This window comes from Tympanuchus pallidicinctus, unplaced genomic scaffold (genome assembly GCF_026119805.1).
Source record: "Tympanuchus pallidicinctus isolate F22 unplaced genomic scaffold, pur_lepc_1.0 scaffold22, whole genome shotgun sequence".
Taxonomy (NCBI): Eukaryota; Metazoa; Chordata; class Aves; order Galliformes; family Phasianidae; genus Tympanuchus; species Tympanuchus pallidicinctus.
Window position 1 is genome coordinate 20,413,904 of NW_026294739.1, and position 72,089 is coordinate 20,485,992.

At 37.9% G+C, this 72,089-nt stretch overlaps 1 protein-coding gene and 1 long non-coding RNA gene across 2 annotated transcripts in view; both read left to right on the forward strand.

Moving 5' to 3' along the window:
- The first annotated feature begins 11,084 nt into the window (after nt 1-11,084).
- SI (sucrase-isomaltase) lies at nt 11,085-56,295 on the forward strand. The gene is made up of 48 exons (XM_052685681.1): nt 11,085-11,211; nt 12,972-13,095; nt 14,107-14,180; nt 17,988-18,108; nt 18,198-18,307; nt 18,979-19,130; nt 21,116-21,287; nt 22,701-22,800; nt 23,473-23,585; nt 24,255-24,380; nt 25,127-25,258; nt 25,432-25,551; nt 26,168-26,281; nt 27,169-27,253; nt 28,379-28,496; nt 28,861-29,032; nt 29,729-29,845; nt 30,514-30,668; nt 31,242-31,326; nt 32,162-32,218; nt 32,826-32,950; nt 33,334-33,422; nt 36,028-36,077; nt 36,578-36,748; nt 37,101-37,250; nt 38,694-38,903; nt 39,794-39,948; nt 40,612-40,780; nt 41,577-41,673; nt 41,785-41,897; nt 41,980-42,105; nt 42,392-42,520; nt 42,633-42,740; nt 43,029-43,091; nt 43,337-43,471; nt 43,968-44,052; nt 44,993-45,131; nt 47,978-48,111; nt 48,565-48,599; nt 48,691-48,807; nt 50,166-50,314; nt 51,420-51,504; nt 51,607-51,663; nt 52,395-52,519; nt 52,779-52,867; nt 53,827-53,876; nt 55,494-55,664; nt 56,007-56,295. The coding sequence occupies exons 2-48, from the start codon at nt 12,972-12,974 to the stop codon at nt 56,067-56,069; spliced, it is 5,436 nt and encodes a 1,811-aa protein (XP_052541641.1). The 5' UTR covers nt 11,085-11,211; the 3' UTR covers nt 56,070-56,295.
- A 9,857-nt stretch (nt 56,296-66,152) lies between these two features.
- Nucleotides 66,153-72,089, forward strand: part of LOC128081936 (uncharacterized) — an 11,051-nt gene continuing 5,114 nt past the window's right edge. The window contains exon 1 of the long non-coding RNA XR_008207467.1: nt 66,153-66,778. This is a non-coding gene — a long non-coding RNA (uncharacterized LOC128081936). The remainder of the gene's footprint in view (nt 66,779-72,089) is intronic.

The window sequence follows — 72,089 nt, forward strand, 5'->3', positions numbered from 1 at the left end:
TTATCTGGAGTCTTCTCTGGGTGCAACTGAATGCATTTTACTCATGTTCAAGAAATCACTAAGAGAAAGGAACAAGGGTAAGCTGCAAACTTTTAATGGTTGTTAATGGCTGGGTGTTTGCAATGCAAATGTAGAGACCAGCCTGAACATTACACAGTCAAGTCGGCCTCAGAAGGTACATTCCATGTAGGTACATTCCAAGGTAGGAAATGAAAGGAACATGTTTGGCTTTTCATCAAATAAATAATAGTCATTTTTTCTACACTACTTCTGCTGCAAGCTTCCCCCTCTCACTTGAGAGGTTTTATTCCTATAAAGGTGTTGTTCTGGGATTTAGATCACTTGATGCAAACATATTCGAAGCCTGCTAAATGCTCTTAAAGGAGCTAAAATGATCTCGGTGTTTGAAGTCCTAATTTTCTGTAAATATACAACAAGTGAGAAACTGAAACAGTGTAACGTGACTCTGGAGTAGAAGTCAGAACTTAGATACTTTATGCATTTGCCACCCTCAGATACTGTATTTCTTTAAGAAACAAAGGAAAATAGTTGGCTAAATATAGGCCTGTGATGCCTAAGGACTGTATTGTAGAAAGCTGTAAAACTAGATAAGTGGGAAAATAAAAATTGAAACAGTACATAGATTCCAGTTCAAGCTTCAGGTCTAGCAGAGTGGAGCTATTTTTATGGCACGTGTCTAATGAATTAGAGTCTCCTTTTCAAGAACTGTGTTCTTTATCTCGCTGCAGCACACCTTTCGATTGGATTTTCAGGCCTTTAAAAATGCAGATTCAGGGTTATCGTGTTGCTTCCAGTCTTACCCAATTTGCCAGGGTATTGTTCAATACATTAAATAAAGATTGGAAGTGCTCGCTGACCTCAGTCTTTAGTGCCTGGCTCTCTTTTTGCAAGTTCCAAGTGCTGCCCTGCAGAAGGGAGGGATAATGAATTACTACACAGGATGCGTTGCACCTTCAGGACAACTTGCATGAAACATTTTCTCCAGTGCTCCCCATAGGTTTTTCTCATCCCCTCCCTTTCTAGTTTCCCTCTTTGGGATGACAGTCATTCCTACAGTTATTACTGTCTCATAGTCCTTAATGAAGAGCAAATAAATGGATGTGCTGTAGTGTCACTGAATCACAGTGTCCTAAGTTGGAAGGGACCAATGGAGTTTGCCAAGTGATCCCATCAATTAGTAAGACTTCCACCAGACATTTGAGGTCCCTGACACTGATGTTGCAAAATTAAACTTGAAGTTTCAGGGTTAACTAATAAATATTGGTCTTGAAGTTTTATTTCACTGAAGGAATTGTTGTGTGTTTACTGTAATGGTGATTCATGGTGATGGCTTTCTGTATCCCAAGAGAACAGCATACGATCTAAATAGATTGGTAAAGCATGTCTACAATTAAAGTTGATGGGAAAAAACTGCTGTCAGAGGGAGTAGTAATCTCTAGTGACTGTGCTTAAAAATCTTCTAAAAGCTGCTCTTTGCTTTCAAATTATGTAGTAAAACAGCCAAGTAGGCAACATCTCGTAGGAGGATCAGTGTACCTACAGGCCTGAATTTAATGCAATTTCCCTGTAAAGTAAGGAAATTGGAAATACAGGGTAAAAAAGACTGTGTAAGTCCAAATCAGTCACATATTAGTTTGACTCGCGCTAATGGCCCATTATGTTTCCTCAACGTACTGCCTGTAGTTCAGAAAGACAGGAAGTATTGAAATCTTTTGCTTCTGTACTTCGGTGAAATGCTTTCAAATTGAATTCTTTTTATTGCAATGGAATTGTTTCAGGAGCAATAAAGGCTAAAATAAAACTTCTTTACGATGAGGATGACATAGCACATAGCAGGATGCCCAGGGAGGTTGTGGAGCCTCCTTCTCTGGAGATGTTCAAGACCTGCCTGGATACCTGGATGCTTGTGTGACCTGGTGTAGGGAACCTGCTTTGGCAGGGGATTGGACTCAATGATCTCTGGAGGTCCTTTCCAACCCCTATGATTCTGCGATCTTGTGATTCTGTGAAGAAAAAAAAAACTCATATCAGATATTTTTCCTCCTGAAGCACTGCTCACAGGTGAGCATTAAATTATTATTATTTCGTCATGTTTCTAACGTGCACAGGCAGAAACAGTGGCTATTGCTGAATGTTTTACTATTGCTGAGTGTTTTACTTCTATTTTAGAAGATAATTCTGGATTTGGAATGTGTTTCTTAAATAAGCACAGCCATTTTGTCTATTTTTTGTGTGTCCCTAACTATGGAAGAGTCGTGTTGTGTGGTCAAATGTCCAAGGACAGTTTTCTCTTAAAAAGTGAATTAAAAGGAATGAATATTAGAGCAGAGTGTTTTGCTGAGCACTATTTTTGACAAAAAGTTCTGATAAATAGGCAAACTTATATAATGATTTACTCATGTTTAATTGTAGCTTTTTCTTTAATCATTATAGCTTTGAGGTCTGGCATGTTATTTTGGATGTTCTACTGGAAACATATGGTAGTCAAAAGAAAAAGTGAATAAACAGATGTTTTGTTTTGGTACTAGACCTCAGAGAACCTAGGCTGCATTCTAGGACTATTTTACATAAACATTTCTCTTCAGATATTACAATAAAAGTTAATGGGGTGGTATGATAACAAGCTTTGTGAGCAATACCTGAGACATTCTCCTGTGGATGAATAATAATTTTTCCTTTCTAGTGTCATACCAATTTTGGCATTTTACTCATTATTCTCCCATCGAGATTACTTTACATTCCTTTTGGATATGTAACACCACCTGCAACTTCTTCCACTACATCTTCTCACTTTATGAGGTTCTTGTCAAAGAATCTCCAAATTTCTGTCCTTACTTTTCCTTTTCACACTTCCAATGACACAGCACTATGGTGAAACTATTGGAAAGGACAAAATATAAACATGGTAACACTGGGAGGATCTACTCCCGCATCATTTTGGTGATGCTTTGGGGGATATAAATGTCATGTTATGTTCCTAATCTTGAAAAACTATCTAGCAAAATTGCCCCTTTACAGGTCCCTTCATTACAGAAAACGAGATTTCAATAATAGTTACAAAACAGCCTTCTTGGAATAAAATTAGGTAAAATTGCCCCTTTGTCACAAGATGTAATGTGCTGAATTCATTAGCTTTTGTATTTCCTTCATGACAAATTGGGAGTGCTATGCAAAGTTTTGTATTAACATAGTAACAACTTCTTTTGATTTAATATCAATATTTTTTTTTTAATGAGTTTGAGATAATTGTATCTGTGAACAAAAGTATCATTGAAAAGTATTTTTTTCAACTGTCATAAACTTTATGGACAGTACAAGGTTGCACTGGCAGTCAAGCGATTCGCTCACTTGAGCAAAGTTTGAATGCGTGAGATACGCTGTTAGATCTGTAGTTGGTAAACGACCAATTCTATATCAGTACTTCATTAACAACAAAGTTCAATATTAACTGTAAGATGAACTATTTGCCAAATCTTGGCAGAGGGCATGCTAATGTTTTGGGCTTTTTAGGTGTTTTCCTCAGGGTGGTAGTCGCTATGAAAGTATTTCCCAGCTTAACTTGGTCTGGCATAACCCTTAACCCTATTCATTCAAGGACAGAGGTAGAAAGAGTGAACAAAGTCAAATTAAATGCTGTGAAGCATTTGATGGGCTGCCTTTTCTCTTGGTGATGTTTGTTTCTCTGACATTGTGGGTGCAGCTAACAGCCCAAAAAGATGCTTAAGATGCTTACAACAGCTGGAAATTATTAGAAGTGGCTCCAAAACCTGGTACAGTTTTTACACATTCACCTAAAACACACACTTATGCCCTTTACACCTTGAGGTATTAGTGCTGTCATTCATTAACCAGGAGCCTCATGCATCTTGCAGCTCATCTGAGCTTCTTTAATATCATTGTCACCGCAAGGCTCAGTGCCATGATGTTTTGCATTGCTCTGCCCATTAATATAAGCTGTTTTTTGCCTTGTTCTTAAGATTTGTTTACCCTCTCCACATGACAAATCTCCCTTCACAAATATATCATCCCATGGCCACTTTATTTCCATTTTTTTTCGTTTATTTCCATAAGACACACTTTCCTTTAAACGTTCTTGCAAGCTACACTATTAGCGTATCAAATCTTTTTAACACTGAATTTCTTGGCACGGACTGTCATTAATATCAATCAACAGAGTGGAAAAATATGATAGTTACTCAGTATAGGATAGCCTACTGCAATAACCAGTGCTTTCCTCTTCAAAATAAGAGTTGAGCTCCCATCCTGCCTCCAGCTAAATGCTACTGGCCCTTAATTAACTCCATGCTGCACATGAAGGCCTGAACAGGGTCATGATCTGGGTGAACTATTCAACCATATATCCCATAAAATCAGCTGTAGACAATGCAATGCCTCCTATAAGAGAAAAGATAGGTAAGACACAGAGAGAGAATGGAAGGGCAGGAGCAGGAGAATCAGACAAGCCAAGGAAGAATCTGGTCCCATTATTTTCATTGTAGTATTGGCAGCCCCCAAAGCTTTGTTCCAAGTCTTGCAATATTTAATGTTTTCATTTAGACTCCCACACAAGATTACCAGTGGTTACAGGAATATAATGTTTTTGGCATTTCATTTTATTTTTCAATTTTTAAGCAAACTGTGGTGATTAGAGAGGAAACTGTAAGAATTATCTGAACAGAAACCTTAAGGGTTCGTAAGGATGGGAGCTGAGCACTTAATACTGTATCAAAATGGGAGCTGAAGAAATTGAGATTCTGAACTCATATTATGCATGTTTTTCAGTTTTTATTATTAACTCTTTGCCTTTTTAAGATAAAGATCCTAAGCCCTTAATAGTTTTGTTTTGTATTGTGGACGTCTGTAATTTTTACTGAAAAAATGAACAAACAAAACAAAAAGAAAAACCCAAAACGCCTGCAAAGAGTATAATGCATCTGAATTAGTAAGAAAGCTGGTTAGGAATCAGTACATGATATACAGTATTATAATACTTTATAATATAGGTGTATAAGTGTATATACTATAATACAGTATATAATCACGATGGCTTTGCTTTGTTTCCTACTCAGTAGCAGCAAGAAACACAGATGCTGGCTGGAGGATCAGCTGCAGGTAGGGCAAGGGAAGTCATAGAAACAGTGAGCAGATAAGTTTTGACTGAAAAACAAAAATACTCAGAGGGGCCGAAACAGTAATTTCATTCAGTAGTTGCTTTCAGAATTGTCTTTTCCTCACTCTAAAGGCATGGAGACTGCCAAGCTTCTACCTTTCAGTAATGCCTTCATTTAATGAGCAGACAGCATTTCTTGGAAAAGTATCTAATCTGTGTTAGGTTAGTTTTACTCTGTGCATTCAGATATTTGAGGAGAGGTGGAGGACCTGAAGAAGTTGGGGGGAATAATGGCATAGGGACAGCTATTGAGCCTTGGGTGCCCATGAAAGCTCTCAGTTATCCCCTTTGAAGCATCCCAGGGATAAAAGCAGAGCAGCTTGGATGTGTTTGAACTTCTGTGTGCCATCAGCATCTAGCAATTAGCTGGAAACATTGATTTTCCTTTTTCCATCTTCACTTATAGATGGCAAGGGATATCCTAAAATTCATATTCCAGCTGCAAATGACCAGTTCAAATAATTTGCCTGTAGGATGATTTGGATTTCTAAATATCACTAATGCAATCCCATGACTGTTAAAAGAATGAAGAAGACAACAGGTTTTGATCAAATAACTATGCAAAACTTATTTTGGTATTTCCATATTTCAAAGCATGAATAGCCAGAGAAAATATGGTTTCCTTCGGGCAAGGTTGAAATTCCTTTCTCAGCTGCAAAGACAGATAACGAACATCAACGATGTGTAAGATTTGGCTCTTCTAGGATGTACCAGTTACTAGTTTGAAGAATAGCAGTTACTAATTTACAGATATAACCAAGTGATTTATATTAGTGGTTATGGTTCAGACTATTGTGATGCTTGTTCAATTTACAGTGGGTGCTCTTTCTGTTTCTCCTTCCTATCTTCACTAACTGTGGACAAGCAAGAAGTATTATTAAAATATTTTGTAACTGATTTGAGGTCTTATCAGCTATCAGATCATCACAGGCACATGAGAAGCAAGTTCTGCTCTGACTACACTAAAATGCTCAGCAGTGATTGCTGTATTGCTGTAATTTAGAGATTCACAACAAGTTATTTGCTTGCTTACAATAAGAAATGCAGAATTTCTTCCTCTTTTTACAGTGTACGTTCAGCTGGAAGTGCTATTGTTGTAGTCACCATTTTGGCTTTTACTGGGCTGGAGCTTGAAATAACAACTCATAAATAACTCTTGGATTCAGCTTCAGGGTATGTTTATTGTCTTTGTCATAATTTGTTGGCTCAGAGGTGTTATTAGAACCAGGATTATGGCCCACAGTTTAGGCATGCAGAGACTTATTTAGCTATGAAAGGGCAGAGTTTATACAATGTCTAATTGCATTGATCTTAGAACTAGACATACTTTGAAAATGAACTTCAAGCATGTTCTGCTTCTTCATGACAGTGAAATTATTCTACTGAAGTTATTTCTCTGTCTGATTAATAAACAAAGTAAAAATCTTTTGGCTGCCAAATGCTATAAAATGAAAACTACTTCTATTTGAGACCAAGTTCTCACATGATGTTATCTCTAACTGTGATGCACTTCAGGAAAAGGAGACAACTCTGAAGGAATTCATATCTGTATTCTTCAAAGTTCACTGAGAAAATAAATGTTTGCAATGTATTTCCCAAGGCTTTCTCAATTCTTTCTCTTGACCATGTTTACATTAATCTCAGTTCAGTACATGAAGAACATTCCAGGGTAAGTATACTTTATTTTTTCTTTTTATTTTTTCTTACTCAGTTCATCTTTAAAATTGGCTACTTTTTAATTATTGTTATCATTATTTTCTTCTAGATATAGGAAGTTTTTTTTGTCCTTTTTGGAAACCTGTAACAAGTTGTACAACTTAACCGTGGCATGCCTTCATGCTCAGGTCTGCAGCTGCAATAACAATCTCCTAGGGAGCTCAGGTAAGACTTTTGCCTAGAAATTTCCATAAAAGAGCTGTCTCACACAGACTTTCAAAGTCTCTGCTGAATATTGTGTTCACTGAAGCTTTAAAGAGGAGAAAGATGATGCCTATGTTGTGATAAGCATTTGGTTTCTAATAGACATTAATGAACTTTCTGAAAGTATTTTCTCTGCCATCCCTTTCCTTACAGAACTTGGGGCTGCCAGTAGAGGACCAGAGGGTGGTGGTGCAGTAAGCAAACTGCACAGTGAACACATCAGTTGTTCCATGCCTTCACTGATGTCTTAGCAAAGTGCTGAGGAAGTGATTAAGATGTGCAGTGAACTTTTTCAGGTTGAATTCAAACTCATAATGCTTACTTTGTTTGGTAGTTTTGAGAGAAGATGAGAGGCCTTTATCCAGATTTCTATGTCCTCATCTGATAAAGACAATAAGGTACAATACATAAAAAATGAAGAATTATCAACCTAACTTTTCCTCTACTCATATTTAAACACTTCCCAGGTCATTTAATAATTTCATACCTATCAAGCCAGAGAGAGCATGCATTGATTTAGTCTCAGAGTATAAGATACTGTTGTCTAAACAGGGTGTGCTTGTCTCCAGCTTCTGCTTTAACACTGTGCATTTATTCACAGAGCCCCACATAACTCACAGAGCCCCCCATTTTCTCTACAATAGTTGGAAAAGTGTTGTAATATTTCACTTGGCACTTTTTGTGAGTTGGGCCTGTTATACTGGAGTTTCTAAAGTCTTAACTTTTTAAGTGTGAAGAGGACTTTATCTATCTATATTTCTATATAGACATTTTCATTTGAACACTGCAATAGGTCTGTTGTGATTTCAGTGCCAAATAAGATGATTGTGGAGGGCAGGAATATCATCCATGTGATCTGCTTGTTAATTGATGGATGGATTGTATGGTGGGTTCCCAAGAGTCCTCGAAGAGCTATGCTGAATTTGGATGGGTTTTCTGCTTGTGTGCATCTGCCTCATTAGTTTGCCAACGTATCCTGAAATTCTTGGGAGGAAAGTCATTACCAGTACAAGCTGACTTACTGCAGCAGAGTTACAGCAGGAACAGGTTGGGTCTCCTGCCAACAAACCTTGCAGTCGTGTCACACAGAATCTGAGACACCAAAATGTTGATTTGGCCAAATTATTTGACTTTTGCTCACTTAGGATATCTGTTTTTGTTCTTTTTCCTCAAGAAAAAAGTTAGCTAGTACCCTATGTGAGCAAGACCTGTAGTGTTCATATATAGATATATTTAGATAGAAACAATAGCATATCTGTGCCTTGCTGTTTGGAGATGCCCTGTACGTGATCCCTTTGTTGCTGTTCCTGAGAAAGAAGCTCAAGCATGGGAGCAGCTATGGGACACTTCAACCATAAGTCTCCATGGAATAGCAATACAGTGATTCTTTGGAAAGACCAGACCCTATGCAGTTCTCTAGGTAAAAAGCTGCACACGTTGCTAATCAAACCATTCTAAGCATCTGCAGAATCATCATCTTCATCATCCATATGGAAGAAAAAAACATGAAGCACACAGATGATGAATGTGGTCTAATCACTACCTGATATCCAGCTAATAAGTAACTGAGCTGGGAGCGGAGAACAGATTATAGGTCTTCGCTTTGAACAGGCATGTGCACTTCAGTACACAGAACAGTGATAAGGACTGATATCTCCTACTGAAGGAAGACAGTTGTACCTTTCAGATCTCCTTTCAGAGAAGGGAGAAGACACAGCTGGCAACTGCCTTGTAATGTGCAGAACGTAAATCAAGCAAGTTTCTTTTTTCCCAGGCTTGGGGGATGAGTATTTCAGAATGGGATTTGCCACAGCTATTTCTAAAAAGTGTTTGGCCTTCTTTATTCCTTGAGCATGGCCATGACTTCACTGAAGAGCTCCCATCTTGCTGAAGTGATATTTCAGAGTGGTTTCACCCATGTAAATATTACATGCAGGGAATACAGGAGAACCAACATGTTCCTCTTGGATCTTTGACAGATGTCCTTCCAAGACAGTTTCTGCTTCTTGGATTTCAATACTCCATTTTGACCTGAAAGCTCTGTTGTTGATATCTGTTGTAGACAAATTAAAACACGTTAGGCTGGGAAACCTGCTTGGTTAACCCTGTTGTGAGACCTCACTGTTCAGTGCTTTTATGTTCTCAAATTGCACAGAAAATGTGTACTAGTTGATTGATAATACCAGATTGTAGCACTATGAATTCAGGAAAGCACTTAAACAAATGGCTGTGTAGATGGCTGTGTGATTGCAGACATGTTTAAATGAAACACATGGCCATATGCTTTGCTGAACTAAGTACTTTCCTGGAACAACTAAATGCAATTTGGAAAACAGAGATAAACAAACAAGACCTCCAGAATCATTGCTGTCTTCATAATTCGTGTGACACTGTTGTGTCTCAGTGTGCACTCATAAAGAAGTACATTTTGCAATATTAAGAGGGATGTTAGAATTAGATTTCTAGAGCTTGTTTGCACATGTGCAGACATACATGGTGTTGTTACAGTGGAATGGAGAGGCTAAGATACCTGAATACCAGGCTGCACGTTAAAAGCAGTCATTGAGAGTGGTGGCATTCATCTGTGTAGAGGAGAATGGTTCCAAGAGAATCACCTTGCCTTCTAAGAACCAACTTGGGAAAATTTACTTTTGTGCTCAGAGGGGTCACTTCTCTTACCTGCATTTGCCAGAGGGAGGAGAAATGTTTAGGAAATGGAGTAAATTTATGTTGCAGGAGACACCCAGCACTTACACATTTCTAACGCTATAGCAGCATTTGGATTTATTATGTTAAGTAAACTGATACCATTAATTCATTATGATGACAAGAGTCACAGTGATTAGTCTACTGCATATTCAAGCTGCTAAGTAAATTGACTACCTTTAAAAATTAAAGTTTTGCTTGCCAACAGGGGTAGTTAGTGAGGATGTTTCAACCTTGAACACTGACAGAAGTATCAGCCCAGCAGGAGATCATTGCTTTGCATCCTACCTCTTCAGTCAGGGGTGCTCACTTGAGCTTCTGTCTGCTGTAAGATAAAGTGATTGATTCATTTTCACACTTAGAATTCTTATCATATTTCTCTCAAGTTCTGATGCAATTTGCTATTTTCCCATAAGGAATTTCAGTGGTCACCTGTTTTATCTAGGACCGTACCCCTCTTTGCTTGTGGTCGTGGCTGTGAGCGCTGGTGCCCTACCGTCACTGTCAAGAAATGGCCATGCTGAGGCTTACAAAGGTTCACAAGCCTTAGCAAGTCGTAGGTCAAGTGCAGGAGTTGAGGGCATCCATCACAATTTGTGAACAATTCAAATCTATCTCAGCCACCTTCACTTTACTGAGAAATAATTTCTAGGTACTCTTAACAGTATGAACCAAAATGTTTAGTTTGGAAAGTAGAGATTTAATGTCATGATTATATCTGTTGTAACAAAAAGTCAAAATTCAATTAAATATTAAGGCTGCATACTATGATTGAAGATTCTTCCTTGTAAACTCTCTTCTAGGCTAATCTTTCGTCTTTCTACTGTTGTTTTGACATTTACTGCTATGATCCCATCAAATCTGTTTATATTAATATTAGCATTAGTTATTCAATGTTAATTACTGAAAATGTTAAATGATCATAAATTTGATTACCTATTAATGATTATTTTAGTAAGTCTTTTTCCTCATTTGAGAACCTTTAATGACTTCATACAGTGATTAAAGCAGAAACTATAGACAAGGAATGTGAAGCATCAAATGTCTACTAACAATGATATGAAAAAAAGAACAGTAAAGCCATTAAATCATGCAGTATGGTCAAATTTATTGGCATTTTATTGCTGCTTTTCTCTCATTTACAGAACCTGCTGAGTGATACAGAACCAAAATATTATTAATTAACCAGCTATTACTTGGCTACAATAACCACAGTAACTAATTTTAGCTCAGAAAGTTTCTGCAACCTGCCTGTAATTATGTATGTGCCTGCCATTGGTAGATTGGTTAGCAAACAATGCAATGAACTGATAACAGCAGAGAATAAAACATTGGTTTTGAGACTGAGCTTTACAACCAGGATCAGCAGATGAAGGAAGCAGAGGGGCTTTAAGGTACGTCATCCCATTTATTCTATCTGTGTTACTGCAGACCTTCCCTTTGCTGCTGAGCCCAAGTCGCACAGCAAAAGTTGCATTTATGAATTATAAATTATAAATCCTTGTTTTAGAAGCCTCAGGTTGTGGAGGAGACCTTGAGAATGAAAAAGCTGAAATACAATGCTGCGGATGTTTGCAGGGTTGTGGGGAGAGTTGGATGAAAAGAATTTTAATATTCTTCTTTATTCTTAATATTTAATATTTTGGTTTTCAGAAAAATAAGCTTTACTTGTTAGGGCTCCCAGCTGATGAGTATTCTGACAATGCTACAGGAAACCCAGAGGAGGAACTGCTGGAATATAATTTTCTTATTGTAGAAACAGGCCTTAAATATGTGCTTTAAAATATACAGGAAAGTGGTAGGTTTTAAATGTGTTACTTCCCTTAGGAGGTAACTATAATCATAACAATAGCTACTAATTTTGATATTAATGGAGAAAATGTGAATAGCACTATGTTATTTTAAAAAGCTTAGATAATAATCACTGTAGAATCACAGATAGGTTTGGGTTGTAAGGGATCTTAAAGCCCATCCAGTTCCAACCCCTGCTATGGGCAGGGACACCTCCTAGCAGCTCAGGCTGCCCAGAGCCCCATCCTGCCTGGTTCTGAGCACACCCACAGTGCCAGGGCCTCACTGCCCTCATAATAAAGACTTATTTTTCCTAATATCTAAATAAATTTACCCACTTTTAGCTTAAAGCCATTACTCACTGCCTCATCACTATATGACTTTGTAAAAAGTCCCACTCCAGCTTTCTTGTAGGCTCTCTTTTAAGTACCAGAAGGCCACAGTAAGGTATTCCCAGGCTGAACAAACCCAAATCTCAGCTTGTCTTCATAGGAGAGGTGCTCCAGCCATCTGAGCATCTTCGTGGCCCTCCATACAGGAGGGTACGTTTATCTAAGTATCAGCTTTATTGTTCTGGAGATTGCTGGTGTTTCTTTACTGTTTTTATTGTCTGTTCATTCTGGTGGCTGTGAGATTTCCAGGAATAAGGGTGGTGCTGGGGTAATAAATTATACTTGTAGGAAATGGTCAGCAACGAAGGAAGTGCATTAGATTAACAGTGTTTTTTTACAAAATCAAACCAAACAACAAGCAAAAAGCCAAAAACTCATCCCAGAAGTTTTTCTAAAGTATTTTTCTTTTAAGTCCTCACTAAAGCTCTTGAGAGTGCTTTCAGATGCTAGCGCAATGTGCACACATAGCTGCATTTTCTTACTTGGACTAAAAAGACGTTTTTCTGTATTTAATGCTGTTTTATAAAGTTAAATATTCTTAACCAACTGTGAAATGCAGTTGCTGCTGCCAATGTATATCGATCTGCATGATGGAGATCAGTTTTAATTAGTTTTCCTGCTGGTGTGCAGTTCAACATTAGTGGTCTTGTGTTGCTCTTTCTGGTGCTTCAGTAAAATGTAAGAAACTTTATAAATAACCTCAGGAGAAAATTCATATTTGCGTATTTAGAAGTGCTTTAGTGGGAACAAAACACATTTCTCAGTGGTTGACCATGAGTGTAATAATGCAGTAATCTGTGTGAATTATCTGGAATAGGAGATTTATTTTTAATCCTAGGATTAGGAGGTATGGTTTAAAACCTAAATAATGTATGAAAATATAAGAACTGAGAACTAATACTGTAGCTTATAGAGTTTTTCAATCTATTGCTTTTGTTTTCCTCATGCCAATGATGTTCCTCTTGACCTAGATGGGCAAGAGGAAATTCAGTGGCCTGGAAATCACACTCATTGCCCTCTTCTGCCTGGTGGTGGTGGTGGCCATTGTCCTCATTGTGCTTTTAGCAACAGGAGTACCTGCAGTCAGAACTACAGGTAAGTACTTCTCACCTCCAGGACCAGAGGCAAAATCCTCAGTGGTAACTGCTCAGCTCTGCTTGCTGAGATGTTCACAAGTGCCATAGTACTCCTGTTGGAATTGCCTGTTGGCATCATTTAAGTCGTTGTTGAGATTAAACTTTTCAAAGAGCATGAATGTTCAAGAAGGGGAAAAAAAGAGTGAGCGTTTCTCTGGTGTGTTTTTAAGTCTAATTAGTTTCAGTGTTACATTTATATAATAGAGTCACAAAATGGCCTGGGTTGAAAATGACCTCAAAATCATCTGGTTCCAACCCCCTGCTACGTGCAGGGTCGCCAACCACCAGACCAAGCTGCCCAGAGCCACATCCAGCCTGGCCTTGAATGCCTGCAGGGATGGGGCATCCACAGCCTCCTTGGGCAACCTGTTCCAGTGCCTCACCACCCTCTGTGTGAAAAACTTCCTCCTGATATCCAACCTAAACCTCCCCTCAGTCTGTAACCATTCCCCCTTGTCTTATCACTACCAAACCATGTAAACAGGCATTTCCCATCTTGCTTATACTCTTAAATGAATCTTAAGGTGCGTTTATATGATGCTCTAACTCAAACCTCTTTGGATGAGCAGTATTTCACGGGATGGAGCTCTCATAAGAGCAGTTACACAGCACTATTCAGATGAAAGAAAGCCCTTCTGATTGTAATTCAGCATAAATTTTTAAGGAAGCAGCATAGACTGGATAACAAGACCTACTGAAAACTGAATTACTATATATCTTCACAATTAAAATAATTTATGTCACCCATTTGTACAAAAAAACAAAAGTGAAGCTCTGCTACCTTTATCTGGAATAGTCCTGTGCAGCTTTTCAAAGTTAAGGTAAATCATAGTAGCAATAGCTTAAACTCATTTGAGCCTGTATTCATGGTTAGAGGATCAAGGTGGTGAGAAAGTCAGCAGAACAACTTAATGATAATCCAGATATTAATATATTTTGGAAATAACCCGTTATTTTATTTCCCTAACAGAATTTACACCAGAATGTCCAAACATATTAACAGTGGAGAGAATTGACTGCATCCCGGATCAAACAGCAACAAAGGTCTGAGAACATTATAATGAAAACAATTAGAAAATAGGCTTTTCCACATAAAATCCTATGTTTGATTATGGAAATGTACCTTTTCTCTAACATATTGATGGTCCTCATAACTTTTATTTGTCTGTGAATGCCTGAATACTTCACATATAACTTCTGTATGACAAATTTTAGCCCGTTGTCATAAGGCCAGACTTTTTTCTAGCCACTGCAGCACTTTATTGTCAAGGGTTGAAAACCCCTGTCAGTATACTCCCCAGCAATTTGGTTTGTTGATAAGAGAGAACAAAATTAGGCAAACAAGGAGGGGTTAGAAATACGTACTGTTTTTAACAACTTTGCCTAAGCAATTTCTTTTTTTCTGATGGCCAACTGCAAGCATTTACAGCAAAGCATATTTTAGAAATAGCACATTGAGATTCACTGCATGAGATTTTTATAATACTGTCAGTTTCCTCTCTGAACTGATTTGAATCTTACTATCTCACCTACTCTCTTTCTTGAATGTTGTCTCTCATCTGAGCAAGCATAGAAAATTCTTGTGGTGGTTGCTATAGAAAGGTTATTTTTGTTAGCTTTCTAATCATCATTAATATTCATTTTAATAATAGATGTTTTCATTTTCTGACGGAAGATGATGGGTGTCTGGCCTCTTTTTTTCTTAGTAGGGTGCAGCTTGAGAGTAAATATAGTGGGTACATTATGATGTGTGATGCTAATGCCATTCACAGAGATATAAAAATGATTAACCAACCTTCTCTATCTCTCTGTGAATTCCCAGTCTAATTACAGAAGTGACAGTTGTTAATGATGCTGTCATGCCATGAGTTGTATTATGATATGTAGTTCAATACAGCCTTGCGGGTTAACGGAGTAGTAAAGGCTCAACTCACAGCATGCTTCTCTTCTCTTTGGTTCCTTGCTCCAGGAGCAAGCACACCACGATAGGTGTCATGCAGATCACTTTAATCTTTAATTACTACCTTAGGATTAGCCACCCTATATTAAGCACTACACTTATCACAAGTGAAGAAAATGGTTTTGCTCTGGTTGCAATTGCAAGCCGCACTGTAAATCTGCTCTTCCGTTTTACCCTTTGTGATCAGGAATAATTAAAAACAATCATAATAAAGTCACCACAAAACAAACAAAAAAAAACAACCACGTCTATAGATGCAGGTTTGAACACCGAGGTTCTTGCTCTGGAATTAGAGGTAAAATAAATGATTCCTGAATCTGCTCTTTCCTTAGTGAATTCTGGGCAGCAAATTTCAGAAGATTAGAGATAAACATCACCTTTAATCTTTGCCCTGAAGAAAGCTACTAGGTGCATGCATCTCACAATCCAGAGTCCTGTTTTTTCTGCAAGCACTTTTGTTGTAATATTTGTTAAATAAACCCTTCTTCAGGTTTATTCCAGTATTACATCTGGCAGAGCTCTAAAACTACAGGTATTTGACAAGGAAAGGACTCTGTAGTGGTTTCTAATAGTTGTTTTCAGAATAAAAAGCAACTGGGAGCATGATACTTTCCCTGAGTTCAGGTAGCAGCTTAGTGTCTCTCTTGATGTCTTTATTTGCTGAGGTATTCTAGGTGAAGCCTCGGCTTGCAGAGGATAGGGGCACAGCAAGCAAAGAAGTATTTATTCACCAATCACAGGATTGCCAGAGATAAAAATCCTGAGAGCACGCTTTTATTAACTAGTCACTGCCATGGAAAGTTGTTTGGTTTTATAAGACAAGAAGAATACACTAGTAAAAACTAGCCTACCATGAGCGGAGCTAGTGCTGTCCAGGACAGGACCTCTGAAAGCTTGAGGGGAGACTTTATTGTTTGTTGTTTGCTTTGTTGTTATTTTTTTTTATCTTGTTGGTAAAAGTTTGTTTTGATGCTAAGAAGAGAAACACTGCAGTTTGACACATAGTCAAGCAATTCTTTCAGTCCTTGGTGCTGAGTTCAGTGCTCAGAAGTGACCTTGTTTTGTTTCCCACCATACACTGTTTTCTTATTTCCACTATTATTTCTAACGAAGCTTTGACACTTTCTTTGACTTTGTTGTGTGTTGGTATCTAGTACGTTATTTTAATAGAGACTGTGACCACCTCCTATCTTTATGTACACTAAATGATAGCTTCTGTAACAGCCTTGACAATATCTTTGAATGAACTCTGCTCTTTCTAGTGTCAAGCATAACCGATCTTGCACTCGTGCAGTTACTTCCTCATGCGGCAAGCTCCATGTGCCACAAAAGTACTGATCTACAGTTTACAAATCCACTACAATAAAACTATCCTGAAGAGTATCACTGCCCTGTAAAGTAATCAGTGAAAATATTCAATAAGCATACATGAGAAGTAGTTGGGAAAAAGAAAAGGATGTTTATGAAGTTGGGAAAGGAGATGCTTGAAATATTAGGTGTTAGGATAAACTGTTGTTCAAGCTATTGGGATAGTCAGTGGTCTGGAAAGGGATGTCATAACTGTATTGTTGGTACGTAGTCTACTTGGTGTGCTTGGCCCAAACACTGTAGAATAATGCATGAAATTATCTTGAGCTAATAGCTCTGTGAATTTCCTCTGCGTTCTCCTTTGACACTTACACTACATCTGGGCTAGAGCTTTCTCTGTTCAGAGAATGAGGCAAGTAATTGAATTTTCGAGGTTGGGCTCTATAACCTGCACCAGTAGCAGTGGATTTTGGCCTACGTTCATCTATACATGTGGACTGTTTTAAATAAATATGGCACAAACAGCAAAAATATTTGAGCAGGAAGAGCTTCTGCAAGTGTGCAGGTGGAAGGAGGGGTCTTGAAGATCTGTGTGTTGGATTTGGATGCCCAGGATCACTGATACTTTTGCCCTCAGTAGTCCTTGTATCACTTCTGCCCTTTGCTTCCAAGTAATTAATCTTGTTTTCAACATGGGAGAACCTGTGGGCATTTACAGTGATGTGCCACGCAAGTGTAATCTATGAACATAGAACTTGTGCAGACAACTTGTGAATAAGTTAATTTCTAACAGTAAGGCAAACATATTCCTGTTTATTGGAGTATTGAGGTGTAGATTAAAGATTGATGCCTCTATACTGAGTTATATACTTTGAACAGTGGGTTTAATTGCTAGGGTGGTTTATGTTTGTTTTTGTAGAAAAAGCGATCATCAATCAATCAGAATCTAAGATTCTATAACATTTCTGTTATCTTAATCTGCAATAATCTTATCTGCAATCTTAACATTTCTGATACTAGGAAATGACATTGAAATGTAGTTCCTATACATAATGATAAATGATGCATATGTGATGTTTTCCAGCCAGATGTTTACTAGATGTTAAGCCAACCATAAATGTTATCCAGTCCCCAGTGTGTGAGTGTTGGTTAGTCTCTAGTGTATCTGTCACAGCTCAAATGTTTCCTTAATTTTTTAAGTGTTCATTCTTCCTGTGAATCCTCAGGTTTTAGGAAAAAATCATTGTCTATGTATCTACACTGAATCAGAAATAAAAAACAAACAACCCACCTTGTTGTTTCTATTAGAATTGACTAAATAGATTTTCAGTGAAAGACTTTATCTGATAGCAATTGTAACTACGTTTTCTGGTGTTTGGGGTAAAAAAATACTTCATGTGCATTTCAATTGTTGCAGTGTAGAATGTTTAATGTGTAAAATCATAGAATTGTAGAATCTCAAGTTTGGAAAGGACCTACAAGATCATCTAGTCCAACCTTCCTCCCGTTACCATTGCTACCACAAAACCATATCTCATAGCTCCAAAATCAATTGATGTGAGTTTCTCCTGTCCTTTAATCAGAGCATCTGTGAATTGCGTGGCTGCTGCTGGAGTCCTCAGAGTGATACCAGTGTACCCTGGTGCTTTTTCTCTGAAAACCATGGATACAAAGTAGATGGGTCAACAAGATCAACTCAAACAGGTAAACAGGGAGCTGAGGAACCTGGTTTTAATGTACATTTGGGTGTCTGATTTCAAACAGCAGTGTTTCCATTTGTGTGTTTTCTTTAGGATTTGAGGCCACGTTAACAAGGCTGTCATCACCTTCTCTTTTTGGAAAAGATATCAACACTGTCCTCCTCACAGGAGAGTATCAGACAGCAAATCGCTTCCGGTTCAAGGTTAATCTTTTTCATCTGTTGTTTAAAGGTTTATGCTCTGTACATGGTTTTAAGCAGGCCATTTCTGTGCAGTGAATTTGGGAGGGCTCCGTTAATCCTTCAGCTGCACCATCGTGCCTCCCACTGAAAAGCTATCAGCTCTTCTTTTCTTTGTCTGTGGTTTGCAATGCATTATGAGGGTTTATCACAGTGAGATTTCCTCATAGAGAAATTATTGAGACCTTTAAAAATTCATTGCAGTATCTACTTCTTTTCTTCATTGTAGGAAAAGATTCTGGGCCAAATGTTTTATTTATTTCCTTTTCATTTATGGTCTGACCATATCTCTTAAGCAATTCCTTAGACATATTTAGGTATTCTGAAGCTTTATGGAAAGTTCAGCAGTCTGCGTAGTGACTATGGGGGTAATGATGGTTTCTGGGGTTGAGCAGGGCTTCTTCAGTTTGAAGCTAGCCTCCTGTGGTGGGTTTCTCTGGAAACCAGGAGAAAACTAAGTCAGATATAAGCAGGGAAATAGTTGAAAATGAGTGATGAAAATGGAAAGAAAATGATAATGAAAATGGAAGGATGAGACTCTGATAGGGACTCTGATTAGAAAGATGCTAAATCAGATTTATCTGTTAATGTTGGAAAATGTTGCAATGTTTTCAAATGTTTCTAAATATATGCAGATTACTGATCCTTCAACACAAAGATTTGAAGTCCCCCATGAGCATGTGGGCTCTTTCAGTGGACCTGCAGCCTCCAATTTAAACTACAGAGTGGAAGTGAGATCAAATCCCTTTGGTATTGTGGTGACCAGAGTGAGCAATGGGAATGTGCTGTAAGTAACACTGGTGTTTGTTTGTTTGTTTGTTTTTTCCTGATGAATACTGATGTTGCTGGTTTTCTCTGAAGGCCTATGTTGCCTCACAAAAAGATTTGTTGTCATGTGAATAAGGTGTGCCTAAGATGCAATATGTGAGGTACACTCTTAGATATGTTACCTACTTCTGGTCTTTTGACTGATGGATGTTCTTCAAGGACTTCTTGCGAGGCCTTTTGAAATGCTGCAGTAAGAAGAGATGTTGTAAGGGCTTTAGATTTGGCTAGCCCTTCTCTTTCCTTCAGTACTAGCAAAATCTTTATAGCCACTTTACTCAAGGAGTATTTGTTATCCAAAGACCTTCCTAGTGCTTCAAATCACAAATACTCTTCGTTCCATCTTTTATCTTAGCTGTTACAATCACGCCTTAGCTCTGAATCACCAAACACAGATTGCACTTTAGATGTATGATAGAATAGTAGTTGTTGCCAGCCAGTGATAAGCTGGTCATGTAATGATTTAAAATATTCGAAATACTGTATACTGAATGATTTCATCCCATTTTTTCCCTAAAAGTAAAGAAAGAAACATAGATCTGGACTAGTTGCATATTGTTGAGAGCCATTAAAAGGGAGGAAGGGTCAGGAAGAACATACTTATTAAATCAAAGAATGATTACCTGTCAGAGTTCTATGACAGTTGTATTATCAATGCTTCAAGATTTATTAAATAGCTATTATTTTCATGCTGTTGTTAGCGTTGTTTTCTTACTTAGAATCCCCTGTAATGATTGATTTGCAATTATAGAGGATGCAAAAGATGGACTTATTATTTGGTAGTCCATGACTGATTAAACAGATGTATGAAGGCAAGAATAAATAATTTAGTCCAACAGATCCACACTGAAGCCAGTGCTCTGAAAGACTGATAGCTGTATCAATCTCTTTCATATGAATATAATGACTGTTAAACACCACAATCTCCCACAAAAGTACAATCTTAAAGTTTGTGATTAAAAGTATATAAAGTGAATAGATCAATGGATATTACTTTGAAACTGCGCACTGTTAAAACATATTGATGTGGTTTCCCATCTCAAAGTAAGTCATTTTCTCTGCTTCTGGTGAAATACTGAGTTTCTGCTGATCCATGTAAGCTCTCGTTTTAATAAAGCTGAAAGTAACCTTCAGATCTCGGGATCAGCTTCATTCGAATTGCTTTGTGATTTAAATCTGATTTAAGTCATAATTACTTTCTCATTCTGATTTTTTCATTTAGAAAACAATGACTGATGGAAAACAAAGCTACTTCTGAGTGGGGCCAATTTTCTTGCATATGCTGTATGGAAATGTTGAAAGCCTCAGCAATAAAAGAGGAAAATGATTAAGATCAATATTAATGAACTTAAGAATTTTGACTGATTAAAAGACCTCTGCCTAGCAGTAGGAATTGCCCTGCTGCTCACTCTCCCTGCCTCAGCATTACTCAGATTTCCTCCCAGTTGCCTGAGTCATAGAGTCCCACGTAAGCAAACAAGGAATGGACTTAGCTTTAGATTCAGTCTCTAAATCTCCCCTAATCCTTGTTTAGGAGATACACATTTATAATGAAAGGGATTGGTGAAATGTACAAAATAAAATTAAGAGAGTAAACTTCAATAATGAAGTGGACTTTCACTGTATGGGTGCACTATCCAGTGCCAGAGATGCTTAGGTGGGAAGCTTTGCCCAAAGAGGTGATTTTGCATGTAGTCCTGAAAGCAGAGGCCATTTATGTGCAAAGTTTCTATAGAATTGAGAGTTATTGCCTGTCTCCTAATCCATGCAAAGGCTTCTCTATCTACTGCAGCTGAACATCATCCTCCCCTACATCCCTCCCCTCGGGTCTCTGGATGTAGACCTGACCTTGCTATCCAGCTTAGCTAAAAGAAGTAGAAACAATCACTGCAACAACTTCTGGTGTAATCCTTTTTTCTTTCCTCCTTACTTTTTTTTTTCTTTCAGTTTTGATACTACCATAGGACCACTGCAGTATGCTGACCAGTTTTTACAGCTATCAATCAAACTACCTAGCAGCAACATTTACGGTGTGGGAGAACATGTGCATAAGCAGTACCGACATGACCTCAACTGGAAAACCTGGCCTCTATTCAGCAGGGATGTTGGTCCCTCTGAAGTAAGGGCCTATTTCTTTTATGTTTTATTATTTGCAGGTGAATTCTGGAATTCATACTTATTATGTAGTAGCACATTAATATCATCTACTATTTGGGATACTACTTGGGTAATGATAGGACAAAGGGGAATGGTTCTAAGCTCAAGAAGGGAAGGTTTAGATTCGATGTCAGGAGGAAATTCTTCATAGAGAGAATGGTGAAGTGCTGGAACAGGCTGCCCAGAGAGGTTGTGGATGCCATCCCTGGAGGTATCAAGGCCAGGTTGGATGAGGCCATGAGCAACCTGGCCTAGAACCAGATCTGGAGGTTGGTGGCCCTGCCTGTGGCAGGGGGATTGGAACTTAGTGATCCTTGGGGTCCCTTTCAACTCAAGCCATTATATGATTTTATGATCCACCAAGCTCTTCCACCAAAACTTGTTAGGCACCCCGTGATATTACTAAAAGCTGGATGGTAATGGTGAAAGGTTTCTGAGGGATAGCTTTTAGAAGTATTTTAATTTTCCTGTTTATGTGAAGTTCAAAATAAGTTGCTAAGCATCAGTGTGTGAGTCTTCAGCCTCAGCTGATAAACAATAAGTAACAGTATGTCCTACTGACCAGGACATATGACATAGGCACGTTCAGCTGAGGGCTTTGTTGTTTGGCAGATGTTGACAAAGTTCTCTTTGACAGCTGTTTCTTTAAGAGATAAAACATGTCTGTCAGCAGTTATTTGCATCCATACTCTTTTTCCAAGATGATTTCCAGAACACCCATCTTTTTTGACAATACCAAAAAAGTAACTTTACATTTGCACTGAGGATTCTGTAGGATTTGGTCCAAGTTCTCCTTAGCACTGGTGCACACAGGCACACGGTGTCTGTCAGTTCCTCTTTGCAGTGATTTGCTGACAGCATTATAATTTGTAAGCATGCATGGATAAAAATGAAGTGAGGTGCTGATTCAAACAACAGTAGTCATTTTTTGCTTTTTGCTTCTTCCAACTTGACCATCCTCCAATGGTCTTTTTTTTGTACCTGGGGAATGAAAACAATCAAATGTTATATCTATGTTTATTAAAATCCTTTGCTTTGAGTAGGGGAATATTTGCTAAAGCTTGTCAGCACTCAGTTGACCTAATGAACAAAAGAACCAAAACCAATATGTTTAAAACTCTACCTGTCTAGTACAGAATCAACATTTAAGCCATCATGGTTATTGTGGAGAAATTAATATAGTGCATGAATGAAGGAATGTTTTTTAATGCGATTTTTTTAAGTTACCGTTGCTCCTTATGTAGTTTATTTATAACTGGCTAATGAGCCTCTGTTTGTCACTTGTTACTTCAGTGCAAGAAAGCAACTATACATATGACTGAAATACTCCCCAATAGCAGATTTTAAAAGCTTTTTCTTTTTTTTTCCCTTGAAGGAAATGCACAACCTATATGGAGTTCAGACTTTCTTCATGTGTTTGGAAGACAGCAGTGGAGCCTCTTTTGGTGTTTTCCTGATGAATAGCAATGCCATGGGTAAGAAAACTTTCTCTGTAGCTCCAGTTATTGCAGCTAAATATTTTTTAAAATGATCTGTGGGATTGAGATCAAAGCTGGGGCAACGTAAATGTCCATTTTTAAATATTGCTGCATATAAAGTCTTAACATTACCTTCAGTTATCTGATGGCAGTCATTGTAAGCATTTAGTAACATTCAGCATATGCATTGTAAGCTGTGAGTGGCTCAGAATTAACATGCAGGTTGTGTAAGAAACCTACTGGAAGCCTTGTGCAGCTCTGTGCAGATGTGTAGGACACCAGTCAAGTGCAAATTTGTAATGAGCATCACTTGAAAGTAAATGCCCTTTGTTCTCTAGATATAAGCCTACCTATACATGTGCTCATTTCTCTTGAGTCTGGAAAGTTGTACTGAAAATTTGAAGAGGAAAGGTTATGTCACTGGATTTGTTCTGATTCTCTTGTCTTTGTTGGATGTAAAGAATTGCAAATATGGACATTTAAAAGAATCATGTCGATACATTACTCCTTCATTGCAAATTTAAATAACGATTGAGTGTTCCTTGGATATATCTGGTTTGTGTTGGTGCTTTTTTCTTAAAATTTTCCACTTTTCAATATCTGTATGACAAAGTTGCTATAGATTTAGCTGATATTCAGAATTGGTCTTGTGCATGCTTTGTCTTGCAGAGTTCGCAGTGCAGCCTGCTCCGGCAGTGACCTACAGAACCATTGGTGGCATCCTTGATTTCTATATCCTCTTGGGGAACACCCCAGAGCAAGTCGTGCAAGAGTATTTGCAGGTACGTTTATTTAAAGAAACTACACATTGAGCAGATCCTTAAAAGCACTTGTTTTCTTAATTTTTTAAATGTCTTTTCCTTCTTTTTGTGACAGTAGGTCTTTGCTGTGCTATCTAGCGTGAGTCGCTACATGTTTATCTAAGAACAATTGTTAGCATGTCACCAATGTAACGGCTAGCTGGGATTAAGTTGGGGTGTAGGTGTTTTTACCTGGCCTGCTATGGGCAGCAGCACCTAGAGCCCTAGTTTTGCTGAAGATGCACATGCAGAGAGGATGCAACAGTTCTCAGTCTGTACACCCTGACTGAATTCTAAGACTGTACATCCTGACACGAGCTAGAGGTGGTCTAGGTGGAATGACTTTTGCTTCCTTGCTCTTGATATACGGACAAATTATTATTCATATGGCAATGTTGTAGAACATATTATATATATGCCCTTAAATATTGTATGTTCCTATGGTAATATTATAGTAAGCAATATTACTGATATGTCATGATCTTCCAGTTGTAAGCTGTCACAGATATTGTTTGTACTTCTTTTATATACTATTTGTTAATTAGCTAATTTTATTCGTCTGATCAGTGATACCTTGAAGGAAAGAATGGGTGCTGAGGTAACACACACAGTACATTAGTACCACTAATGATTTCTGCTCTCAACATGCAGTTTGTGGGACTCCCAATGCTGCCTTCCTACTGGAGTCTGGGCTTTCAGCTCAGCCGCTGGAATTACGGCTCTCTGGATGAGGTGAAGGCTGTTGTGGACAGGAACCGTCTGATTGGACTCCCTTATGTAAGTTCAGGGTTTCAGGAGGGCAGCAACCCCATTAAGGCAGAGTACTTTGGGAGAAACCACCCAGATATCATGGCTGTGATGCTACAAACATCACTCATTTCACATCACTTCAAATTAGTGAATTTCTAATAAATTATTATGTATAGCCTTCTGGTGTAAGAAGATTTTGCACCTTTTATGCAGTGCCATTATCAGAATGGGACACCAGGGGAGGCTTAATTACAGCAAGTTTCACTTACCCAATTTATTGTAATAATTTCTCAGTTATACTTTCCAACTATATTGATTTATTTTCTAGTGTTATCTAGTCCACTGAAATATTTTTTCAATGTCATCTGGACAATTACAGAACCATAGATTATTCTTAATTGATAAGCAAAGGTAAATTACACATTATTTTTAAATAGACTTGAGATGGCTTTAGAGGAATGGCTTAAAAAGTATGAATATACCCTGATATTATGCTAAGAGTTGAGGAAGGAATGTTTGTATCTATATGGGCATTCTTAGAAGTTGGGCAACTACAAAGAAACAGACATATGCCCAGGATCTGATAAAAAGAATGCCAATGCACACATTCATTTGGATTCTGCTAATGTGAAATGTTCAGTATAAAGATGTTTCAGTATAATTAATTTAGATAGTAAGGACAAACTGGAATTGTCAATAGAAACTGCATTTAAAAAAATACAACATCTTTACCATGTCTTCTCATGTTTAAGCTGAAATCTCCTGTCTTTCAGGAAGCTCAGGTTACTGACATTGATTACATGGAAGAAAAGAAAGATTTTACATATGACAAAGTGCTCTTTAGCGATCTTCCTAATTTTGCAACTTATATGCATGACAATGGACAAAAATATATTATCATATTGGTAAGTGATTCTTTTTGCCTGGTAGTACTATCATTAGAACTTTTCACAATTATCTTATGCATTTTTAAATATAAAGATTACACTTCCTGCCTAACATTCAAGTAGACTTTAAAAACTGATGGAGTGTTTCCTGGTTTCTAACTATCATTTTTTTTTCCTTAACTTTTTTTTAGGATCCTGGTATTAGCACACAAAATCTACTTGATAATAGTCAATATGGCAGCTACGTGAGGGGGGAGAGTAGGAAAGTCTGGGTCAATGAATCAGATGGAGTAACAACATTAGTTGGAGAGGTAAGCACATTTCTATGAAGCTTAAATGTGATTGGTTTGGTTCAATTTATTTGGGGGGCTCATTTTAAACTCTCATTTTCTAAGTCACTTCTTCCAGTACTAGCCAGTGAGAACCAAGATGATAAGGTCTCATTTAGCATGTGAATATTTCAATCTTTGATGTTGTTTTTTGAATTTTTTACACTGCATGTTTCTATTTTTGGTAAAATCCTGTTTGATATTAATGTAAGTTTTATGGAAAAGCAAATGTAGATGTTTCATATGGTAGAAGCGAAAGAATACCTTCATTCCTTCTCACCCACTGAAAGCTGATGCAAGAAAAATGACATCCTACTATGCCATCTTTGCTTTTGATGATTCACGTTTACCAGAAGGTTTAAGAGTTTTTGAACAAAATCATGAATTTCAGTGAAAGTAAATCTGGGATCTGGAAGTGGTGTCTGACAGTAGTGTCAGTATGGGACAGTAGCACAACTTGGTAGTCAAGAGGGCAATAGACTTGATTCAATTTATTTTTTAGGGGGGGGGAAAAAACACCGATGGAACTTGTATGATACATTCTCGTCTTACTCCAATGCAATTACTAGTATATTCTATTTCCCTTTGAATGCTCTAGGTATGGCCGGGGGAAGCCGTGTTCCCAGACTTCACCAACCCAGAGTGCACCAGTTGGTGGGTGGAAGAATGCAGGCTGTTTTATAACACAGTGCCATACGACGGGATCTGGATTGTAAGTGATTCAGGAAAAAAATTGACAAGGATAGATGCTTATTAAATTCAATTAACATTGCATTTGAAAGGGATGTTTCCTATTATTAGTAACTTGAAATCAGTGCATGATGTGCATGTCTTTGCTGTTGGATTTACAATTCAAATTTGGATTTCAATTTTAAATTTGAATTGGAATCACTTATTGTGGCATTTAAATGCTCAGTGTGCTGTTGGCTGCATGATCAGTGTGGTCTGAAATGCTTCAGTGGATGAACCATTGATAAAGATGCACGCTCCTGTGTATGAGTGCTTTCACACTCCTGGACTCAGAACAGCAGTATTTAGAAACCTGCATACACAGACAGAAAATGTGTCTTTAAACAAGTCCCAAACACAGGGTGTAATGCATCACATCTATAAATCTATGCTTCAGATAGCTAATTTATTTTCAAGGTAGCACATTGGCAATCATTGTCCCAGATTAGGATCTGGAAAAATCAGACTCTGCAGAAGCCACAGCATATCTTGCTAGTTCCACATTTCACTCCAAACACAAGCTCTCTACTCAGGGTGTTCTCTTGAGATATGTGTGGATTAAGGATAGCATATGTATATATATATATATGTAAGCACCTCCTGCAGCTTCAGTCTCTGGAGGGATAAAGTGTAACTCTTAACATGATGCTCACCAGCGTACTGAAGTCTGCCAAAACAGGCTTGTATTAGTACTGGAATGGCCCAGGTCTGTGTCCAAGGGCTGTCATTCACACCTAAAAGTATGGTGCTAGCACTAAGTAAATACTCCTTAATGGGTAATGGAACACAACATGAGATTGTGTTAGGAGTGTGTACTTGAGGAAACTTTATTATAATCTACATCTCACTGTTTTTGTCTTGTCTTTTCAGGATATGAACGAAGTATCCAACTTTGTTCAAGGTTCAAATAAAGGCTGTGAGCAGAATGACTTAAACTATCCTCCATTCACTCCCAGTAAGTCCACCTCCTTTAACCATAGAACAGATTATCAGAAAGCACATTAATTATTGTACTACTGTCTACAAGGATGTAAAGTGAATTTCTTTGTTGTTCTCATGGATGAGATTTGAATATTAAGTACTGACTTCAAGAAACCTTTGCCATCATATTGTCCAAAAATGATTCAGGAATTAGGCTATAGATGTACAGTGCTTCCTTGCATGGGTAAACAGTTGCTTGCAGAAGAAATCCATCTGGCCTGCAGTTGAAATGCAGTCACTTACAGCCAGTACTTAGTGTGTTGTTTTAATGTCAAATTTGGAAGAAAACTTATTTCCTCTGATCTCAAACACAGATGAACTAAACTAAATAATAATAATAAAAAAAACTTACCATCCAGTTCTACACTTAAGAGGGAAAATTAGGAAAGGACTACATGTTATTTGCCTGAAAGGTACAAATTTACACAATGAGTTAGCTCTGGTAGACTTTCTCTGCATTAACAGGCCATTAAGTAGCTCCACTGAGGAAACAGGGCTCAGTGGAGACCTTACATGCTTAGTCTGCAATTTTACAGTAAAGTTAGTAATGAATATAAAGAAAGGAGATTCTTCTTGCACCATCTTATGCTTCCAAGATTATGCTTGTTCTTGTGATAAAGCCAGCAGTGAGTACATTTGTGCTAAGGGTTAATAAGAGAGGTGCCAGAAAGCATTGGAAATGAATGGAGCCTGTGACTACCACTTAATGACACCTAGGCAAGGATAGAGTATTTGAGTTAACCATTTTATGTTATGCACTGAATAAATTGACACACATTGCCCATCAGTTTACTAAATTCCACTTCCTTAACAAAGCTGCATTTATAGCACTGTTAGCAGTAATGAATGTATTCCTTTGATATTCGTGTGTTGATTGTCATTATATATCCAATGCTCAAGAGCAGAAAATAGCACAGATGGAGCCAAGATGAATAAAACTATCAGCCAAGCGAAGCATTTGTTCTTGTATTAGTAGCCTTAATGTAAGCATCGAAGAGGGAGAAGGGCCTGAATGTCAAGAGTGTACACAACAAAAAAAGGATTGGAAGTATTCATAATCAAAATGCACTTTAAAAATGTCTGTTTTTCTTTATTGAAGATATTGTCGATCAACTGATGTTTTCTAAGACGCTTTGTATGGATGCAGTGCAGAAGTGGGGCAAGCACTACGATGTCCACAGTCTTTATGGATACTCCATGGCCATAGCAACAAGACAGTAAGGAACTCATCCTAATATGTTTACAGAAAGTTTTCAGAAGAGTATGTGCATTTTTTTAAAACAGGCAAGATATTCACTTCTAAACAAACCTATTTTCTGGATAACATTATATTGTATTCAAGCTACTAAATTTGAGGTCAGACATTGCCAATCAGAGATTTATGGAAAGGTTGTCTAAAGTAAATGTCTTGAACTTCTCTAAAAAAAAAAAAAACACCAACTGCCTAACTGTAAAGGAGCTCAGGTCATGAGAATAATCAATGGTTTCAAATAAGTCAGTATAACTCTGCCTTATATAGAACTGATGATGTCTGAGTGGTCTTTTTTCTGTTGCATAGTTTCAGTCCCCTTTCATTTTCAGAGCCATCGAAACGGTGTTTCCAGGAAAACGAAGCTTCCTTCTTTCAAGGTCTACTTTTGTTGGATCGGGAAAGCACACAGGACACTGGCTGGGAGATAATCAAGCAACGTGGGAACAGCTAGGATGGTCAATACCTGGAATGCTGGAATTCAGCCTCTTTGGATTTCCTTATGTATGAAATATTAGCTTTTTGCCTCCATTCAGAACAAGAGGACAAACACTGCCTTTTTACCTCTGTGATAATCGGTTACCTAATCAAACGTTGTCTATGTAACCATCTTATCTTCTCAATTCTAAGTTAATTTCCTTCAGTGATCTGGTTTTAACCTTTTTTTTCCAATGACTGATTTTTATTTTTTTTTAATTAGAAAATTTGTTTTGATTTCTGTTACTGTATATTTATGGTGGGACAGATGTGAGCAACAGATATTATCATATTTATGCCAAATCTCTAGTACTACTTTACTCCTCAGCAATGAAATACATTGGGGTTTTCCTATTTATTTTTGCATGAAATAGAAAAATACATTTGTAAGTGAAATGGCCAGACTCTTAAATATTTATATTTGTATGAGTTTGAGCTGTTTTCCTAGTGTTGGGCTATTAGCACCAAAAAGGAAGGTATAAGTTTGGAAGAAAAAGGATGATAGACAGCCTTAGGAAGCAGTTGGTTTCTTTCTTTTTTTTTTTTTTTTTTTTTTTGTAGAGCATCTAGTTGAAAGGAGAAAAGTAGAAATGTGTTTGAAAGACTTACCCACCCTGGCGAGAAATGAAAGATGAATTGATACATCTCTTAAATTTTAGATTTTGTGTAGAGATTAGAGGCGCAGTATGCTGTCTGCCCAACACATTCTGCTTTTATTTAAAGATTGGAGCAGATATCTGTGGCTTCGTTTTTGACACGACAGAAGAACTTTGCAGACGATGGATGCAATTAGGAGCATTTTATCCGTTTTCCCGGAATCACAACGCTGAGGGATACATAGTAAGTCATTCCTTCTCTTACATTTTTGGTTTCTGCTACCACATTTCCTTTTATAGTATCGCTAATAAACATTGCTATCACTAACAATTAGATTTGCTAACCATTTTGAATATGGAAGAACCTTGAGATCTCTTAATGAAAATTTATCTCCAAGAGGTTCAGCTCTCAGGGAGGCGGTGGTTTCACATCGATAGCTAATCTGCCCAAGACTGCTCACTCACTCCTTCTCCTCCCAGAAAAATAGGAGGAGGAAGTATGATAGCAAAAAAAAGGCTCATGGATTGACATAAGGACAGTTTAAAGAAAAGAGAGAGAGGGGGAAAAAAAAGACCATGTAGGAACAAAGAAAGAAAACTCTAAACATTGGTCTCTATGTGAGCAAGTGATGTTTGGCCACACCTTGAGAAGGAGAGCCTCAATACTTGTAGTAGTTCTTTGAAAAAGGCAGATGTTTTCATAACGAAGTCCCACTGTTTCTTCCACTTCATCATCTTTTTTTTGTTTAGCATGGCATCATATAATATAGAATAACCCCTTGGTCAGTTTAGATCAGCTACCCTGATGTTGTTCCCCTCCATCCACTCCGCGCTCTGAGCCAACAGTCAATTTTCACAATTGACAGGGTGTTTCCTGCACCATGAAAATAATCTTCTAATATTTACTTTCAGCCTCAGGATCCGGCTGTGTTTGGAGCTGATTCAGTTTTGGTGCAGACCTCCAAGCACTACCTGACCATTCGCTACACTTTGCTGCCCTACTTATACACGCTCTTTTATAGAGCTCATACTCGAGGGGACACAGTTGTACGTCCAGTTTTACATGAGTAAGTGTATCAGATGGCCTTTGTGATAATCTTATTAGGAATGAAAAATACAGGTTGAATGTAGCTAGGGACTATCTAAATAGCTACATAATTTCTGAGAATGCATATTAGAGTATATGTAGAGACAGCATCAGAAATCATGAAAAACTATTTTGATGTAATCAGAAGAGTAATCAGAAACCATCTATAATTTCTGTATAGATGCATGCATTATTGCCAGTCACTCTGAAGAGCTGCTATGAAATGGTTTTGTCAGCTAATCAAATTACACCATGCCATAATGTGTATATTAAAACATACATTTCCTTGCTTCCTTATTCTTGAAAACAAGTATGCTGAGAACATGTGCATGCATGTAAATACACACACTTTCGTATATGCATAATCAATACTGAGCTAATCAGACCTTACTTTTTTGACTTTCAGATGGCCTGAGATTTAAAAAATTATAATTAAAAATTTTTGCTTGACACTTTTCAGTCACAATTCTAGGCAATCCATTCTTGGAAATACTAGGATTATTGATGATGGTATCTCTCTTCAAAGCCAGTTACTACTCTCTCCTTTCTCCAGGTTCTACTCTGATGAAGGGACATGGGCAGTTGATAGGCAGTTCCTGTGGGGTCCTGGGCTACTTATTTCTGCTGTACTTGATCAGGTAGGTTTGGCTATTTTCATGTCTGTCTCAAAAAAACTTAGTGGGGAACAGAGACACCAGTCTCAGCTCTTTTCTTTATAGATAGGAAACTGCACAATTGATATCTCTCCTTTATTCTACTGGTTAGAAAGTACCTTTCAGGTTTTCAGTGACAATTTTGTTATTAAGCTTGAAGTTTATAGCACTGAAGGTTATAGCACCTTTACTATTTATGTATTTCCTTCTGAAATCACATACCCTCTCCCTTTTAATATTGAAAAATCTGAACCACAAAAATAGGCTCATTCATTTCCTGGAGGATCCTGGGATATTTTCTCTCATCTTATTCTAGTCTGAATTCTTCTATGTTGAGCAGGTGTTAAGCCAAGTCATTTGGCAAAGAGAATGCTGATGATCTTGTCTACTAGCATTAGCATAGTTCTTTTTCTAAGGGAAGTATATTTTTGCTAGATTTTGTTAGATTATACTTATTTTTCTGTGATACGTAACATTGGTGACCTCTCTTTAGACTCCTTAAGACTAGATTTATTTTAATTTTTTATCCCATTCTTCACTTATTTTCAATGAGAGAGCCCACAAAATGTTCTGCTCATTGTCAATATGGAAACTATTGCACTTGCTGCTATTAAATACAACTCCTATTTTCCAGATCTCTACGGAACCAAAGCAATCTGATTTGATATTCTGATTCAGTTAATCTTTGTATCATCTCAGAATGTCATCCAGAATCAACTTCTCTCATGCTATTTTAGCTTGTCTGTGACATAACAAGCAAATGTGGTGTATTAAATGCCTTGCTTTCAAATACATATTTCTTTCTTTGTTGTCCTTTTAGGGTGCAGATGTAATTGATGCATATATTCCTGATGCAGTATGGTATGAGTATGAAACGGTAAGTAAATGCATAGAATACAAAGGAGTATTTTTCTAATGGTCTTTGTGATGGAGAAAAAAAAATAGAAAGATTGTCAGCCATGCTTCAAGGGCAGAGACCTAAAGCAAAGCCTACAAGATGGAAATGGTGAGACGAGGGGGTGGGAGTGGTTGAGTAAATATATGAATCAAAGACACAAGAAAAGATGGACATGTGAAATGCATGAGATGGGAAGAGGGATTGAACTGAAACTTTAGCAAAGCTCACATGTGAAGAAAAGTAAAATATTACAACACATGAGCACGTGCAATTAACTTTTACTAGTCTTGTTTCTGCAAAGAAGTTTCCTAACATTGTGATGACATTGCTTGCATTAGGTGTCCCAATAGGACTTTCTGTCTACGTTGACTGAACAAAACACAACACTGAAATGTGTTGATTTATAACATTACAGTATATTAATAAACTGATGTGTTATTTTTTTGTACCCATTGGTGCACATTTTCCTAGTTTAAAGATCTCCTCTAAAAGAATTATTTGGGAAGAATGTTGTCTTAAATCCCAAACTTCACAGCAGTGAGTAATGCAACAAAATCATTCTCTTTTATGTGCCTGTCCATAAAAGGGGGCAAGAATCTCAGAAAGAAAACAATGGACTAGGATGTACCTGCCAGCTGACAAACTGGGGCTCCACTTGAGAGGAGGTTATATTTACCCTATTCAACAACCAGCTACTACAACAGTTCAAAGGTATGCTTCCAAACCAAATGCTTTTATGACTAGGTGAGTGTAAATTCAAGAATGGGTTTAGGACTGTCAGGTTACAAATCAGTAGTAGCCCATCAAATTTAATGCTTTTGCTTTGAGACTTGGGAATAACTGTAAACCACGACTCCCTTCTGCTATTTACATTAAATTTGTAGTGATTAATTGAAGGTTTATTTGCATAGCATTTTGTCAGTTTGCCATGTATTTGAATACATTTGCATGAAAGTGAATGGCAGAAAAGGACTAATCTAAGACAAAGTTCTGCAACCCTGCAGAGTGTCACATTCTTAACACGAACAAGAAGGATTTGTTAAAACTGTCTAGCAAGTGGTTATACATGTCAGACAAGGACTTTCTTTTGATAGCCGCCAGAATCCTCTGGGACTTATAATTGCCCTGGATGAGAACAATGAAGCTTCTGGGGAGTTATTCTGGGATGATGGAGAATCTACAGGTGAGTTATTACTGGTGAAATAAATAAACAAAACAGTATGCTTACAGACTTCCATTCCAGAGCAAGAATGAGCCATTGAGGACATGGTAACAAACAATTAATAGTGGCTCTTAAGTCATTGGTTGTTCATCATTTTTATGTGGAGAAGAGTAACTGTTATTTAGCTTGTCTGTCTTTTTTCTTTTCTTTTTTTTTTCCATGTGTTCATGTTGCAATGTAACCTTCAGTACATACAGCTTTGGCACATTAGCATGCTGACTGTTAAACCATAGTGTCAAGATTGATATATATTCTGGTATAGATCCAAATTAATTTCAACGGGTGCAAGAATGCATATAATTAGTGTTGGACACTAAGAATAGGCAGAAAATGAAAAAGTAGCACTTTTATTAACTCTCTGGAATTATTTAAACTGCTTGTGAAAACAGTAGCAGTTTTCTTAACTCAAAGGTACTGTACTAAAGCCAAAATTTGCTGTGCCATCTGGTGCATGAGCACACGAGTAGGCATGTATAGGCCATACTTGTCATGTTGCCAGCCTCCATAGTATTTCTGAAGATTTAGATGAGAATCCAGTTTCCATGAAATTAAGAAGTACTTCAATCCCTTAAGCTGTTTTTGCAGTATTTTTCCTACATTATATATATTTTAGAGAAATCAGTAAACAGTTTGAAAATATATCTTCTCTAATTCATGTCCTGTTGTGTCAGCAGTTGGTGTTGAGAACAGCATCACCCTTACCTAGTTTCATATTTACTTTGCCTTGTGACAGAGGTCACTGTCTTTGCAAGAGCAGCAGCTGGAGGGAAGCTGTGATCATATTCCCTTCCCTGTGCTCAGCTGACACTGTCAGGTTTTACTCCGGTGGGCATCTGCAGGGAGCAAGGCCAGGAAGCAGTATGGCTCTATTGACCTCTGTCAAAGCCTTTGGATTTACTCACAGGTCTCCTTAAAGTGGAGAACTCCCAGTCAGATATTTCCTATTAGGATATGTATGTCAGAAATCCCAGCACACAGATCTCTAGTTTGAAGGGTCTCTGCACCCTGATGCTGTAGGAGATGCTGGTGGAGCATTTTGTGCAGTCTGACAGGAGGACAGATGCAGGAAATGCCCCAAGAAAGATACTGGTGCTCCAGAGGAATTGTGATGGCAATATGAAAAAATTCATTGGAAAGAGAATAACTTGGAAGACCTTATGCATTCGGCCTGTTGGGCTCCCTTCTGTTATTTTAACTCCATCAATCACATCTCACAGAAAACAAACAAACAAACAACAGAAAAACTTGGAAGCCTCTGCTTTTAAAAGATTCTGTAAAAGTTTGGGATGCTTTGAAGAAATAGAGCAGAGGTTTGGCTGATTACAGCAGCGATAAGTACTGAAGGCCTTGGGTGGCTGCTGCCGTGACAGCTGTATGTACTGCTTTGTCAAGACCTAAAATAACTCAGCTATGATTGTACTCACTTCTGCTGAGTAGAAAACCAATAAAACACGTAGTGATTTTATTTCCTGGCCCAGACTTACAGGTTGCTGTTTTTTTTAGAGAAGTAGTTTACAGTTTGTTTGCAGCAAAAATAATTTTCCTGTATTGTAAGGAAAAAACAAAATGACAGGTGCCATCAATTGTATGTCATCTTTTTGTGTAATCATTTGCTTTATGAATCGCTTGTTTTGATTATTTAGAAGATCTAGCTTTGAAATATATATCTACATTCAAGAGATCTAGGAGTACATAAGAAAAAAAATGAAAAATAGCCTACATTTTAGGAAAAGTAGTTTAAATAATGTTTTAGAAAATTTTGGAAAATTCCTGGTCCTACAAAAAAAGTAGTTTAGAAGAACTTTCTAATGTTCAAAGAGAAGATGGTAAAATACAAATCTGTCTGATGGAAATTATAGTGATTACTTAACCTGTCTAAGTCATAAGCTTGCTTTTTACCTGCAAAGTGAAAACATATGGAGAGAGCAAAGCACATCATGTCGCTTTGCACTATATTTAGCCTTAATCCATGTTAATTTACATCTAGTTTACATTCCTTCATTTCTGCAGAAAGCAGATTGCTGGCCAAGATACCAGAGCTTAAGGTAATAGAAGTGCTGTGAATAATCGCTCTTCTTAACTTTGCTGGGCCTCAGCTAGAAAGTTTGACCTGTCTACAAATTTCACTCCTCTGGACAAATATAGATAAATAAAAGATCAGAAGACATTGGCCAGATCAGTTACAGGTCTTGTAGTTACAACAAAAAGTTGTGTAATCTAAGTGGGGATATAAGAGGAAATAGCACAGGTATTTGGAAGTCCAAAAAACACTGTTTCAATGGCAAATAACCTTCCTTGTGTCCAAGTAGAGAACGGTTTAATTGCTTCCTTTTAGAAATGGGAAGTCCTCTACAGCAAGGGCTAAGACAGAGGTTCAGATAATCTTAAAATCTCAACATGGTCTTTATGAAGAATACAAAATAAGAGTTGAGGCCAGTAGTTTGCACACAATTTGCTCAGAGCAGAATGCCATAATGATAATGATGAGTAGTTGGTTGTTGTCAAAGTCCTACTTTTCATTTGTTCCTTTCTGTACTGCAAGTTTAACTTTTTCTTTACCTTACAGGAACAATTGAGAGTAACAACTACATTTACTATGAGTTTACAGTTTCCAATGTAAGTATTCTCTTTTAAATGATCTTATCCTCAGGTTTTATCAAGTGTATAATTAAATGGCATTCTTTTTTTCCTCCTTATTCTCCTCCACTATTTACTGAGGAGTAAAGTGTTTAATACTGTCAAGAGGAGTCATTTTCATACCTCTTAAGTGACAGCATTTTGAAAGTCTTTTATTTGTCTTCTCTTAATTAATTGTAGTATCTAAAGAACTCTCTTTTCACTTCATAAACTCAGCTGCAATGTTTATTGAGCGAGAGAACTATAAAGCATCAGAATCTTTTTAGTGCCAGAAAGAAGGTGGGCGTAGTGTTTGTTAGTCTGAAGACATTGTTAAACTGACAAAACTTGTCACACCTACACTGAAAAAGTGTCTCCACGGAGGGAGTGGAAGGCCTACATCATGTTAGAACCTGCATCTGCTTCATGATTTGTTTTCTGCTCTGGGCTGTCCACTGTATGTGAAACATCGCAAATGAAATGATAACCTTACTTTTCAGAACCGTCTACAAATGAATGTTGTAAGCGGCAGTTATGTTGATCCAAACAACTTAAAGTTTGAAGAAATCAAAATCCTGGGAGCCCTCCAGGAAATAACGGCGGTTTTTGTCTCCTTGAGCAGTGGAGAGCAAATTTCTTCACATAATGCCACCTACTATCCTACAGAGAAGGTAAGTTAGTAACAGGCAAATGTGATTCTTTGAAATCATCTCACCTTGGTTTTATATATTGCAAAGAAAGTGCAATTGCATTCAATATATAACATGCTGCTGCTAAAGGGAAGTATTGAAGGAAATGCTTTCCCACACTAAAGATAGCGCAGAGGTTGCTTTGAACTTGTTATGAATGTGCACTGAACAATCTCTTTAATTACAAGCACCTAATTATCTCTGTTACTGATGCAAAATCAAAACGTTTATCTTCTTCTGACCACTTGTGCCTTGTGCCTTTATTCCCATGTGCTTCCATACAGTGACGTGGTGTGGGTTTTATTAATAATTAATAATTGTTTATTATTTGTAGGTTGCTCATTTAACAGGGCTTCAGCTTGAACTGGGAACATCTTACACGATAGAATGGATTCAACAACAGAGTATCAACGAAAGGTTTGATTGTTACCCCGGCATGGATCCAACACGAGAAAAATGTGAACAACTTGGCTGTGTCTGGGATGTAAGCAACAATTATTTTCCTAAACTGATGGGACTGGAACATTTCCAGAATCATAGTTTTCCTTTTACACTGGGTGCAGAGGAAGAAGTAGCCAGGCAGATTAGTCAGACGTAATTCACGTGGGGGCAAAGCCATCAGCTGACCTGTACTAGCAGATTTTATTTACTTCTTTGAAACTAAGATAGTTGACAACAGTGTGTTCTTCCAGAAACTGAGGACAAATGTGGTATTCTTTGCAAGGTTGTAAGAAATAATAATAGAACTGGGAAAAATAGAATAAAATTGATCAGCATCTTCAACTGCCTTTTGTGCTTCAAAGGTACCTCAGCCTTAAAGACTTTATCCCCACTTTCATAGTCGCAGAAGCACAATTTAAGACGAACTATCTCCTTTGTATTGCTGCTTGAGGAGTAATTCCCAAATCCATTGGAAATCATATCATATGCAAACGAAATTTTTCCTCTCTCTATTGATAGCTGTACATCCAATTGATAATATATGGATATATCTCCTAGATATGAACAAAAAAATCTCTATTAGCTACTCCTGAAACAGCAGCATTCAAAATACTGAATGGACTTCACTGAATTTGTTGCACTATTAAGAAGATTTGGTGTGATCTTTGATCTTTGGGCATGTCTTTTGATGTGGAAACAAACTCTGGTCCTGTTACGGACTCAATACGTCTTAAATGTTGGCTTAAATTGAAAGATGCTTTAATTTTGATGACAACAGATGAATTAATGTTCATTAGCTGCTCAGGTGTAAGGAGCAGGCACAGTTCAGTTTGAATAACTAGGCAGGACTGATGGTATGCAAAGTTGGAAGGAAGACTAATGTGTTAACCTACATCAGCTCATCTAATCTTACAATAACTAGTTTAAGTTGAATTATAGCAGGAAACTGTAATTCTGATCTTGTTCTCAGGAGATCTTAGATAAATAAGATGTGATTCTCAGTGGGTATTTTAAGGGTGAATCTTATGAATAAAAGCATATTCAAGCTAATTGAAAGGTCTAGTCTGGGTCTGCCTTGAATATCTCATGACTCTTGATGTATATTCCTGAAGGCAGGTGAAGGAGGACAGGATTAGAAAGGAAGTTAGTTTTGTCGAGTTCAGCAAACCAAAACTCAGCTGTGTTGTGGGATTGAATTGAAGCTGACAGATAAAGGGAATTTAAATCCATCTTCACTGGGTCACTTGTTGATTTCCTGGCTGAACTACTGGCACAGTCTTGACCAAATTGTATACAACTGAATTTTAATGTAGACATCTTTGGGTTCTGCATAGTTTTTTTTTTGTTGTTGTTGTTCATTAATTGCTTCCCAACTTTTAGTTGTAACAGCCATCAGATAAAATGGGAGCTTTGGATTTCATGCTAGTAGCATAAAATAAAGCTTCCCAGCATAGCTCTCTACCTTGCAACCTATTTCCATTTACAGGAGGCACCATCAGAGCCAAATAGTCCATCCTGCTATTTTATCTCCGACAATGCTTATTCAATTGAAGAAGTGGAATACTCCTCATCGGGTTTGGCAGCCAACCTGATCTTAAACAGTACCAATGTCATAGTAACTAATGATTACACTGCACCAATTGCTACGCTACGCTTGGAAGTTAAATATCACACCAACAGCATGCTGCAATTTAAGGTAACGTTATTGAAAAACTGTAGTTTCTAAAATTCTGTCATTAAAAATGGTTCTATTAGTGTAAATTTTCAGTTTTTGTAGACAACTTTATATCATATGGACAATAGCACTGTATCCTTTTAATCACTGTTATTTCCCCTAGGCCACGTCTGTGGGGTGTTTATGTCCCACAAGATTTTACTAGATTTTATAATAAAGTTATAGTAATCAAAGGTATATTGCTAATGTATATGTGTAACATCACTTAAAAACACTGGAGCTAAGGATATTTTCTTAGTGTACAAGTAAATTGTTCTGTAAGCATTATAATGATTGTAATGTTTATTTTTCCATTAACTAATCCACCTGTATTCTAGAATTTTAATACACTATTGGTTAGACCACTGTTTATTACTGTGCATTTGATAAGACTGAGATGAATGTGATAAGATGCACAGAGAGTCAGGTATCAAGAACTAATCCATGTCAGCTGAAGGATTTGGAAAACCTAAAACGGAGAACTCAACAACAAATATATATGTCTAGGAGTTGACTACAAGATTAATCAGAAAGGTATTTAACACACATGCATGTGGCTGTATTTTAAAAAACGTAACATATTTATGAAATATAGGTACATACTTTGAATTCACATACTTGAATAATTAAACAAGTCATTCCCAATTCATATTTACATCTTTAAGAGTTATTTCCCACCCCCAGGGGGAAAGGAATTGGAGAAAAGATACATATTGGAGAAAATATTCTTCTTGGCAAAAATATTCAACAATTTATTTCATTTTAACTGATCCTAGTTTCTGACACAATAGATAAGTTTTCAAACATTTCCTTGACATGATTTGTTTGTTGTTTTTTTTGTTGTTTGTTTGTTTGTTTTTTCCCCTCCATAGATTTATGATTACCAGAACGCACGATACGAGGTTCCTATACAATTAAATCTCCCAGCCTCCCCAACCAGTACAGCTGAGGGGCGACTCTATGACGTTTCAGTTCATAAAAAACCATTTGGCATACAAGTTCGACGCAAAAGCACAGGGACAGTTGTGTAAGTTATAGCCCCACCTCCCCTTTTTTCCTTTTCCTTTTCATTATTTTTCCCACCTTTTTCCAAGCCAAAACTTCATACTGTGTGTTACCTTTTTAAAGTATCAAATAAACAAGTTTTGGTATCCTTTCCATAAAAGATGCTGTTAAATGCCTGGTACAGCTTCATCAGAGATGGCTTTACAGTTGCACTATGCGAGAACACTGACTAGAGGAAGGATGGAGAACGTATACTAAGCAATACCCTTTTTCTCACACTTGTCCAAACTTTTTCCCCTTTCACTTGTTGAAAATCCTGAGGAAGAAGCAGAATGCAGACACCTACAAGGGCCTCTTAATTGGTAGCTTACAAGTCTCTGGCAGGCATGATATTCTATACGTTCTTAGATTTTCCTTAGGTGTCCACAGCTGGTCATTTGGTTGGGTCTTGGAACCAGTGTAGAAAAGCAGGAAAAAAAAAAGTAATGTCTCAGCTACGTTAGCAGATGGATTTTGGTAAAGTGGTAATTCATAAATTTGAGAGGAGCTGCTTACTATACTATGGACATAGTCAAACAGTGGAGCAGGCTTCCTAGTGAGGGGGTTGGTGCCCCAGGACTGTCAGTGTTCAAGAGACATTTGGATAATGCCCCCATTGATAAATATGCTTTAACTTCTGTTTCAGCTGGGATTCACAGCTGCCTACCTTCACATTCAGCGACATGTTCATTCAGATTTCTACCCGTTTGCCATCCCAGTATGTATATGGGTTTGGAGAAAATGAGCACACCCCGTATCGGCGTAACATGAACTGGAAAACCTTTGGGATGTTCACAAGGGATGAGTCTCCTTCTGTAAGTGGGAATGAATCTAATGCAAAGAATTGTTGAGCAGTACTTGAGAGTCCAGAAAACGTCTGCTGGATCTAGACACTTATTAACTACGATCACTTTTATTGAAGCTTATGATTTGAATGGCATCTCAATGACAGTGGTTTTCTGTAAGCCTATGTTTTGCTTGTGACCAGCAAAACAAATCTCATGGCACTCAAACTCTGAGTTATATGCCAGGTGATAACAGGCCATTGGTCCTTTTTTTGTGCTTCTCAATGAACTACTCTGAAAGTTAGATATGAATCAGAGACTCACACTGCTTAGCGATTCAATGAGTTACCTCTCCAAGTAATCAGAAACTTCATGTCTATGCATATACAATATTTGCTGTTTTCAGAGAATGACCTGTAGTAGTTTATTAAAGCTATGACTTCTGGTGTAGATTTCAGAATATCAAAATATAGTGGAATAGCAGTAGAATATCACTAGCATCTCCTATAGACACTTGCTACTTATTTGTGGGGGGAGGGGGGATGGAGGGAAATAGGCAAGTTCTGTTTTGGGGAAGCTCTTTCTTATTAGCAAATTTCAAAGAATTCCTATCTACTTGATTACTCTTACAAGACTGGCTCCAATGATCAAGCTGAAAGTAGGTGTGTTTTGTGGGCATGTAGTTTATAGTATATATTTTTGAAGCTTATCTGTTGTAGGTTTGGCAGTAGAGTGTCTCATCTTTTATTGAATTTATTCATAGATGTAAATAGGTCATTGCTTATGCTGTTTCCACTGTAGACAAAATTTTGTTTTTGTTTTGCAGGACCATTTGAATTCCTATGGTTATCAGCCCTTTTACATGGCTCTCGAAGAAGACAGCAATGCCCATGGAGTTCTCTTGCTTAATAGCAATGCAATGGGTAAGAAAACCCTCACTTTATTTTCTCAGTGCATTTTATTTTTATGTTCAGTGCTTTGTAGTAGTTGTTAATCTAGGCATCCTTTTCTCATTTCAATTTCCTCATTTCCAGATGTGACTCTTCAGCCAACCCCTGCCCTGACATACCGCACCATTGGAGGAATTCTTGACTTCTACATGGTTTTGGGCCCAACACCAGAACTTGTTGTTCAGGAGTACACTGAAGTAGGATTCTTACCCATTGCCAATTTGCTCTATTTGTCTGCTTGGTTTTCACTTATTACAACAAATATTTTCTCATTTTCAGCTAATTGGACGACCAGTGATGCCACCCTACTGGTCCTTGGGATTCCAATTGTGCCGCTATGGATACAGTAATGATTCAGAAGTTGCCCAGTTGGTGGAGGAGATGAAGGCAACTCAAATTCCCTATGTAAGCTGGTTGTATTTAACATTTGAGCCCATGGCTGCACTCCTGGCTTCAGAGTATTAAGACCCTTCAAAAACCAAAAGTGAAACAAAAAACACCTCTATCCCATTGCCCTGGTAGATCTCTTTCTGCTGAGTTGCTCTTCAGTATCTCATCTTCTAGGCTGTACCTGTGTCCAGCATTACTCTGTCCAGACAGTTTAAACTGAAAGTGACTCTTTGTCAGATGATCTATAAATATATATTTTGAAATTGAAATTTCTTTTCTTTTTTTTTTTTCTTAATTGCAGGATGTCCAATATGTAGATATTGACCATATGGAACGACAACTGGATTTCACTCTTAGCCAAAACTTTAGTGGGTTACCGGATCTAATTATCAAAATAAAAGAAGAAGGAATGAGATTTATCATTATACTGGTTAGTTTTGCATACTGGCTTTCAATTGCAAAATTACCAATGCACAATGTATTTAATAGCATTTCTAATCCTGTTTTACCACGAGTTAAAAGGGTATTGCATTCAATTTCAGGATCCAACCATCTCTGGAAATGAAACTGATTATCCTCCCTTCTCAAGAGGAGTGGACAATGATGTCTTCATGAAGTGGCCAAACAGCAATGACATTATATATTCCAGGGTACTGTTCTTAAAAAGTGTATGACAGTAAAGATATATTGCATTCAATGAGCACCGGGCCAGCCTCGAATTCGTTGGTATCCATAGGCAGTCTGCTAATCATAGATTCATAAAACATTCATGCTTGAATGTAAATGATGCATGGAATGCATATTGTAAGTTGAATTGTTTTCAGTTTGCGTTGTTATTCATAGATGTAGCAGTGAAGAACAGTTTTCCCCCTCTGTTGCTGGTGTTCAGTTTATATGCTGGGTGTTCTGATTGTTTCAAAATATCCTTTGTCCTGTAGGTCTGGCCCTTTCTTCCCAACGTTGAAGTCGATGAGTCACTGCCTGAGCAAACCCAAATACAGGTAAATACTGGTGCAGTTTGGCTATTGACTCAAATATAGAGGGAGAAGTAAAGTACAGTATTTAAGAAAAATGTCAGTAAACTAATTTATAATGTCTTGAATAAGATGCAGAAAGTGGCTAGCTCTCTGTTAGTGACAAAAAGGAAAACAAGTGATTATTTTGTGTTTCAACAAAAGTTTTTGGCATCCTGACATTGGGATGCTTTCACTTCTGTATCTTTTCTATTTTCCTACTATTTTTACAGCTCTATGGAGCACATGCAGCTTTCCCAGACTTCCTCCGCAATTCCACAGTAGAGTGGTGGAAGAGAGAAATCGTGGAGTTCTACGACAATCCCACCGATCCCTCAAAAAGTATCAAGTTTGATGGCCTGTGGATTGTAAGTGGAGAAATACATTTTATTTCTGGATTTTTTTTCTCTGTTAGACACTAGCAGAGATCAGCACTTTTCACAGCATGTGTTCAAGTTCAGGAGGTACCTAAATGCTAAATTGCCATTTAGCAATTAAAACAAAGAACTAGGCTGGGCAGGCAGGAAGCAGAGTACCAGGCAGAACCTGAGCTCCCAGCAGAAGGCACCAGTTTAGCTCTGGGCTGAACATTTGCACTGCTTCAGTCATGACTTCTTTTGCTGTGACACTGAACGGATGCAACCAAACACTGGTTTTTCTTCTTACGCTTTGCTGCTCCCTGTCCCTGCGCTCTGCCTGGTGTGAATATGTGTCAGGCAAGTGTGGAGATGAAGTATGGAGACTGAGATTGCAGCTGCAAAGTTCCCAAAGGCACCCACAGTTCTGCTTGCTGTAATTTAGAATTTACTGTGGTTTGCATGATGGAAGCAAATGCGATCAAGATTTGCTCTACATTTTTTTTAGGACATGAATGAACCGGCAACTTTTATGAATGCTGCATTTGGTGGCTGTAGAGACGAGATCTTAAATAACCCACCTTATATGCCTCGTAAGTCCGACCATTCCTTAAAACAGTTTTAGGACATTCTGACTAATATGAAACTTCTTATATGGTATATGCAGTGTAAATACCTGAAGTTGGGTATATAAAACCATAACCATACCACTAACTTAGTGTCCTTTCTCTTCCAAGGATAAGAGGGCACTTAAATTCCATCTGTTTCAGCTGATAGCAGTAGCTACATAGCACTTTTAAAACCTGAAGTTATTTTTAAACTATTTGCCTGCATATGGATTTTGATACCTGTTTTCTACCTAGGTGTTTTGCTAGAAGCATGGTGGAGAATGTAGTTCCCTTCTGCAGTTTCCTCAGATGAATAATGCAATTAATTAAAATTTCAGAAACATCCCTGTCTCCTTTAATTAGCTTTTATTCATACAGTAAAGTACTTGAAATGCTCAGCTAGCATTGATCTACGCATGACAATAATTTAAATTCTTAGCTTTAAATTCTTTACTTAAGTGCTCATGTGAGATGGTACCAATCAGGAATGATTTTCTAATGTTTTATTATAATAAGCTTGCTGCTTACTGTTGACATCAATATCCTAAAAATTTTCTCAGGAATTGTCAGTCATTTATATTCAGATGTAAGCCTTCACCAGCAGCAACACCCCCAGATTTTTGTGTACATGCATGATGGGGCAGATTTACAAAGATTAGCAATATTTTAGAATTTAGGGTATACCTTAATTTTTGAGCCTTTCCAGCTAGTAACACACTTACAGACCCCGATGCCTATGCAGGTAGATTGGAGATATTCCATTTCTTGAAAGTGGAAATGCTCTTTTGTAAGAAGCAAGAGACGTCAGTATAGATGTCTAAGACAGAGTAAACATCACAGATCATAAGAACTAACAAAAAATAACTCAATTTGTTACTGAGTCTTCCTTATTAAAAGGCAAGTATTGTTGTTCCTGTTCTGTTAGATTTGGGATCCCGGTCAGAAGGCATAACTTATGAAAGTCCATGCATGGAAGGACAGCAGTACCTGTCAGACGGTACCCCAGTTAGACACTATGATGTCCACTGCCTTTATGGATGGGCTCAAACAAGACCTACCCTTGAGTAAGTGGGATTTGCACACTTTCTTGCTATTTCCAAAATATGTTGCAAGTGAATAATTGGTAAGAAGGGTGGGAGAAACCTGAGCTGCTGGAAAGGATGTGCAGGAGAAGGCAAGGTACGTCTGCACAGCTCTGAGCTGAGGCCATGCTCCCATAGCTTTGCTATGTAAAGGCATTCTGTTAAATAAAATGTTCATGGTGCTGTTTTTTACATAGTTTAATGGCAATTACTCACAACCAAGCATTATCTTGTCCCACTGCATTCACTCACACCCCATTGCCTTTCCAGCAGAGGTTTCTGTTACAAGACCACCAGGGCTGTCCTGGGGCAATGCACTGCGAATGGGAGTACTCAAGCCTTGTGCTGTGCTCTTCCTTTATAAGGCAGAAGGAATAATAGGTCTGAACATTTGCATCAGCTCTTGTTAACACTAATTACTAATGATCGTCTCACCTAATTGCTGTAATCAAAATATAAAAAAATATAAAAAAATTTTTTGTTTGTTTGTTTCTAGGACAGCCTGTTTTATTCCTAGCACTGTTGTTGTTCTAGCCTTACACTACATGTCCACTGATGGAGAGTGAATAGAGTTTCTAAGAAAGTTAATTTAAGAAAGGCACTATTATATTCCTTACTGAAAACAACTCGAATAGCATTATGACTTGATTCTGTGTATCGAGTGTGAACTGAAATGTAGTGGAACGTTTACTTTCTTCTGTTTGAGATACATTGTTAACAGAGATGACTACCATAAATTACAGAAATATTCACATTCTCATACTTGCAACTTGCATAACATTATTTAAAAAAAGAAAAAAAATCTCTGTTCTCAATTTATTCTTTGGTGCTGACCAAAGTAGTAACTGTGACACTGAATATATATGGTAGTAATTGTTTACCTTAATATTACACCATATAAGCAGGAAGACTTTTTGCATCCAAAAACCCTCAAAGCCTGTAATGTAAAAGCAAGCAGCAGATTGCTACCTAACAATGTAATTTCACTCCTCCATTAGTTAGACAGAGGAAGTTCCTGCATTTTAGCTCAAGGCTGTACTTCGTACTGAGGCTTTTGCAAAGATGTAAAAGCCAGAACCTTCAGTAGTGAATCCAGTAACCACTTTGAGGTCTAACTAAGGCTTGGTAACATAAGGAATTGCTTTTCAGGAATACAGGTTTGGTTCAGTCCTGAAGCAAAGAGCCAAGTCAGCAAAACACTGAGCACTCATCCTTGAGAAGCCCTGTGCATGACATACACTTTCTTTACATGCCAAATTTGAGCTGGATGTGTCAGAGCAGTGTTGAAGCAGGGTAAACCAAATTGAAAATGTTTGATAATGCATTACAGAGAAATAAAAGGTACCAGCACACTTACTATTTGTCTTGGAAGAAGTAATTACAGCAAATTAGCCTCATTCAATTATTGCAGTAATTTAAGTGACTTGTGTATTTATTTATTTATTTATTTATTTTTGCTGTAATTATAGCATCATTAAAGCTGCAAATCCTGTAGAAAAATAAGTAGTGTCTTATTGATAGCAGCTGTTGAGACAGTTACTGTGGAGCTAGCATTGGAGAGCAGCTCAATTCAATCAGTGTAGCTAACTAGTATTTCAGTTCAGCATTTTGTGATAATGATTCACAGTATGAGCGCACGGCTGCAAAGGAGCTCCTGTAGGAAACCAGAGCAGCTCTGCATTCCCACACAGACCAGCAACATGTGCTGCAGGGAAAGGTGCTGGTATCCTTGGTGGAGCAGTTAGCAAGAGTGAATTCAGCTCAGCTAACTTTTTTTTCATTTCCATAAGGCCATTTGATTGCCTTTCGTTGGTATTTTGTGGCAATGGCATGTTTTTAGAATGGCATTATTTAAGAATCTGATTTTTTTTTTTTCTTGATGTTTGAGGAATTGTTCTGGCTGGTGAACTGATTTCTCATCCTTCTGACTTGCAACCCAACTTTAGGGGCCCCAAAAGAACTCTCTCCTTGCTCACTAGCAAGCCAAGGCCTGATCCATTGCTGCTTATGCCTTGTTTTTGTTTTGGGAGAGAAGAACAAGTTTCACCATCTTCAGAAGGAAACCAATGCAAATCCTCAATTTAAATCTCTTCTATTTATGAGAAAGTCAGATGAGGTCAGGTTGAGAGGTCACCTAATGCCAAGGCTGAGAGGTCACCTAATGCCAAGGCTGAGAGGTCACCAATGCCACCTCCAATGGTCCTGCTTGCACTGTGTGGCCCCAGTACCTGGCATGAAATGAAAATGACTACTTTAATACACGTGCTTCTGGACAAGTCCATTTTGGTCATTTCACATCAATCTTTGAAGGCATTTTGGTGTTTCTGATGTGATCAGAAACCGCTTGTATTTTGTTTTGATACCTTTTAGGAAACTGAACCTGTGCTGCCACATTTAGTGTTCTAAATACCTTTTTATCTTCTTGGTTGTAGTTTTCTTAAGAGTATTTTCAACCACTGCTGCAAGTTTTCAGGCTCTGCAATAAATTAGTGATGTGCCCTATATACCACATTGTGTAGACCTATTATATGTGCAAATTAGGCTACGTTTGTGTTTTCCCACAGAGTAATTATCTTCAAATGAAAATCTGCATTTTAGTACCTCTTTGTTTTGCTGGTTTGTTCCTAAACATAGGTTGGCTGACACTTACATTGATTTTCTACATATATCTGAATCAGTATATTGTCATAAAAAGCACATCTGGATTGGATGGGTGCATATTCATGCACTTTGATATGAAAATATAAGCCCCTATGCTTATTTTCAAAGAAGAGCTTATGCAATAAGTTCTACAGATAACTTACTTCTTCACCTATTTTCAATGTCAGAGCATTGCAGAGTGTCACAAGGGAACGTGGGATTGTCATCACCCGTTCAACTTATCCCAGCAGTGGAAGATGGGCAGGACATTGGCTGGGTGATAACATTGCTGCTTGGGATCAATTGTCAAAGTCTATTATTGGTATGTAGAAGGAAGAGGGTCTGCAATCAGTTTATTTAGTGCAGTAATTCCTTTTCCTTGATTTACTTGCTTTTAGGATGCTCTGATTTTAGCTGAAATAAGCTCTTTTGGCCCTCAGAATTCACAAGCAGTTCCTTGTTGACCTCTTCTTTGCTTCTCCACTCGGTCTTGGGATCTCCTTTATTCCTCTACCGTCTTCCTGCTTCTTTTTCTGCCACCTCCTTTCTTGTCACCTCCTGGTGCTGCTGCCCAACATCTCTGACTGCTTCTGACAAATCAGCTCCCGTATCTTTCTGCGGAAATAAAAACTTGACACATCAGAGACACAGTGAAACCTTTTTATTTGTTTCTCATTCAACATTATATTATATATTATCTAGCACAGCTATTAGCATATGAAAGGTGAAAGAAAAACAGCTGATAACACTGATTTTTATTTTTTTTTCCTTTCAGGTATGATGGAGTTCAGTCTCTTTGGAATATCATATGTAAGCTAAGGAGTTATTACCTAATATTTAATTTTCTTGGTGCTGTATAAGAATTTATGGTATTCCAACTGGATTATTTGTTAAATTTCAGACGGGAGCTGATATCTGTGGCTTCTTTAATGACTCAGAGTATGAACTGTGTCTTCGTTGGATGCAGCTGGGTGCATTCTACCCATATTCAAGGAACCACAATCAGAAAGGAACAAGGGTGAGCTGCAAATTCTTCATGGCTGTTGACGGCTGGGCAATGCAACTATAGAGACCAGCATGAACATTACATAATCCATCCAGCCTTGAAAAAATACATTCAAAGCAAAATAGAAAAGAACATGTTTGACTCTTCATCAAATAAATAATAATCTTTATTTTTATATTAGCTCTGCCATAAGCCTCCCCTACACCTAGGAAGTTTTATCCTTTCAGAGGGGCTGCTCTTTGATGAAGATCACTTGAAGGAAGAGTATTCTAATTTTGATTTGAGTGAATACAACTCCTACATATTTTACTCTGTTGGCTATTTTTATTTAAACTCACTGCACAAGGAAGACTGAAATAGACTGCTTGCTTTTGTGGCAAATATTGTTAAAGAAGGAAAACTGACCTTGGTGTTTGAAGCTCCAATTTTCTGTAATTATACAACAAGTATGACTCTGGAGTAACAGTCAGGAATTTAGATACTTTACGCATTTCCCACTATCAGATACTGTATTTCTTTAAGAAACAAAGGAAAATAGTTGGCTAAATATAGGCCTGTGATGCCTAAGGACCGTATTGTAGAAAGCTGTAAAACTAGATAAGTGGGAAAATAAAAATTGAAACAGTACATAGATTCCAGTTCAAGCTTCAGGTCTAGCAGAGTGGAGCTATTTTTATGGCACGTGTCTAATGAATTAGAGTCTCCTTTTCAAGAACTGTGTTCTTTATCTCGCTGCAGCACACCTTTCGATTGGATTTTCAGGCCTTTAAAAATGCAGATTCGGGGTTATCGTGTTGCTTCCAGTCTTACCCAATTTGCCAGGGTATTGTTCAATACATTAAATATTGGAAGTGCTCGCTGACATCAGTCATTAGTGCCTGGCTCTCTTTTTGCAAGTTCCAAGTGCTGCCCTGCAGAAGGGAGGGATAATGAATTACTACACAGGATGCGTTGCGCCTTCAGGACAACTTGCATGAAACATTTTCTCCAGTGCTCCCCATAGGTTTTTCTCATCCCCTCCCTTTCTAGTTTCCCTCTTTGGGATGACAGTCATTCCTACGGTTATTACTATCGCATGGGCCTTAATGAAGAGCAAACAAGTGGAGGTGCTCTATTTCAGAGAGAGAGGAATTTGCAGAGACCTCTAGTATTTCCTCAGCTCTATCTTGCCATGCTGATTTTGACACTTCTTTGGTAATTACCACTGGTACTAATAGGTTATATGAAGTCATGAGAGTAGAAAAATGGAAGAGATGCTAGATATGAAGTCCCTTGTAAATATCAACAAATTCTTTGACTCATTCTTTTCTTTGATTGCTGTTCTAAACACAATAATCTACTTTGAATAACAACAATTTCCTATCTTTTAGAGGCAAGATCCTGCTTCTTGGAACTCAACATTTGTGGACATTTCCCGGCATGTGATGAATATCAGATACACTCTGTTACCCTACTTGTACACCTTACTGCATGAGGCCCATGTCCATGGCAGTACTGTGGTCCGCCCTGTGCTCCATGAGTAAGTGCAGCTCCTTTGCCCTTCTTGTCAGCAATTTCCTCTGCAATTTCTGGAGTATGGTCCTCTTAACGGCAATCTTCTGTTAGTTAAAGCCCTTCTTTTTCTTTTTTTTTCCTGTTAAAAAATGCATGAAATGTGAGTATGAGCTGTAATTGTTGAGTGTCACTTGATCAGAAGTAGTTCTCAGTTTTAAGCCATGCAAAATCAAGTATTTGTTTTGAAGGAATTATTATGGTTGGACTGGATGATCTTGTAGGTTTTTTCCAACATTGGTGATTCTGTGATTCTATTTCTACTTATGAAAGCTCATCTTTATCTTCCTGAGGGAGAGAAACAACAAAGTTTTACCTTTTGATAAGATATGCATAAAATAAAAATCTGGATAAAAACTTCAAGTAAAGTATACAGAGAGATTTTTGCTATAAGCCAGAGGTATGCATGGAAAAGCATTTTTTTTTTTTTTTTTTTTTTTTTTACTGTCCAAACTGATAGTGAATCAGAAAAAAATATATATATTATTAGACACAAAACTTTCTTTGTTCCTGATCAGGAGGAGCAGTCCCTGTAAAAGGTCCAACTCCATGCTACATATACTAGATGTCATCTAGTATACGTATGCTTCTCTTGGCTGAGAAATATCAAGTTGGTTACATGTATTGTCTTAATTTTTCCAAACCACATGCCCAAGATGAAGGTGCTACAAATTTGAAAGTGATTTCCAGACTGCTCGCTATTCCTGATACCTCCTCAGCAAAACTGATCTTCTGAATGTTGTGATATAGATTAAATGAAACATCTGTTTGCCAAACTAATGGGGAAAAAAAAAATAAGCCGAATAGAAGCCTGCATTTCTCTAATAATTTTCACATTAGGATCTTTATGCATACTTGACAAAGATTAATTATGTATTTAAAAGGAAATGGATAAATAAACGATACATATTTAATCACCTCTCAGTTACTGTTAATACTAGAATAAATATAGATGAGGAAATAGTAGGTACTGAGAATAGCAGATTAAATTACCAGAAATAAATGTCTTGAAGAGGGAACACTTCAGAGAAGTTCAGCGCCCAATGTATAACCATGGCTCTGTTAATCTGCAGGTTTGCAGAAGAAAAAGCAACCTGGGACATATTTGAGCAATTCCTCTGGGGACCTGCACTGCTCATCAGCCCTGCAATGTCTCCGGTATGTCACAAAACACATAAGTGTGCATGAAAACTTTTAAATCTCTTTAGCTAAGATTCCTTTTTGCTTTATTTTCCTTAAAATATGTCTCTCTAATTCCAGGGTGCCGTAACGGTGAATGCTTACTTACCCAATGCCCGCTGGTATGATTACCACACAGTAAGTCATCTTCAGAATTCCATGCATTCTTTAAGTGCTCTTCAGATAGCAGCAGAGTCTGAAGCCACTATTTTTCCCTTTTACAAACTTAAAAAAGATGGAAATATTGCCTTCAGTTCTTCTATTGACTCAGTTTTAACCCCTGAATGATGAGCACAACTTTTTTTTATGAGGAGTTGTTTTAACCCTCATAGGCAACTAAGCACCACGCAGCTGTTCCCTCCCTTCTAGAGTGGGGAGACAATACAAAATTTAAGAGAACACATGGGTTGAGCTTAATATGAACAGTTAAATATGCAAAGCAAAAGCTGTGTATGCAAGCAAAGCAAAAAAAGGAATTTCTTAAGTGCTTCCAGTTGGGAGACAGATGTTTAACCTCTTCCAGGAAGGCAGAGTTCTGTCACACCTAATGGCTTTTTGGGAAGACAAATGCTGTAATTCCGAATGTCCCTGTTCCTCCTTCTTTCCCCCAGCTTAAACTGAAGTTTCTATTTTACCTGAGCAGTCATCTTTCTTCACCTACCATCACCTAGAGTAAAAAAATATATATCTTATAATTTCCTAGTTTTTCTTAAAACCATCAAGTATTTATGGGATATGTAATAACAACTGCAAAGGAATTTACCTACCAAAAAAAAAAGCAACGACAATGAAAGATTATTTCATTCTAAAAAAAAAACTTATAAAACAAATAATTCAATAGAGAACTTCTATTATTTTCTCATGAATAGGATGAAGATATTAATGTTAGGGGAGAATACACAGTTTTATCAGCTCCTTTGGAACATATCAATCTTCATATTCGAGGCGGTTACATTCTGGCTTGGCAACAACCTGCTAATACAACCTTTTTCAGGTATGATAAGGTAAACTGGAAAACTAAAATGCAGTTTTGTGCCATCTTGTATCGTTATTATTATTATAGTTTAAAGAAGCTACGTAAGCTTTATGGATGCTTTCTCTCTTCATTTTCCTCCTAATGATCTCTTTTTAATACTATGGGATCAAGAATGTGAGTATTAGAGACCGGTTCAGGCATTATTTCCAATACTTGAGAGAGAGAAGAAAAGGGAATATCCCATAGAACTGAGGAAAAACTATTCTGCTCTTCACAGCCGGCAAAACCCGATGGGACTTACTGCTGCTTTGAATGACAGTCTGCTTGCAGAAGGACAGCTGTACTGGGATGATGGGGTTCGCATTGGTATGTAAGATGTTTCTTGCCATCATAAAATCCCTTCCCAGGTGTGAGGGCGGTGTGACAGGATGCTCAGACGCTGCTGGCCAAAGCAATCCCATTTCTGGAGGCCCTATCTCACAGTGCCTTCAGAGACAAAACTCAAATTCAAGCTCCACTTTGGCATTAATTAGCAAACTGATTTTGTTCCTGGTTGAAACCACAGAATGCTATGTTTTATAGGATTAATATTTTCTATAAGTGAAATGGTTTCCTGAGCCTAGGGCAGCACGTATAACAAAGATTTATTCTCAAACCAACGAGCACCATAATAGGCAATCTGGAAAACTTTAATTAGTTTTCTCAGTATTTTTAAATCTAAATTGTCTTCAGGAAAGAGATATTTACATGTTGTTTATCCTATCTATGCAGACCCTATTACCCTTGTGATAACAATAAGCTGTTACCTGAAATTACAAGAAGTAACACTGAGTATTGTGGATCTCTGTGATCTCTTCGCAGTAGTTTGGAAAGGCAGCATCTGCACTGCCCATTATTACCAACACTACACTGAGTTCATTTAGTGCTAAATAATAATAAGCTTGATAAGTTACACAACAGTGATTTCAAATAAGCATCAATATGATCATCTATCATGATCATGTGTAATTGGATAGTGTGTGGAGATGGAGCTGGGAAATGACTCCATGCCACCTTCAGTGAGAAACATTTTCTCTTGCCAGTCTCAGATTCCTCCTAGTGGTGTTTGTTTGCCTTCTTTTTTGTGTTACCTTGGTCCTCATTCAAATAGCACGCAGTCAACAAGAAAGTATTTCCAATCTAAAAACATTTATTGTTGCAAATACAGTACTGCTCTCTTTACAGATATACAAATAGGAGCATATAAGAGCGCTTCTTGATCTTATTACAATATATAACTAAGCAGAACAGTGAATACATTTGATTTTATTCTTTCTTTTTATCAGATGCATACGAAAATGGTGCATACCTGCTCACATCATTTAGTGCTCGACAGGTAGGTAATGCTAGCTCAAAGTTCCGAAATAATCACATTAGGTGATTGTTGCACTTCTACTGATGTTTTCTTTATCAGTTTCTGAAGTTTAGATATCTTTCACTAATATTAGATGACAGACTAGCTCTTATTCAGTTGGGTAAAAACTGTAGAAGGTGTATAAATGTACATCTAAACAATTACTTGGGATTGTAATAACACCCTAGGCAGGCACCCTCAGATGAGTGCACTGATTCCATTCGACCCATACTACAGAAACTTCTTGGCATCCTGTAGAGGACAGTGAGTTTTGCTGCCGTGGCCATGCCACGTTGTAAATCCTCATAAAGAGCTGGGAAAGTAACTTCATCCCAGCTGCTTTACTCATGAGCTGTTGTAGAGTCTCCACTACAACTTGGGATAGCTTTATCTCTTGACTCTCTAGCATAAAAAGTCTGACCTGGATTCCTGTGTGACAGTGAATACAAGTATTTAATTACAGGCATTTCTGGGATGTTGGTTTTCAATATTTATTACAACTGTCTGAATATCAGGAGTTATATGGACTATTTTTGTCTTTTTTTTTTTTTTTAAATATTGTAATAGAAAACAGACCTCATTTCATTCATCCACCAGGATGCTAAAATGTCTTACTATTTTATGCCAGCTGTTCTTTCCTCTGATTTTAATTCTGTCTTTATCATATAATTGGTCCTTAATTGGTATGAACAGTAGTGTGTTTTGCTAATATTCACCATTTGTAGCTGAAAAGAGATAATAAAATAGATGCGCTTTCTCCTGCTCTTGCAGAAAGCTGGTAAGAAAATGCCTAATTAAAGAGAACTTGAATCGACCAACAACAAGAAATGCTCACACTAAAATAAATAGCCTCACCACGAATGCATTAAATATGCTGAAGTGTATCATAACACATTTTTATGGGCCCACACAAGGGCTGTGAACCAGCTGACAGCCTCTCTGGGCTGCTTAACATGACATTTGGAGACCCAGTTGTGGAACTGAGATGACTCTATAGAAAAATATATGCCCATAATCTATCTAAAATCACAGCAACTGATCCAGGAAATGCTGCCCCCACTTCACACTTGCATCTCATTAGGTCTGAAATGAAGGGGTTTGTAATCCATCCTAGATATTTTTGCATTGAGAAAGGCAGTTTAAAAAAATAATGAACAAAAAGACATCTGAACACCTTTGAAACATTAAGAGACTTCTATTTTGTATTTGCTCATAAACATTTATCTCCCTTTCCACAACCCTTTCCTCCTCTGAAGACACATTTCTACTTTGGAAGTAGAGGGGCTTCCATGACCAACAGTCCATAGAAGCAGAGAAGTCTTTCCGCAGGATCTGATAGGTTTGGGCCCTACCCAGAACTAGAATCTGTTCAATAAAAAGTCTGAAATGGTGGCATGGGCATGCAGAATGACGAATTAATGTCTTTGAATCCTGGATCAGGCGTAGCAGAGGCTGAATGAAGAGCTCTCTGTACCAACAGAGGACAGTTTTGTCTGTACAGCTGTCATTTCACACAGGGAAAGGGAGGAAGGCAATTGACTCAGGTGGAGTTGGACCAGTTTAATGACCACATCTTATTTGGTTCTTCTTTCCTTTCAGAATCGTTTAGAGATCAAGGTTGAGCATCATGGTTACAGTGATCCAAACAACCTGATGTTTACTGAAATTAAAGTCCTGGGTGTGCCCACCAGCGTTCAGCAGGCAAATGTAACACAGAACGGTGCGATAATTCCATCAACTCACGTGCTGTCATATGACAGCACCAAGCAGGTGAGATGCTGGTTATGGGGTAACGACACCTTCACAACTGCACGTGTGCTTTTAAACTTCTGGAGATCTAGCTGCCTTTTAAATATATATATTATTTATATGTGAATGTTTATATATGCCTCAGCACTAAAAGGAACAGAAGCGCAAAACCTATGTAGGTTAAGATAACGAATGAGAAACACACACACACACACAAAAAAAAAAAAAAAAAAAAAAGGAAAGAAAAAATTCTTGTAATCCTTATTGAAAATGCACTGTACTCTGACCAATGCTGAAGAAAACCCAAATGGCATACCATCAAGGTGTAGTTACTAATTTTGAGTTGTTTCTTTTCCCTCGCAGGTCGTGACTATCACCCAGCTTCAACTTCGTTTAGGACAAAGCTACACAGTGCAGTGGAGTTAAAAAGCCTGCATGATAGCATCAGCCACGTTGCTGAATTTTGTCATTGTTTTACTGGCTTTCAGTTTTTATCCTGCCACTTTGGCATCTTAAAATGCATTGTACTTTAAAAACATATTGTATTCAGTTCTCATCAATGTATTATGTGTCTAAGAGAGACAGAGTTGAGTATTGTTGAAAGTTAAGTATAAGCTCTCCATATAATTAAAATCTTATGTTTTAAACAGTATTGCACATCAATGTGTCATCTTTCAAAACGGAAATCTGAACATAAAATGCTACGTTTTCTTTAAGAAGAATTTCTGGCTAACTTCATGCTTTCTGAATTTCACAGGTTGTTCAGCATTCTGCATGCAGCCAGAGCATAACTCTGCCCACACTTGACTTCTGTCCTCTTGATTTTAACTTTCCCCATGTAAGCACAACTACTGAGATGTAGTTAAGGGCAGGCAAAGTAAACACTTTCAGACTTTTGGATTTAGCTTGAAACAGTGTTGCCAGTGGCTGACGTATAAGACACTAACGACCTGTGACAGTCATTCAAATATTTTGTATGACTTCAGACAGACATTTGTTTTCCCCAGTGCTGAAGTTGCAAAATTAAACTTGAAGTTTCAAGGTTAGCTAACAGACGTCAGACTCTGAGTTTTGTTTCACTGAAGTTAATACTGTATGTTTACTATAATAGCGACTCGTGTTAACAGCTTTCTGTATCCCAAGAGTGCACCATATGATCTAAACAGATTGGTAAAGCATGTTTACAATTAAATTTGATGGGAATAAACTGCTGTCAGAGGTAGTAGTAATCTCTAGTGACTGTGCTTAAAAATCATCTAAAAGCTGCTCTCGCTATGAAATTCTGTAGTAATAGAGCCAAGTAGCCAACATCTTATAAGAGGATCCGTGTACATGCAGGCCTGAATTTAATGGAACTTTCCTGTGAAGTAACCAAATTAGAAATGCAGAATAAAAGAAAACCCTATAAGTCCAAATTCACCATTTTAATGAATATTTTTGACGAGAAGAACGAACTCTACTCTCTCTTGGGCTAGTGATGACCAGCTGCATAAGTAAGCAAAGACATCTCCCATTGCTGCAGAGAGGAGACATGCAGATTACCCATCCTTTGACCCATTCCCTGTACTGTAATGTGCTATCACTTTGCACCTGCCCAACTGATGTGGAAAATGGCAGGCACAGATAAAGGTTTCCAAGATCTTATTTGTATCTATTTTTATTTCTTTTTCTATTACTACATTTATTTGGGGAAGTTCATCATTCTGTTTTCTTGGCTTTGTGAGGGCTTGTCAGAACAAAGCCCTGAGTTAGCTGATGCACTGAGGTACTGATGCACGAGCATTTGCTTGAGGGTACCTGAAACAAAACCAATAGACAGAAAAAACCAGAAACCAGAAAACCAGTAGACTGAGTTAGCTGAACTCCGTGTGTAAGGCCTACAGGGAAAGACTTTTACTGAATCCCCAAGACAATAATTCATCAGGAACTCATTCAAATTGAGAAACTGGAGCTTGAAGTGTGAGCTGAGTGCTCTCTGTTGTGTCACTTCCAAAGGACCCAGGCAATGAGCTTCACTACCTGAGGTTCGTACATGCACAGGGCTCAGAGGAGGGCATAGCCCACAGCTCAGTTCAAGAATGGAGCCAGATCATGTGTTTATCAGCTCTACATCATACACATTATACATGCATATACATATACATTATATCTACATTATACAAATGCATTATACACATAAATGGCACTAAACCTCACAAGACTATAAGCTCATTATGCTTTCTCCAGTTGATTTCCTTCTACCACATATTTTCATCCTAAGGGTCACAAACAGGATGCATGTTCTGGATTTCCAAGTAAAAGTCATTTTGTTTCTACAGATTTATCGACTCTCCCTTTTTAATTCCTATTTAACTGAGAATACAGAGCATCTTCTGGCAAGGAGTTCAACAATGCTCCTACTCACAAAGCAGTTGCAGGCCCACTTTCTTGTGTTCAGAGGAACTGACACTTTTGTTTCATTTGGCATCACTCTCACAATGAAACTAAGCTTATTTAACACTGCTTGTACTTGGCTGTCACTTTAAGAAAACAGTCTGCCTTGCTTTCATTGCATTTGGTTTTTCATTAGTTAAAGAGGAATTAGTGACAAAAGACTGTCAAAGCATAATGAGTTGAACAGTAGTCGGCTGAATCCATTCTTTCTGTGTCTTAGAAGCACAGTGGTTCAGAGCATGCATTCACTGTTACCAGTCTTCAGAACCTTTCCAGGCACAGTTCCTGGGCAAGAGATGAAACCTAGTATATGGGAATTACTAAGTCATGAACTGAACCAATGACTGAGCACCTGGTAAAGGCACACAGCCAGCCCTACAAGTACAGGTTAAAGCAATTCACCTGTGTGACTGGAAAACATAAAACCAGGTTTCTCCCCTCTCCAAGCCTCATTTAAGTTCTGACTGCTACAAGGGAAGGACCTCTACCTGGGGAGCCCTCCCTCTGTTTTGTTCATCAAGTTTGGATCCTTGGGATAGGTAAGGAAATCTTTCTTTCTTTAGCTGGTTTGTGACCGTTGCCCTTTTTTGGGTGACTTAGAACTGGTTATCTGTCTTTGCCTTTCCCTACACCTGAACAGCAATCACAGATCAAGAGGAGCTGTTTCTGCTTAAGCAGAAGAGTTGTAAATCTTTTCTACCTTAGCAAGCTGAGATTTCTAGAATTAATAAGTCATCAAATTATATAGCAAAATAATACCAGACTGGATAAACTCATGCACAACTGGCCCCTAAACCAGTTAACAAAGAATATTTTTTTTTCCAATTTCTTCTCCTAGCAGATCAACTTTTGACTCTTTCTCTGAGTAGTTTGACTTTCTAGCACTTAAAATAAATAAATAAATAAAAAACTTGTACAATACCATAGCAACATCCTGAGGTTAGATGTAATCCTGCTGTCAGTTGCAGTACATTCTGCTAGAAAATTCTTACTGAAGGCAAAGCATCTTCCCCGGAAGATATGAAGTTCTTTCAAAAATCTTGCTGAACTGTATTGGCTGCTGTTCTGGGTGTTCTGGGTATACTTAAAAAAAAAAAAAACAAAAATAAAAAATCAGAGGAAACTACACTTGAAAGAAGTCATAAATATATTGGTATAGTAAAATTTTTAGCACAATTTTTCCTAGTATTAAAGCACCAGAGTACCTTATGAGGAGCATAGGGAAGACTAGGTTCTGACTTCCGAGGGATTAATAGTGCTAAATGCCCAACAGACTGCTGGAAATTGGGAGGGTATAATCAAAACACCACTTGACATGCATCTGGTCAGAAATTGAGGCTGAATATGGCCAGAAGTGGGATACTGGGCAACATGGCTCCCTTTTATTTATAAAGAGCTCTCCATATGTGTAATGATATATGCATATTTACATATGTAAACAAATATGTATTTATATTCATGTGTATACGTTTTATTTCATTAGTAAGTGGAGTTCTTCATTATTGAGTTCTTTCCGTTTATTTTTGCTTGAGCTGTTTTGTTTAGGAATTTTTTGGTATCATGGTGGCTACGATAGAAGACAGTAAGATCAGACCAGGACCTTTCAGGTACATACTAATACTCATCTTCTGTCTCTGACATGGGTCACAGCATGAATACAGTTTCATTGACTGGACTAAAAGAGAGTCATGATAATGCTGAACTGATTTTACTTAGAAGGCTAGAATATGTATAAATCATGGTTTCAGGCAGGTAAATGAGAGTGTGGAAGTACCAGCCACCTTGTCAATGTGGAAGGGAAGGAAATAGATAAAACCAATTAATTCCACCATTGTAATTCCCCAATCAGTCTGTTGAACCTTTTTTTGCTGTGTCACCTGCTTGATCTTAGTAGGTAGTGAATGTCACATCGGTTCAGAACATAAAACCCAAAGATTAATCACAGTGACTACAAGTCCATGTCCCCCTTTTCTGTCTGCTGGTTTTGTTTCAGGTACCCTCAAGCAAATGCTCGTGCATTTTGATTCCCTGCATCAGAATTCATTTCTCTACCACGTTCACAATTTTAACAGTGTTAAAGGCTTTTAGACGTGGGATGAAAGAGCTAACAGCTACACAGAAAGGTTTCCCTCTCAGACAATTTTCTCTTTACAGAGTTCTTTAAAAATACAGGTTTCACAAAAAAGTTGATTTCACAAAAAGGTTGCTACATTCTCTTCTCTTTATGTTTTCTGTGTTATTTCTGCATGTTAAAGGTGGCTGCAGAGTCATCATAACCATTCAACCTAATGGCCAGAGATCTGAGTAGAGGATCAGCAGACAGGATGGAGACAGCTTGCAGCAAAATCTATTCTTGGCATAAGGTATTTGGATACATCAGAGAGGATGAGGAAGAAAATTAGCTAAGTACAGCAACTATTCTTAATGGCGGTTGTGCAGTTCTCTCCAGATTAAGGTCATACTCTTCTGAAAGATGAACAATTGTGTTATCACTATAAGAGAGCAGTTGGGTACTAAGAAAATACCCAGGGAGTACCCCTCAGATTTTCAGGTACTGGTGGATAATCCTGACTACATTAAAGAAATTAAATACTTTCTTTCCCACCTGGTTGCACCAGCAATGGTGTCAGAAAAGCCCAAGTTCCCCAGATGAGCATGAGCCATGGGCCAGCCATCACAAGACTGATGGAGGTCCATGGCCGTTCCACTGGTGGACAGAACATCACCTCTGCAATGATGGGCAGCACAACCCTCAGCACTACATATTTAGACACAATTATCAATCCCTCCACCTGTCATGGAGGAGATGACGACAGGACTGGCCACCCTGTCTGGCTTTCCCAGAAGTACTGTTTAAACACCTTTCATATGATTTTCCAAATGCTGCAAAGCCCTGCTGGTTATGTGCCAGGCCAAGGTAGGGTTTTTTGTTGGGATTCCCTTTTGTCCCACTGAGAAATCGCTGCTTGTGGTCTTTGAAAGCAGAGAAATGGCAGAAGCGTGTATTCATTTCAACCTTTTTCCTGCCTACATCTGAAACAGCAAGTGTACTGCACCTGTGTGCAGTCATCTGTGAGGTTCACATTAGTAATTTATCTTTGTATTTTAAATATGGTTACATGGCTGTAATAATTAGTGCTATTCAGAGTTAGTTACCTTTCTAATGCTTTGAAAGTGGAAGAATCCAAGGATTCCCCAGCAATAAAACACATGAAGCACAAGCTTGGAAGTAGCTTGGAGCTTTCTTCCTAGAAATCATAACGTGACAAGTGCTATTGAGGTGACGGGTGTGTAAATTACATCCTTGCCAGATGAGTGGCTGGAGGATGTTTTCAGAGGAGTGCACAGCAGTAACCACAGGGTAAGTTACCTTAAACACATTCTGACTGAAAACCTATGGACACTGCAGCAAAATAGCTGTCTTACCAGGATACTTGGGGGTCAGAACCTCAGCCTCCAGGCTGCAGGGCCAATTCTTGCAGTGTCACACCTGACATTATTGCTGTTTGGGGAGATGACAGATGCTACGGATTTCAGCTACTGCTCTGTTACAGCATGTGCTGCCTAAATAGTGGCTTTTATAAATGCTTCTGGTTCTTGCAGACTAGCATGTAATCTCAGGATGCTTTTTTAATTTATTTTTTTTTTTTTTTTTGCCTTTTGGAAGGTACTGCTGAATTATTATCTTTTCTCCTGTTGTGTGGTACAGCTGAAGGATATCAGCATCAACTTACTGAGTGCAGGATCTGCTCTGTGAGTACAGTCCCCCCTGCTTTCACTGTAAGGGAGGAGCAAGCTGCAGCCCAGAGGAACCCTGAGGCATCGTGCTCCTGTTCAGGTCAGTTTGCCACAGAAAATCCCAATGAAGCAGATGAGAGGCTGGGAGCTCTGGCACCCTCCCACAAGCAATTCTCTTGCTCTCATTTGCACTTCATCTGGTATCAGATCTATCTCCATGAAATTATTGTATTTCAGTAGGAGCTCTTGTGCTGCTAAAAATTAGTGACAATTAACGCACACTTGGCTGGGCCTGTTCCAGTGAAGCTGCCACACACACATGCAGTTCACTGAATTTTTCCTTGGTGTTGTGAAGTAGCAGCTGGAAAGTGACATCCAGCAATATGGCGGGTGCATGGTCTGCTTGTGAACATGACTGCCCTTCTACCATTCAAACCTCTGCACAGCTCTGGCACAAATTGCTGATCTCTCACTTGGAAAGTGGAGTTATCACTTTCCACCTCCTTATATTTGATGTATCTCTAGGTGGTGAAAAACGTAGCTTGCTTGGATGATAATAAAGCTTCTCCCAGTTCCAGTGAGGGGCAATACTATTTGTATTTTCATTCTGTTTTATAGGAATCTCTTTTTCTTTATTTTGGTACTATCAGCTGATGATTTTGGGGGATTTTGCCCATCTAAAATGGGCAAAAGATGCTACACTTTCAATAAGGAATTCGTACATTCCTCATTTTACTGAATAAGTTAACCTCATTCTTTTAAAGATTAGGAAAGTTTGGTGATGTTTTTACTGGTATTATTCACATGAGTACATTGCAATACAAACTACTATGAATTTTAGAACAATGATGAATTGAAATTGGATTATGGAAAGGGAATTCAATGGGAAAGAATGCTTCAAAGTGTCCCATGTGGACTGTGGTGGAAAAGTCAGGTGTTTAAATATACAGTGGATGCACTAAAATTAATGCCTCCTACTTATTTCCACGGAAACTTCAACAGATACAAAGAGCAAATTCTTGATAGAGCAAATTCTCTGCTAAAAAACACTGTTTTTTCAACATAGTTGCCACACTAGTTATTGATATTTTGTATTTTACTCTGTAAAGTAAGGTTCTTTTACTTGTTATGTTCCAAAATTCAGTCTTTTCAGTTGAATATTTTGTGCACAAGGCATGATGGACATAAGATTAATTATATTACAATAAATTTAGAAATGCTCTCTGACCAATGGTTTCCTTTTAACATTTAGCTTTTAACATTGCTTGGGAACATGACTTAGTGATGAGTTGCTATTAGGGTAATACGGTTAGCTTGCAGTTGGACTTGATAATCTTTAAGCTCTTTTCCAACCTGAGCTATTCTATGATTCTCTTGAGACCTTTCAGGCAGATACAGGGCAGAATTTACTTCCACTTATTTGGTTAAAAACCAAATAATCGGGGTCAGCTGTCACTAATACATTCCAGTTATTTTAAAAACTGACAATTTGTTTTGAGAACTCAGTGCAGGAAAGGTAAATAGCAGTGATGTTCATGTGGGCTGACTGAAAACTAATTGTTAAAAGTTATTTTGTTAATTATTATTAATAATTATTTTCCACAAATTGCTTCTTAAAATACCAGGAATAGATTTATTTATTTATTAACAATATGGGCAGTGTTGGATATGGTTGTGTGGTCTTGACCAACAGCTTTTCATGGAGTATAGAGGAAAAAGTCAAGTTTTGGAGAGGTGAAAGGAACTCGGTGGTTTTCAGTTTTGGCCCTGGAAGCAGTCCTGAGGATTTTGCCCTCCTATGGCCTTCTCATGGTTCTTACCTTGATGTGCTCAGGTCTGGGGGTAAGCAATGGTGTTCTCTTCCTGGTAGGGCTTTGTCATCCAGATGCCCTCTCCAGACCTGCTCAGCTTCTCTGTGCACGTGTAGGAGTATGAAAGTCTGGTCCAGGTGAGTTCCTCCAGGTTTCTGGCTTTGTTTGCTGCTATGGGAAGAGTAGGCCTTGGAGGATCTACCCTGAAACACAGAAAACGCTCAAGTGCTACTTAAGTTTGACCGTTTAAGCCTAGGGGTAGTCATTAGATATGCAAGATGGGAGTACACCAGATGATGCAGCATCCTTCCAATTGCTTATATTTGTGGATTGCTCTTATAACAAGATGATATCCAAAGGCCTAACCAGAATTAGTCACTTTCTTCCAGCAGGGTCAATCACAGGCTTTTCTGACGTTTCAAAATTCTGTGTTTTCCCAATATTCAATAATGAATGAAAAGAAAATGGAACATCCTGCACTGCATATACAAACTCTCAGATTAATTTGTTGCTATTCAATATTCTCCAATTCATTTTCTATTGAAGCAAGCAGTGATGCTTTGGAAGCATGTTTTGTTATTTTTTTTTTTTTAATACCAGGCAGCTCTTGTTTCCTCTACAAGTTTTCATCTGATTCCTTTAATGAAATTCCTCTCACAATTGAGCTAATCTCTCCCTCAGCTCCTCCTATTCTCATTTTCACTGCAAGCCTTTCCTTTCTGTTCGCTCTGCTGCTATCAGTCTGGAGAAAATGCTTTTAAGGGTTCTACCTATTCCACCTCTAACTTAAGAAAAGGAAATATTTTCATGCCACCTCTGCACACTGCAATTTTAAATGGATCTAATCAGTTCTGCCCTCCACCTTTTATAACTCGAAGCATTTTCAAATGAAAATTGAGATATCCCATTCTTCACCGATAGCCTAATCTCTCACTCTCTTTCCTTATAACATTTCAAGTCATAAAAAAAGTTTGCCTGACTTTCAGAACTTACCCACAGCACGAAAGCTTTTTCCAAGAGTTTTAATTGAAGCCAAACATCTATTTAGGTTAACGTGTCCTATCTTCAACTTGAATACAGTAATTCCTTTTTTTATTTAACCTTTGATCAGCTGCCTACCTTTGAACTCTTGGATAGCTACCCCATTCTTGTATCCTTGTCCTATTTCTCCTGTAACTCTTGCATAACTACACCTTATATCTTATGTGAAATAGCTTCTTTTTTTCCCCATAAGGATAGTTTTATTCACCTTGTTTACTCTTTAGTTTTTGAATATAACCACAGAAGAAATCTTGGGTATAATACTAACGAATGGAATGGAGTAGAATAGACTAGAGTAGTTTGGTTGGAAGGGATCTACAAAGATCATCAAGTCTAACTGCCTGACCACTTCAGGGATAGGGTTGGGCCAACATACTCTATGTGCTGTGGTCAGCTTGCCCAGAGCTTTCACTTGACCCCACTGTCTAAATTAGAGGTCCAGTTGGCATTGCCTGTCAGCAAAGAGCAAAGTCTATTACTAGATTTACACCACTTCTCCACTCAGAAAACCCATTCTGCATGGACAGAATACAGGGATAGTGGCCAAAGGGATCATTCTTTCCAGTGGGAGCAGAGGGATGAAACATCCCACTTCCTGCTGCTGTGCTTTTAGGTTACTCCCTCTGGGTGACAGACACCGTTAAAGATGTTCCACTTTTCTGCTGGGACTCAGAAAATTCAAGATGACTAAATCAGCAATAGGAGTTAAAACAAAAATGATGACAAACTGCTTATTGTGACTGGCACTTTTTTCAGCATTACACCTGCTTATGTCTGTCTTTTCTGCTTCCCTCTGATCCTGCAAACAATCTCTGGTGATGTAAGAGGGGAAAAAATGACAACTGGGTTGTTCTGGGTTTCAGCAGCCTTTATATACAAATCTGAAGCGTGTTTCTCCTGGTGACAAGTGTCTGGATGACTGTTAATGCAAAAAGGGGCTGCACAGAAAAACAGCTCTTAAATTCTCAGACCGAGCAGCCAGAGTACTGTGACACGCAACCAACTGTGTCACTTAGGTAAGAACCAATCCCAAATTATCTATCTATTATTTATAGAGAGGTTCTGCTAATGAACTGTAAAAATTCTGTATCTAATAGAAAATATTCCTGCCAACATATCAAGTCTTCCTTTAAATAACCAATTTAATTATTACTCAAAAGAACACGTGGTTACGCAAATAATACAAATATATTATATTAGCATAAACAACAACAAAAAAAAATTCCAATCAAACATGTTAAAGTATAATTTCAGCATGGTCTGAAGGGTTTTTTTTTTTGGCACAACTTCACATATTCTAACCTGATAATTATCTCAGGTCTAAGTGCATGCATTTAGTGACTTTTACTTTGATACAAGCTCAGGTAACAGAATTTTAATACCTTTTGGGATGAATTCAGAACAGAAATTCTGAATAAATTCACTATGTATTGACTAGTATTATCAGTCCCATCTTGCTCAAAGTTTCAAACTACATTCTGCACTGATTGAGGCAATTTGTAATGAATGTGACAGTTTCAGGCTTGGTGCACTTATCAAGGTACTTTTTCTCTTTGGAAATACCCTTTTTCATCATAAATCCCACCCTAGTTTTTTTTTACTGTCATCTCCCACGTGGAGACTATTTCCTTACCTAGTACGTGTGTAAAAATAAATAGAACTCTGCTTATAAAATTGTTCATGAATCCTTCCACAGAGAGAATTCTTTCTCAGAGGACAGTGCTGCACATAAGGACAGCAGACCCGGAAGGATGAAATGATGTGAAACAGAACTACTGACTGAAGTCTCAGTGTGTTTTATCATAGAACATCCTACAGGCAAGGCTGAATGTTTCGATTCAAAAGGTACATTGAATGCAGCTGGAGATACCACCATTCTTTCTGCATGTATCCCCTTTTTTTCCCCATTTGTGTGATTGTGTGTCAGCCTCTGAAACAATTCCAATGTGCTTTTCTTCATTTGTGTATCGATAATGCAAGGAGACTTTAAAATTTCCAAACTCTGAAATAGAAACATGGAGAAAATGACTTGCTTCTGGAACAACCCAATGCTGAGGTGACTTGAGGAGCCTTTCTGCCATAGGTTAACTGGATTTTTCCCTCTCCTGACTGGTAAGTTCTCAAGTAAGCAATAACACTGATGGTGAGAGCTGGCATAGGTTGGGGGTGTTGGTCACCAATGGAAGTTCTGATGTTTTCTTCACTAGCAAAGCTCCTGACAGAGCTTGCTACATGCTTGTGTCATCTTAGCATCTTCTTAGCATCTTCATAGAATTCTATGATTCTATGATTCTGCATGGCAGCACCCAGCAAACAAAGCAGAAAGAGATGTTTTTAATAAAATAGTGAGAAATGAAACTACTTCTGAAACTAAAGGATATTAATAAGATGATCATTAATGAAGGGTCTTATTGAAACTGAAAATGCATGCTAAATAGTACTGCTGAGGAAGAGGGGAGAGAATCGGGAGTCTGGCACAGCAAAGTTAACTTAAATCCCTTTTTTGAGCATCTTATGCTGGTTGTGTTTTGCTCAAGAGAAGAGCTCAGAGGCTTTTAGGTCATGTGCTGTATTTCACTGGGGCAACACCTCAGGTCCTCATGTTCGGAGCAGGATTTTTTAGCATGCCTTAAACATGATTCAAGTGCATTAACATTTCTGAGATGTGGCAGGTCTGGGTGACACAGTGGTAAGGAACACTGCCTACATACCTGAAGTTACAGTACATAGGAGTGCAAGGAATGTCAGCATGTAGTTAAAATCTGACCCAGTCATTTTTATACCTGAAGGTATGCTTATAAACATGGTTTAGCCAGGCTCACTCTAAACAGACATTATATATAAATAGAACCGCTCATTAATATCCTATGAAAAGGATTTTGGGTCAGGTTTTTGTCTCATAATGCATTTTAATGCATTTCTTATCAAGCCTTGCATTACAGTCCTGGAGGGTTAATTCATGCTTTCCTTCTATTCAATATTTCCTTGCAAGGGAAGAACAAAAGTTAGAATTATCCACCTACTGCTAGATAATTCCCTTGAGACTTTTATTTATTTATTACTAATAGATGTTAATGAATATCCTTTCCAGCAAACCATAATGCATATTTATGAGAATACGCATAAATATATGGGTGAAAAAGGAAATGATTTTTCCTTAAACAAAGGAAAGAAAATCAAAATGAGCTTTTCTTTTAATGACTGTGCACTGAAAATGTCAAAACTTAAAAGTTATGCATTTCCAACATAGATTGTGTGAAAGTTCCTTTACATATTGAGTAATGAATCAGAATATCCTGGGTTTTTTGTTTTTTGTTTTTAGATTATTTAATTTTTTTAAATTGTGTGGAAGCAAAGTCCCAGAGAGGAAGTATTTCGAACTGCTAGAAATGTGGATTGCATATTCATGTGTAGCAAATACCTTTACAAAAATTTCTATGATGTTAAATATTTGCTCAGAGAGACATCCATTTGCATATTCCAGAAAACTGATTGTGTCCACTGGGAAACATTTAGTTGTGAGACAAAAGATGCCATTTTTCTCTCTCTTCCTCTGCATGTGTATAATGCAGATAATAAAAATAACTTATTGTAGTGTTACAAACAACACTATTTTCATATAATGGTGACTCTGTAAGAAGATAACATGTTTAGAGATTGAGGATATTTGTTTTTATGGACATCTGTGCTTAGAATGGAACAGTTACCTACGTGCCATGCAATCCCATGCATAACTTTCTAGCACCCTGCTTAGTTGTGTAGATGTATGGGTATATTCTCGATGTATGGCTACATTCCAAGTGCTTCCTTTGTCCTTTGGAGTTTGTTTTAAATTATCAAGGAATTTAATACCCCTGTCCCTCTGTAAGGCAAGGCTTAAAGTTTTATAGTCTCAATATATTTGTAATTACCTTCAATAACAATGACAAAACAAATAAGTCCTGCAGCCTGATATTTTATGATTTTTAAGTAATTTTCAATTTCTTATGTGTGTGTATATGTATATATATGTGTGTATATATATATATACGTGTGTGTGTGTGTGTGTATATATATATATACATATATATATACATATATATATATATCTATATATATATATATAAAATCCTTCCATTTGTTTCACTGTCGCATAAAACAGAAAGTATCAGCTATGCACTTATCACAAGATGTGCATGAGAGCATCACCCTCATGCTGAGATGCTCACTGGAGATAGTGCTCAATATCTGCTGTAGAGGAAAATAATGCTCTTCCGTGGCAAATCAGCAATTCCCAAACACGCAGCAGTCAAACAGCAAAGAAAGACTGTAAGCAGTGAAAAAATGCTGCTGAGAAACTTTAGTCCTTCAGTCCCTTTACTGCAACTACCTTGCTTTTATTCTTATTTACCTTATATGTACCTTATAAATATTTAATTTAAACAGGATCCATGGAATAAAGAGAGCTTTTACTGCAAGATGACTGAGCTGTTACTCGGTTTAACTTTCGGGTATAATTAAAGTTTTTACTGCCGTGCTACTAGAAGAACAAAGAGACAAGGAAATATATAAAAGGAGAATGGTCAGCCAAAAAAAACTTCCCAAAATCACGTTGCTCTGGACAGGAGCATAACTGTGTTGCACCCTGCTATCTGTCAATGGAAAAGAGTTTTCTTCCTGAAGAGAAATAGGAGGACCAAGACAATTTTTTCTTTCTTTTTAATTTCAAGTCACACATTTTGACAACGGGGGGGGGGGGAAGCATTCTTGTTGAAACAAAGGAATTTTAACTTCTAAGTCGTCTCTTTTGTTGTCAACTTCAGAAGTCTCCAAAGCCTAACAGTGTTACTTCAAAAGCATTTGGTTTAAACCTACACTCAGTAATTCAGTAATGAAAGAACATCTTTTAAGAATATTTTCAGGCTCATAGAAACCCCCAGCAAGCTCACATCGCTGACAAATGATGTACCCAAAAGGATCGGATCTGGTCACAGAAATAAAGATGTTGGGAGAGTGCACTTTGTCTTCAGCTAATTGACCACTTGGGAAACAAACCCATCCCAAGAAATAGGTGATGGTGTTACTGAAGTGAATAGGTTGTCAGAAAAATGCACCCTGCTTATTAATTTGAAATCAGCATTCATTTTGATCCCCAGGGGGGCACAGATAGGACTTTTGGGGGCAGAAAAAATCTATCTGCAATGCCTCACACCACAGTGTGCTGAGGAAACAATGAACCTGCTTCTGAAGACCCATTAGACAGCAGTGACAGAATGTGAAAAGGCAGCAATTCAAATATTTTTAGTACTCTGCAGCCTCTTCCTTATTTAATAGCTTAGCTAGGCTGCATACTTTGCAGAAAAGGATTAGAAATAACCTCAGGATGGGAAGCTGGGAGGATAATGTGTTACTCAGAATGACTCTGGGTTTGGGATAGTGTCGTTGGGCACTGGAACTTTCACCAAGAGTTGGGTTTGGAGGAGAATATCCAGAAATCCAGCACTTTATGTCAGCTATTTTAGATCTAATCAAGCTGCATGGAACCGCTCTCCCATCTCACTGAAGTGGAAGTCATGTGCTCTAGATTGATTTGGTGGGGATTGATTGATTTGGACTCAGCCCCTGGGCTCAGACCAATCCTGCAAACACCACTCCATCACCTTGGATTCTCCCAACAATGCCATCCAACAGCAGGATGGAGTGCTTCCTGGAATGGCCCACATTAGGTGCAAACCTACCACCACCCACTGAAACCCTTGCATGCTGGAAGTTGCTAGACCCTGTGAACACATTTATTGCTAGCAGTTTTCTTGTCAGAACATCTGCCAACTCTGAAAGTCCTCCCACTCCACCCATTTTTAAAAATAAAATGAAAGACTTGGGACAAATGGGAAAGAATGTAATAAATTTGACATGCCAGAATGTATTAGTGAAACAGGCAAAGTATTATTACAAAACAGAAATGGGGGGGAAAAATGAAAGAATATAATAAAACCTCTTTAAAGTGCAAAGAGCAGAAAATGGGAGAATTTAACTTCATGCATGGCCTAACAATTTTATGACCTCCTCCAAAGAAGTCAATAAGCAGACTCCAAGGCATTCATCATCAGGTCAAATTCACTCCTAACATTTAATTTCATTAACCATTGGGCTTTCAGAAACCTACTACAGAGATCTGAAATATAGAGATGCTTGAAGTGAAGAACAAAATGGCTTTTTATTTTTATTTCTCAATAATTGTGTTCAAACAAACAAGAGAAATTGGTTTCAAGCATTCAGTTGTGTTGCCTGAGATGTCCTTAGTGGATAGTCCTCTGCTGCTGAACTGCAGCAGTTGTTTCCCTGCACAAGCCATGGACTGACTTCCCAAACAAGGCTATGCTATTAGCCCATGGTGAAGAGGCTAAGTATGGCTGGAGGGAAGGGCATGGCAGAGAAAAAGCTTTCTGCCACAACGAATGAAAACCCTGTGCACTCGATGGCACCAAGTTGGTTTGCATCCTCAAGATGCATACAACACAGCACTCCTTCTCTGACAGGCTTTTCCAAACAATTTCCTTCTCTGTCTCTTCAGGAATTTCTGACTTTTGGTATCATTTTGCCACTGGTGAGGCGGGAGCAAAACAAAATCCTTCTACCACAATTCTTCACTAGATCCTGAGCACTAGCTGAACAGTGGCTGACTGTGAGACTGCAAAAAAGGACTGCAGCCTTTTCTGATGATTTTTTTTTTTTTTTAAACAGAAAAGGAAAAAATCCACAGATAAGCCCACCAAACAACAGCAACCATCTGCAGTTTTCCCACTGCTACTCTTATGCACACAAGTGAGGACCAAAACTTAGCCCTGTAGCAAAATCCATCACACATCCATCCCAGCTGTCCTCAGACACTTTGAATGCACATGGGTGAATACTGAGAAAACATCATTTGTGTGCTGAGGATCCTCTGTCAGTTCCCTGCAAATCTTCCTGTAAATCTTGCAGAGAAGTTTCCTGGGTGGTTTCTGGTACTGAGGATTGAACAGCTTTCATGGCTTATTGGTGGGGTGCAGCAGATTGTTTGAACAGGCTAGAAAAGTGGTGAGCAAATTAGTAATATAAACCAGTACTCAGCCTCACAGAAGGATTGAAGCTGCAGTTAGAAGCAGCATTAAGAGAAGAAACAGAGAGCTCAGAATGCATGTTTACTTCTAAAAATGTGAGGTTATGTGATCAAGAGAGATGTGCAGGCTTACTGTGCTGACTCAGTGGTTTTGGTAGTAATAAATCCTATTGCCTTTCTGCTAAACATCGTAGGATTCTTTTTTTTTCCCCTCACTGTTGTGAAATCAGCAATTATTTGATATGCTTGCTGTGGAGCTCTTTAATCTTTTCCCCATTAGAGCTGCCAGGGTTCCTCTGAAAATGATGCAACAGCTGAAGAACACTGGGAATTTTATGCATT

What these genes read in the sequence shown, in the direction of transcription:
- SI (XM_052685681.1), top strand. Translation starts at nt 12,972, where the DNA reads ATGGGCAAGAGGAAATTCAGTGGCCTGGAAATCACACTCATTGCCCTC. An exon ending in GCCTCTTTGGATTTCCTTAT is followed by an intron (nt 29,033 to 29,728) that starts GTATGAAATATT and finishes TTTTATTTAAAG; the next exon opens with ATTGGAGCAGATATCTGTGG. An exon ending in GGATGATGGGGTTCGCATTG is followed by an intron (nt 52,868 to 53,826) that starts GTATGTAAGATG and finishes TCTTTTTATCAG; the next exon opens with ATGCATACGAAAATGGTGCA.